Source organism: Emys orbicularis, chromosome 3 (genome assembly GCF_028017835.1).
Source record: "Emys orbicularis isolate rEmyOrb1 chromosome 3, rEmyOrb1.hap1, whole genome shotgun sequence".
Taxonomy (NCBI): Eukaryota; Metazoa; Chordata; order Testudines; family Emydidae; genus Emys; species Emys orbicularis.
In genome coordinates, this window is record NC_088685.1 from 198,149,126 (window position 1) to 198,221,214 (window position 72,089).

The 72,089-nt window shown below is 43.1% G+C and overlaps 1 protein-coding gene across 3 annotated transcripts; it reads left to right on the forward strand.

Moving 5' to 3' along the window:
- The first annotated feature begins 10,960 nt into the window (after positions 1–10,960).
- On the forward strand, positions 10,961–36,378 carry C1D (C1D nuclear receptor corepressor). Of its 3 annotated transcripts, none has more exons than XM_065400443.1 (5): positions 10,961–11,203; positions 29,092–29,238; positions 31,168–31,234; positions 31,695–31,750; positions 34,293–36,378. In XM_065400443.1, exons 2-5 carry the CDS (start codon positions 29,092–29,094, stop codon positions 34,467–34,469), a joined length of 447 nt encoding a protein of 148 aa, XP_065256515.1. In that variant the 5' UTR covers positions 10,961–11,203; the 3' UTR covers positions 34,470–36,378. The 3 variants fall into 3 exon arrangements, with proteins under 3 accessions (XP_065256515.1, XP_065256514.1, XP_065256516.1); XM_065400442.1 differs by having other exon boundaries at positions 10,961–11,199; positions 34,293–36,377; XM_065400444.1 differs by lacking the exon at positions 10,961–11,203 and adding an exon at positions 11,707–11,746.
- The last annotated feature ends 35,711 nt before the right edge of the window (positions 36,379–72,089 follow it).

Below are 72,089 nucleotides of genomic sequence, written 5' to 3' on the forward strand. Positions count from 1 at the left end.
ACCGCAGCTGGCGGGGATCCCATAAAAGCGGTCGAACAAAAATAAAAACAAAATTTAGTGTGACACCGATCACTATTGGCACTGGAATGTGCGCACGTTACTGGACAACATCACGGCAGACAGACCAGAGAGAAGAACAGCACTTGTCGCTAGAGAGCTCGCACGCTATAACATTGATATTGCAGCCCTTAGCGAAACTCGCCTTGCTAATGAAGGACAGCTATCCGAGTCAGGTGGTGGCTATACATTCTTCTGGAGTGGCCGCAGCAGTGATGAGCGTCGCGAATCTGGAGTTGGCTTCGCCATCAAGAATCATCTTGTTCGGAAACTTGCCAGTTCCCCCAAGGGTATGAATGACCGGCTCATGACAATGCAGCTTCCGCTTCAAAAAGGAAAACAAGCTACTTTGATCAGCGCATATGCTCCTACAATGACCAACCCAGAGGATGTGAAGGATAAATTCTACGAAGAACTAGATACTCTGTTATCATCAGTGCACCGCACAGACAAGCTGATTCTGCTTGGCGATTTTAACTCAAGAGTCGGATGCGATGCCGCAGCCTGGGAAGGAGTCATCGGGAAAAATGGAGTGGGAAAGTGCAACAGCAATGGCCTGTTACTGCTGAAAACTTGTGCAGCACATGGCCTTCTGATCAGCAATACGGTCTTCCGCCTTCCTACCTGCAACAGGACTTTGTGGATGCATCCCCGTTCCAAGCACTGGCATTTGATCGATTATGTCATCATCAGGAGAAGGGACAGACAAGATGTCAGGGTTACAAAAGCTATGTGTGGCGCTGACTGTTGGACGGATCATAGGCGCATAGTATCCAAAATGAAGCTCCGTATCATGCCGAAGAGACGACCACAAGGCTGTAAGACTCTCAAAAGGATCAATGTGTCGAAGCTGAAGAACAGCCGCATCACTGAAAATCTAGCGGAAGACCTAGAGAATGAGCTTGCTGATCTTCGTATTGAGGATGACGCTGAGAAAGACTGGGAGCGATTCCGCAACACTGTCCATACAGCTGCATAGAAGGTATTGGGGCCCTCCACATGCAGGCGGCAAGACTGGTTTGATGAAAATGATGCAGAAATCCAGGCCTTACTTGCTGAGAAGCACCGCCTGCATCGTGCATATCAAAACGATCCATCCTCGGCGGCAAAGAAGACCGCCTTTATCAACGTTCGCAGAACAGTACAGAACCGATTGCGCAAAATGCGGGACTTGTGGCTGAGCGCCAAAGCAGATGAAATACAGGCATATGCAGACAGGAACGACTTTAAGCAGTTTTATGAAGCCCTTAACACACTCTATGGTCCACAGTCTTCTGGGAGCTTTCCCCTCCTGAACTCTGATGGTACTGTGCTCCTTACAGAGAAGACGCAGATTCTCCAGAGATGGGCTGAACACTTTGAAGCAATTCTCAATCGCCCCTCAGTCATCAATGATGAGGCCATTGACAAGATGCCCCAAGTTGCAGTCAATGACTCCATGGATGCTTCACCAGAAGAGGACGAAGTGAAGAAAGCTATCAATCAGCTGTCAAGTGGCAAAGCCCCAGGGTCAGATGCCATACCAGCAGAGGTGTACAAAGTCGGTGGACCCGTGCTGCTACGGAAATTCACTGAGCTGTTTCAGTCCTTCTGGGGGCAGGGAACCATTCCACAGGAATTTAGAGACGCATCCATCTTGCACCTCTATAAGAGGAAGGGCAATCGCCAGGTATGCGACAATCACCGTGGAATCTCGCTGCTTTCTACAGCGGGGAAAGTTCTTGCACGGGTTCTGTTGAACTGATTGATCACTCACCTGGAGAAGGGCTTACTGCCAGAATCACAGTGTGGCTTCCGCAAAGGTCGTGGGACTATTGACATGATCTTTGCTGTGCGTCAGCTACAGGAGAAATGTCAAGAGCAGAATCGTGAACTCTACACAACTTTTGTGGACCTCACAAAAGCATTTGACTCTGTCAGTCGCCAGGGCCTGTGGAGGATCATGTCGAAATTTGGCTGTCCAGACAGATTTATACAAATGGTACGTCAATTTCATCACGGTATGATGGCTCGTGTCCTGGATGACAGTGAAACATCTGAGGCCTTCCCAGTCACCAACGGCGTCAAGCAAGGGTGTGTTTTAGCACCCACTTTGTTCAGCATGATATTCTCTGCCACTCTGACTGATGCCTTTCAACGCTGCACTGAAGGAGTAGGCCTGAAGTATAGAACTGATGGGAAATTATTCAATCTGAGGCGACTGCGTGCCATCACCAAGGTGAAGGAAACTGTACTTCGAGACTTTCTCTTTGCTGATGATTGTGCTCTGAATGCTAGTACTGAGCCAGAAATGCAAGCCAGTATGGACAAGTTTTCAACTGCATGCAATAACTTCGGTCTCACTATTAACATCAAGAAGACTGAGGTCATGCACCAGCCAGCTCCCCACGCTCCGTACTCAGAACCGTCCATCACTGTAAATGGACAGAGACTTCAGACAGTGGACCACTTCACGTACCTGGGCAGTATTCTTTCCCGAGCAGTGTCAATCGATGATGAAGTAAACTGCAGAATTGCTAAAGCCAGCTCTGCATTTGGCCGATTGCGCTTCAATGTTTGGGAACGTCGAGGGATCAGCCTATCAACGAAGCTGAAGGTCTACCGAGCAGTGGTGCTTCCAACTCTGCTGTACGCCTGCGAGACGTGGACTGTCTATCGGAGTCATGCACGAAGGCTCAATCACTTCCACATTTCCTGTCTGCGAAAGCTTCTAAAAATCAGATGGCAGGACAAAGTACCCGATACTGATGTCCTTACTAGAGCCAGTCTGCCGTCAGTTCACACATTGCTGATGAGAGCCCAGACCAGGTGGGCCGGACATGTTGTGAGAATGTCAGATGAACGCATTCCTAAACAGCTCTTCTACGGAGAACTCACTCAGGGAAAGCGCTCCCATGGAGGTCAAAAGAAGCGATTCAAGGACACGCTGAAGACCTCTTTGAAGTCCTTCAAGATCAACACCGCCACATGGGAAACCTTCGCACTGAACCGTTCAGCATGGCACAGCCTCATTCACACAGGCAGTAATACCTCTGAGGCAAGGCGTATTGCTGAGGCTGAAAAAAAGCGTGAGCTGCGCAAGTCCAGAGCTGCTCATACATCATCGACAGTGCCATTACATGTTTGCCCGACGTGTGACAGGACGTTCCATGCCCGAATCGGACTGATCAGTCATCTTCGGACGCACAAAGCCTGGTCATCGAAAGAATGAGTTGTTGAGGTCTTCATCGATAACGATGGACGAACATCATTTTTCCACAGACCACTTGAAAATCACAGAGGGTCTCGACGGACCACTTAATGATCTTTACAAATATTGTAAAAAAAGTTGGGGTGCGGGGTCTGGCCAGGAGCTAGGGTGCGGGAGGGGGCTCAGGGTTGGGGCAGGAGATTGGGGTGTGGAGTGCTTACCTGGGGCAGCTCCCTGTTTGGGGCAAGGGGTGCAGGTGGGAATGGGGTGGGGTGCAGGAGCTCCTGTTTGGTGCTCAGGATGGGGGTGGGGATGTGGGGGGATTCAGGAGTCAGAGAATGGGGTGTGGGGAGGGCTGGGTATGTGGGGGGGGGTGCAGGGGTCAGGGCAGGGGGCTCGGGAGGTGTGAGGGGGTGCAGGAGTCAGGGCAGGGGGCTGTGGAGGTGTGAGGGGGTGCAGGGGTCAGGGCAGGGGGCTGGGTGTGTGTGAGGGGATGCAGGGGGCTGGGGGTGTGTGTGGAGGTGGAGGAGTCAGGGCAGGGGGCTGGGGGTGTGAGGGGGTGCAGGGATCAGGGCAGGGGGCTGGGGAGGTGTGAGGGGGTGCAGGAGTCAGGGCAGGGGGCTGGGGAGGTGTGAGGGGGTGCAGGGGTCAGGGCAGGGGGCTGGGGGTGTGTGGAGGAGTCAGGGCAGGGGGCTGGGGGTGTGAGGAGGTGCAGAGATCAGGGCAGGGGTCTGGGGGTGTGAGGGGGTGCAGGGATCAGGGCAGGGGGCTGGGGAGGTGTGAGGGGGTGGAGGGGTCAGGGCAGGGGGCTGGGGGTGAGGAGGTGCAGGGGTCAGGGTGGGCAGGGGGCTATCTATTTCTTGTAGTTATTTCTAGATCACCTATCACTAGTGTCTACTTAGGGGCTGTCTTGGTACAACTGGCTGTGTGTTATTGTAGCTCAAACCTATATACAGTTAAAACATGCCTGTTTTTCAGCTTACCCTTCTCTCCTAAGTGTTTATATGGACATGTTAATATATGGCCCGATCCTGTTCTTACTGAAGTCAATAGCAAAGCTCTCATTGACTTCAAAGGGAATATGATTAGCCTATAAATCCCAGCAGCAGTATAGTTATTCCTTTCCAGTTACAACAATATTACAGTTACATTCAGAACCAGCCACACAACCTAAGTCACACTTTCTATATAATTCAGCTTCTAGCCAGCCTGTTACTAACCCCCACAAAAATAGAAATCCGAGTGATTTAAATTCCTTGGGTGAAATCTTGACTCTACTGAAGTCAATGGCAAAACTCTCATTGACTTATATAAAGCCAGGATTTTACCCCTCACTCATAAGAGTGAATTTCACCCAGCAAGCACAATGGGCCTATTGCAGAGCACCCTCAACATCCATTGATGATGGGAGTTGAGGGCATGCAGCATCTTCTAGGCCAGGGGTGGCCAACCTGAGCCTGAGAAGGAGCCAGAATTTACCAATGTCATTGCCAAAGAACCACAGTAATACATCAGCAGCCCCCTATCAGCTCCCTGCCCCCCACCCACCGACAGCTCTGCCAATCAGCGCCTGCCCCTCCCTCCCGATCAGCTGTTTTGTTGCGTGCAGGAGGCTCAGGTGGGGGGGAAGGGGGAGGAGCGAGGGCATGGCTCAGGGCTCAGGGGAGGCGGGTGGGAAGGGGTGGAGTGGGGCCAGGGCCTGTGGCAGAGCCAGGGGTTGAGCAGTGAGCACCCCCAGCACATTGGAAAGTTGGCGCCTGTAGCTCCAGCCCCGGAGTCGGTGCCTATACAAGGAACCGCATATTAACTTCTGAAGAGCCGCATATGGCTCCGGAGCCACAGGTTGACCACCCCGTTCTAGGTCCTATATTTGGGAAGTTTGGGGTACAGCAGCTACCATTTATTTACAGGAAGAGAGGGAGAGATAGATTGTGCAATTTTTAAAATACATTATCTAATTACTTTTATTATGAAGCCCTTCTTGACTTCTTTCTGGGTGAACTCTGACTGAATTGAAGTCAGGAGCAAAAGTCCCATTGACTGCAGTGTGGCCAAGATGTAAACCTCTGTATTGAATCAGGGAAACCCTTTAATTTTTGTAATCCTGAAAACAAAGTAAGTTCTAGCACAGAGAGGAGTCAGCTGATAAATCTGAACAGTGCTCAATGAGTTAGAAATGAAATTATGAACATACAGTGCAGACATTTGAAAAACAATAGTTCCCAAACAGAGGAACTGACAGATTTGCATGAGTTCCTGCATGGAAATCACATTCTGCAGGTAGAACAATGAATTTTAAGGCCCACAAAAACACCCCAGACCTTTTCAGTAGTCAGCACTATACAACATGGTTTGAAAGAGATTTAAAAAAAAATCAGAACGCAAACATACCACAAATAAAACCTTGGATTTTGGATTTGATACCAGAAACATTTTTCCTTACTCCAAATCTCTATTAGAATTTAATCTAACTAGAATGTCAGATTGGATTCACTGCAGAGCTGGTTACCTGAAAACCCCATCAATGTCTCAACCCTTGATATATTGTTTAAAGTGACCTTGTTTCTCACTTTTTAATATGATGAAAATGCTCACAATAGCTCTTTGTAAGCATACCTACCAAACTTGCTCTGTTCATTTAGTTATGGTATAATTCCTTATCCTTTGTTAAATAGGGAAACAGGAGACTTTCCTGATAACAAAAATCTTTAGGCCCAGTCCTGCAAGGTGATGAGTTGAGGGTGTGCAACACTTCATGGGATCAGGCCTTTTAATAGCGTACGGTACTGCTAAATTGTTAAAAGAAAATCTTGTATAAAATAAGCCTGCCTATATTAAGAATATAAAAACAGCCAAATCGTTCTGTCTGTGTATGGGCAAAACTATTGCAGTCAGGACTACAGGCCCAAAATATACTGTTGTGCTAAGAACTATGGTAATCTATGTGAGTTAATATACAATACCCACGATGAATGGAATCTATGGAAAGTGTTAATTTTTCAATATGCTTGTTACTTTGAATGTTTCACAAGAAATATTTAGGAAAGTTTTCCAATCATTCTGGAAATGGTAGGGGGAAAAAAATCAATAATTATTGATAATCCTCTGAAATAAAACAGCTTTCATTTAACATTGGTTTGCATATTGGCTTTTTCACTGATAGATTTCAGGCAGACATACACATAAAATAAAATCATAAAATATAATTTTAAGGCAGTGTGAGAGGCATAAAAGTTACATCATATGAACTTTGCACCAATCAATCTAGGGCAAATCCTTATCTTTTCATTTGGTAATCTTGGAAGCAAAATGTGCAAAAATTGCCATTGCAAGCAGGGAATAAATGCTTTGATAGACATGTAACAATGCCTCTGGATGGGTTGCCTGCAGGGACTGAATCCAGGACCTTGGGATCTAAAAAGCACAAGCCTCTGTTGCTGGAACTATAGGACCAAGGTCTTAGCTCAGAGGCAATAGCAAACTCATAAACTTCTATAAACATCTGAGCCACCAGAAGGGACAAAGAGCCACACAGTCAGCATGGGTTACACATAGCTGAAAAGCACTACATTAATGCTAACTCTTTTTATAATTTTATAAATAAAATTTAGTTAAACCTGAACATTCATAAGAGCTTGTTACATTTTCCTTTGTTCTTGTAGTTAAAGCATCACTAGAACCAGGAGATCTGGCTCTGGCACAGATTTTCTGTGTGACCTTAAGCAAATCAATCAATCAGTCTCTCTGTGCCTAATTTTCCTTATCTGTAATATGAGGCCAGTAAGGTGAGGATTAATGAACTGTTTGTAAAATGTTCAGATATCTTTTGTTTGAAGGCAGTCTGAAAGAGCAAAATATTATTATATTTAAGGATACTGATTTCAGTTTCTGTTTTTACTTTTTGGCCAGTAAACTGAATTTTCACTTATCAGTCTCTATACATTCATTTTTAACTTTGACTGCATAATTCTGCAGTTTGTTCCAGTATGAATGCATGAGAGAAAATCATGAGGCTGTCTTTTAAAAAGCAAAGAAATGCTCATGAAAGCTTCAATGAGACAAAACTACTTAATACTACTATTAAACATTAGCTACTGCTGTGCTCTGCTAACGGACACCACTTCATATCCCAGTGCCCATGCTGCTGTTATGTGCAACCAGGATACTATTGGTAGTTTTAAAAAAAAATCAAAGGAACCTTGCATTTTTTATTTTTATCATTCTGTTATAAAATTTGGATTGGGCAGCATTATCTCCTGCAAATGTAAACAAACTTGTTTGTCTGAACAATTTGCTGAACAAGAAGTAGGACTGAGTGGACTCGTAGGCTCTAAAGTTTACATAGTTTTATTTTTGAATGCAGGTTTTTTTTGTACATAATTCTACATTTGTAAGTTTATCATGAAAGTTAAAGAGATTGCACTACAGTTTTTGTATTAGGTGAAATGAAAAATACTGTACTATTTCTTTTGTTTTTTACAGTGCAAATATTTGTAATAAAAATAGAATACAAACTGTACAGTGCTCACTTTATATTTGTGTTGTAATTGAAATCAATATATTTGAAAATGTAGAAAACATCCAAAAATATTGTTTAATAGCATGATTAATAGTGATTATTTTTTTATTTGCTTCACAGCCCTAATATTTAGCAAACAATGGATTACATATATTTCTTCAAAGTGCATAAATATCATTTTTAGGAATTTCGCAAACAAACATATCCAGTATATGTTATATTATTTAATCACACACTGCATGTTGGATTTTCTTAACAGCATGTCAATATTGTATCAATATCATAATTAGAAAGTTAGCATTAAAATAGATTTGCAGTGCATGCTTATCATGATTAACAAAAGCATGAACTGCATATTTCTCTTAGCACACCAATATCATCATTAGAAAATCAGCACACAGATCTGAAGCTGGTGCATGTTAAACATGTAACATAGAACCCAGAAAGACTTTCTTTAGCATAAGTTTATATTTGCTCGTAATCACAAGAGCTATCTTGATACCATCTATTACAGGAAAACCTTTAAAATACTATTTCTGTAAACACAATATGATATAAACCTTTCCCATAAACTCTAGTAATAGTGCATTGGGATTCATGAAGGTATCATAAAACCGTTTGTTTAACACTTCTAGTATACTGCCTTTAACTTCACAGCAAAAAGCTTTGATTTTTTGGGGAAATCTTAGTACTGCGTATACATATGCAATTACTTATTACTATTTCCTCTTTTTGGTTTAAATTATATAAAAGGTTTTTAAATGCTGTCTCTGTTTATCTTATAAAGTTGTGGTTGTCTGCTATTTTTAAAATGAGATACGGTAAAGAATGGCAGCTTGATAAAATGTATTTATTTCATTAGTATATAGAAAGTATAATGATAACAGTATTAATAAGATTCTAACTTGATGAAAATGTGTATAGCAGTAGAGAATTGCTAGAGAATTAATGGCCCTATCACTCTCACTGTAAACTAGCAAGCAATTAAAGATTCTTCCAAATGCAGGTACAGATTTTCTATTTTGGTATTGGTCTAATTTGCTGATTCCTGGTTAAAAAGAATGTATATAGAAGTTAATATTTTTTCTCCCTGATTTTCTGTTATTTCTGAAAATGTCTGAAACAAATCAAGCCAATATGCAAGGAATGAAGCGGGTGACCTGTGGGGGGAAAAATAGCATGAAGAGACCTCAGGAGGTCATCTACTCCAACCCCGTGCTCAAAGCAGGACCAACCCCAACTAAATCATCCCAGCCAGGGCTTTGTCAAGCCGGGACTTAAAAACCTCTAAGGATGGAGATTCCACCATCTCCCTAGGTAACCCATTCCAGTGTTTCATCACCCTCCTAGTGAAATAGTTTTTCTTAATATCCAACCTAGACCTCCCCCAGTGCAACTTGAGACCATTGCTCCTTGTTCTGTCATCTGCCACCACTGAGGACAGCCTAGCTCCATACTCTTTGGAACCCACCTTTAGGTAGTTGAAGGCTGCTATCAAATCCCCCCTCACTCTTCTCTTCTGCAGACTAAATAAGCCCAATTCCCTCAGCCTCTCCTTGTCAGTCATGTGCCCCAGCCCCCTAATCATTTTCGTTGCCCTCCGCTGGACTCTCTCCAATTTATCCACATCCTTTCTGTAGTGGCAGGCCCAAAACTGGGCGCAATACTCCAGATGTGGCCTCACCAGTGCCGAACAGAGGGGAATAATCACTTCCCTCGACCTGCTGGCAATGCTACTACTAATGCAGCTCAATATGCCGTTAGCCTTCCTGGCAACAAGGGCACACTGTTGACTCATATCCAGCTTTTCGTCTACTGTAATCCCCAGGTCCTTTTCTGCAGAACTGCCGCTTAGTCAGTCGGTCCCCAGCCTGTAGAAGTGCATGGGATTCTTCCATACTAAGTGCAGGATTCTGCACCTGTCCTTGTTGAACCTCATCAGATTTCTTTTGGCCCAATCCTCCAATTTGTCTAGGTCACTCTGGATTCCATCCCTACCCTCCCGCATATCTACCTCTCCCCGCAGCTTAGTGTCATCTGCGAACTTGCTGAGGGTGCAATCCATCCCATCATCCAGATCATTAATGAAGATGTTGAACAAAACCGGCCCCAGGACCGACCCCTGGGGCATTCCACTGGATACCGGCTGCCAACTAGACATTGAGCCGTTGATCACTACCCGTTGAACCTGACAATTTAGCCAGCTTTCTATCCACCTTATAGACCATTCATCCAATCCATACTTCTTTAACTTACTGGTCATGCAATTAAAGATGGCATCATACTGGTCATGGCCAAAGAGGATGAATTAACTTGCAGGCCCAAAAATAAGCTGTCAATTAAGGACCCCAAATTGTATTTATTCTAAACAATTTTGTTTTTAAAGTCAGTCGCTTTGGCGGTGGCCTGATCCATGATTTTCAAATGGCTCAGCTTAGCAATGCTAAAGCTCACCATATGTTGGGGGACACGCACCAACGAACACCCCCTGTGTATGTGAGCTCCTGATCTGTGAGGGGTGCCCTCGCCATCACCCCCTGCCTGGGTGGGGGGAATGAGGAGTCCCTCTCAGGCTCCTCTGTGGGGAAAGTCCCTCCACGGCCCCTCTGTATATGGGGGCTGTCTGTGTAAGCAGAATGGAGACAGCTCTGTACGGCTGCCCCTGTAGCAGCTGGGGCCGCACTTGCTTGGGTTCAGGGTCCCTGCCCTGCAAAGGGATAAAGCCCCCCGCACTTCCAGCAGTACTCGCGTCGCCCCCGCCACAGCCCCCTTCCCCAGGGCGCGCGGCCTCAAGCTCAGACTGCACTGCGGCTGCGCCAGGTGGGTCGGGCCAACAACCCCCACCGCGCGGGCCGCTCCCACCCGCAACGGGACCAAGCTCCGCCCTCTCCGATTATGATTGGCCAGAGCGCCAAGGCCCGCTCTTATTCACCTCCTGACTAGCGGACGCCGAACCCCCACCTGCCCCTTCCCTATCTCCCTTTCCGGATTAGCTCGCGTCACTTGGACACCGCCCCATAAAGCTAGCTTCTTCCTCGGATTGGCTCCGGCTCCCGGAGCCTCCTCGGCTTTAGTCCCTTTACGGATTGGTCACGCCCCAACAGCAGAACGTCCATTGGCTTCTCGCCCAGTCACTCAGGCTGGAGTCACCACCCATCACCCCGTCCCCGGACAGAGCGTTGAGTGTCCGTAACTGCTGCGGAGCTCCGCCCGGGCCTTCCTGACACGTCATCCACCCGCGCCCGTGTTCGGGCCGGACCCCAGGGCTCCCCTTCTGGCCTGGGCCGCACCCCCACCCCCACCCCAGCGCCCTCGCGGTAACCGTTTTATTTTCCGTCCAAGCCCCGAGTAGCAACGTTTGGCGCCTTGGGAGTTCATCAGTAATTACTGCGAGACACAACTTGGTTGGCGTTTAGGACAGGACGTAAAGCTGGCAAGTATGGGCCACACGTAGTTCAGAGGCCGTTCTTAGTCGTTATGATGGTACCCGAAAGGAGAGCAGCACGAGTCGGCTCCCTAGTAAAATGGATTACAGCAGGCGTGCACAACTCGTAAAGCGGCGAGGGCCATATTATTCCAAAGAAAACAGCTGAGGGCCAACCCCCACCCGGCCCCGCTGAACCCCCCCCCAGCGCCACCCAGCCCCCCCTGAAACACAACACCTCCCCCCCAGCGCTGCCCGCCCCACGGAAACAACCCCCCCAGCGCCGTCTGTCCCGCAGAAACAAACCTTCCTTCCTCAGCGCCGCCCCACCGAGACAGCAGTATTGAACCTTGGTAATACGTTATAGCGGGCCCCTAAGGTAGTATAATTAAGGTAAAAGAAAAATGTCTTTTTGCTAGAAGTAGAATAAGATCTTCCCCCCACTTTGTAATCAATTGCCCTGTTGACTGAATGAGGTAGGCATGGAAGGCAGGCACCTCCAGACAGCTGCAACCCTTGGAGAGGGGATGGGAGCCAGACCAGATCAGTAGAACAGGTCAGCCACCGATTTGCCGCTCGCCTCCTCAGCCCTCCTCACCTGGCTCGCCTACTCACTCCCCCGCCACTGCCATCCTGCTCGCCTCCTGAGCCCCCCACCCCTCCCGGCTCGCCTACTTACCCCTCCGCCACTGCCCGCCCACTCGCCTCCTCAGCCCCCCTTCCCCCGCCGCCAGCTCACCTGCCCCCCCGCCACTGCCCGCCCGCTCACCTCAGCTCCCCACCCCCCCTGCTCGCCTACTCACTGCCCGCCCGTCTACTCAGCCCCCCTCCCTCACCTGCCGCTTGCCTACTCACCCCCCCGTGGGCTGCACAGTGAGCCCACGCGGGCCGCATGTTGTGCAGGCCTGGATTACAGTCAGACTAGCTCCTGCTGCTGTGAAACGCAATTTGAGTGTGAGATAGAAAAATACTGATACCTTGTTACAGTTTTGAATTGCAAAATTAACTGCGGTTGCTAGTGTGAGGCAGCTTAATTGGCAAATCAGTCCTCAGTTTGCACACTGTTTTTTAAATATGTTTGTATAAAAAGCACATCGTCTTGGTTAATGTTTTTTTGTTTGTTTGTTTGAAATTAACACTTTTTGGTTAAAAAAATAAAATCGGCCTGAATCAGCAAAGAGGCTGGATACTATAGTACTGCAGTCCCTTGGCCAAGAAAACATGAAGTATGTAGCACAGAAGAGTGTGCTCGGGATTATGAGAAATTTAGGGTGTGTCTACACTGGCAATGCTAAAGCACTGCTGCGCTTTAACGTGCCTTGTGTGGTTAAAAAAAAACCAACCTCCGCGAGGGGCGTAGTTACCAGTGCTCGGAGCTGTCTACACTGGCGCTTTACAGCGCTGAAACTTGCTGTGCTCGGGGGTGTTTTTTCACACCCCTGAGCCAGAAAGTTGCAGCGCTGTAAATTGCCAGTGTAGACAAGCCCTCAGATATAAATGTGCGTACCAGAATTCACAGGTATATCCGAAATGTGACCTGTTTGGGGTACTTTGCAGAAAGCATGCATAACTTTCTCATAAAGGTGTTCCTCTTTTCAATGCTTGTAAGATGTTTAGAATTCGTTTCCTGCACATGCAGGACTGTTTTGCTGCTCATGTAAAATGAAGGCTTCTGCCCAATGTGCAGTTGCAGTCAAAAATGCTAACAATGTTAGGATGCATAAAAAATAAGATGGTGAATAATACAAAGAATATTATAATTCTTTTATATAAATCAATGGTGTGGCCTCATCTGGTTTCTGTGGGAAGTTCTAGTTGCCCTATCTCAAAAAGGATATTGCAAAACTAGAAGTGGAGGTTCAGAGAAGGGCAATGAGAATGATGAAGGGTATGGAAAAACTCAGATGAAAGAGAAGGTTGGGATTGCTTACCTTTGAAATGTGACAAATAAGAGAGGGTATAAGAGTATATAAAACTAGGGGGGTCACACACTTTGTAACTTGTGGAGGATGAGGTTATTGCATGCATGAGGGGCTTCTTGCATCGCTCCCTTCCACAAGCTCCCAGAGTGCCACCCTCCCATCCCCCTCATTCCACAGCTCCTCCATCCTTTCCTCTTAACAGGGTCTCTGTGTCCCCCATGCCCTGTAAAAGCCCTTGGCATGGGGAACAATGTGCTCCCTTTCCCTATGTGCCCCGGTCCGCTGTTCTCCCCATCAGGGTTCTTGTGTGTCCCCAATGCCTAAGTTCCCCATTCTCCCCACAGTGCCAAGGGCTATGTTCCCTCCATTTCTCCTTTCCCAGCCCTCTCCCAGTCCTCCTTCCCCCTATGCCAGCGGCTGTGTGTGCTCCCAATTCCCCTCCCGCCCCCATTCCTACCTTCTCCCCATGCCAGGGGCTTGTGTGCACCCTCTTCCCCTACCTTTATAATTTCTCTTCTTTTTGTCTGGGAGATAGGGTGATCAGATGTCCCGATTTTATAGGGACAGTCCCGATTTTGGGGGATTTTTCTTATATAGGCACCTATTACCCCCCCACCGCCGTCCCGATTTTTTACACTTGCTATCTGGTCACCCTACTGGGAGATAAATCATTCAGGGTGTCAACATGTTAAATTGCATTGGGAGGATGGGCAGAGATGGGGGGGTATTGTTACGGTTTGATTTGCAGAGGTGCTTCAAACTGTGGCTCTATTAAACAGATGACAGAAGCTCTGTGTTCCCATGTACCTATGTGGAAGGAGGAAATGTCATTTTGTGCACAAGAAGCTCTTGTAACTAGATTGTTCTCTAAAATGCAAATGCTCTTTAGGAAGCATTCCAGATATACATAAAGAAAGCCATTGCTGTGATTGCTGATGGATCCATTGACAGGTCTGTAGCTGAGCAGGAGTCGGTGTATGTCAGATTTGTCCAGGAGGGAAAACCTACTATGTAAGCAAAAAGAGCACAACATGTGGAATCTAGGACAGGTAATGATATCACACAAGGAATAAAAACAGTTTTACGAGTCATAGGGATCAGGTTGAAGAGCTCAACTGAAAGCCGGCTGCGTTGAATGTAGGTGGTGCAGCAATGACTGAGCTGTCAAGCCAAGTTTAGACACGCTTTTTTATGTTATGCATTGTGTCAACCACAAGATTGAGATTTTCTGGGTCTCAGATAAAAATCGTTAATAGTTTGAACTTAGTTTGAAAGACATTCTTACGTTTTACTACTTAGTGCCAAAAGACGGCGGCAGCTTCTATCTCATTGGCATCAGCAGGATCTTGCTGACCATGAGCTCTTTTGGAAGTATGCATTATATATGCTGGGCTGCTAATCAGGCCTGAGCTCTGAATGCAATGATGACAAATGATCATTTGTCTATTTCCCAACTTTGCAGAAAATGAGTCAGGAGCCATTGTATCTTTTTGGGGATATTCTTAAGGAGATCAGGACAGGCAAATTTGTGGAAATATTGTATTTCGTGGTGACTTAATTATTATTGTGATGGAAGTCATTCTCTCAGAAAGGGTCTCTGGTTTGTGGAGGCTCTGCAAAAGCTGAACAGTGCTATGTTGGAACTCAGAACAGTTGTATGTGCTTTCCAGCTCTACCATGTTTTCTCTGCTGGTCTGACGGGGATTAGGAGCAAAACATTTGTGGACACGGTGACAATGAGCTATTAACTGCCAGCAGCAATGCACTGGTCTACAATTTTTGAGAAGTCGTCTGCTTCAGAGATAAAATGTGCTATTTATTGTGTATTTTGATGTGCTGAATTCAAATATGACAATTAAAACAACTGATTGGCTACTGTTTCTAAGATATTTAAGTTTTTACATTTTATGTCTATGTATATTGTGTAGATAGAGTTTTAATCATAAATTGTAAACCTAGGTCTTTTCATATGTTTATGGTTGCTTTACATGATAATATTTCACCTGTCCTGTTTATGTAACACTTTAAAAATCAGCAAAAGGGTTATATAAATAAAATTTATTATGAAACAAAAGGCAAAAAACTATTCTGTACATAGTTTAGTCCTATTCAGTGTCTACTCGACGCTTCTTGGCTTGTCTCTTGTATTCATTAAATGGAGCATCTCTTGTCACTGTCCAGCAATAGTCTGCAAGCATTGATGGGCTCCATTTGCCCTGATAGCGTTTCTCCATTGTTGCAATGTCCTGGTGAAATCGCTCGCCGTGCTCGTCGCTCACTGCTCCGCAGTTCGGTGGAAAAAAATCTAGATGAGAGTGCAAAAAATGTATCTTTAGTGACATGTTGCAACCAAGGCTTTTGTATGCCTTGAGGAGGTTTTCCACCAACAACCTGTAGTTGTCTGCCTTGTTGTTTCTAAGAAAATTTATTGCCACTAACTGGAAGGCTTTCCATGCCGTCTTTTCCTTGCCACGCAGTGCATGGTCAAATGCATCATCTCGAAGAAGTTCACGAATCTGAGGACCAACAAAGACACCTTCCTTTATCTTAGCTTCACTTAACCTTGGAAATTTTCCACGGCGGTACTTGAAAGCTGCTTGTATTTTGTCAATGGCCTTGACAAAGTTCTTCATCAGACCCAGCTTGACGTGTAAGGGTGGTAACAAAATCTTCCTTGATTCAACAAGTGGTGGATGCTGAACACTTTTCCTCCCAGGCTCCAATGACTGTCGGAGTGGCCAATCTTTCTTGATGTAGTGGGAATCTTTTGCACGACTATCCCATTCGCAGAGAAAACAGCAGTACTTTGTGTATCCAGTCTGCAGACCAAGCAAGAGAGCAACAACCTTCAAATCGCCACAAAGCTGCCACTGATGTTGGTCATAGTTTATGCACCTCAAAAGTTGTTTCATGTTGTCATAGGTTTCCTTCATATGGACTGCATGACCAACTGGAATTGATGGCAAAACATTGCCATTATGCAGTAAAACAGCTTTAAGACTCGTCTTCGATGAATCAATGAACAGTCTCCACTCATCTGGATCGTGAACGATGTTGAGGGCTGCCATCACACCATCGATGTTGTTGCAGGCTACAAGATCACCTTCCATGAAGAAGAATGGGACAAGATTCTTTTGACGGTCACGGAACATGGAAACCCTAACATCACCTGCCAGGAGATTCCACTGCTGTAGTCTGGAGCCCAACAGCTCTGCCTTACTCTTGGGTAGTTCCAAATCCCTGACAAGGTCATTCAGTTCACCTTGTGTTATGAGGTGTGGTTCAGAGGAGGAGGATGGGAGAAAATGTGGGTCCTGTGACATTGATGGTTCAGGACCAGAAGTTTCATCCTCCTCTTCTTCCTCGTCTGACTCAAGTGAGAATGATTCTAGTGCATCAGGAACCGGCAGTCCTTCTCTGTGGGGTACTGGGCGTATAGCTGATGGAATGTTTGGATAATGCACAGTCCACTTTTTCTTCTTTGACACACCTTTCCCAACTGGAGGCACCATGCAGAAGTAACAATTGCTGGTATGATCTGTTGGCTCTCTCCAAATCATTGGCACTGCAAAAGGCATAGATTTCCTTTTCCTGTTCAACCACTGGTGAAGATCTGTTGCACAAGTGTTGCAGCATATGTGTGGGGCCCACCTCTTGTCCTGATCTCCAATTTTGCAGCCAAAATAAAGGTGATAGGCTTTCATAACCATAGTGGTTATACTGCGCTTTTGTGATGCAAAAGTCACTTCACCACAAACATAGCAGAAGTTATCTGCACTGTTCACACAAGTACGAGGCATCTCTGCTCACTTTGGCTAAACAGAAATGTGTCCCTTTGCAAAATCAAACACTGACAAATAAGAGAGCACGACACTGTATGATTTCTAGAGCTGATATAGGGCAATTTGTTCAGCAGAGTGATGTAAGCTTCGTTATGATTGCATCATCCATGACTTCTAGGAATAACATGATGCAATTCATATCATGTATGACGCAATACCAGCTTCAGATTGCATCATTCATTGTTTTGCCTGAAAAGCAAGTACTGTCCAAACCCAGTCATAGATTTATTCATAGATCCAGTCAAAGATGTATTTTAGTCATTTCTGGTTTAAATTGAGATCCCTTCCCTTTATAACTCACTTATCCTCCGCCATTCCCAAGTCAAGGGTCGTATATACTGACCCAATAGCATATCTTGAAAACTAGAGCCAATCAACAATTTTAAGCATCATTTTCATTCTCAGTGACCCAGAATTAGTAAAGTTTGACTACATTTATTTCAGAAGCATTTTGGCTGTAGAGCAGTGTTATTATTTGATTTATTTTTATATTACAGTAATGTCTAGGAGTCCTAGTCATGGGCCCCATTGTATTAGATACTGTATACACACATAGGAAAAAGATAGTCTCTGCCCCCAGGAGTTGACACTCAAAGTAGAGGACTAGGTTAATACCATTCTGCGTGATCAGATCTACATTTCAAACCAGATGTTATACATGATATTATGTAGGTATTAAAATTATACTCAAATTTGAGATAATTGTTCAACCTACTAGGTTTTTTACATTTTGATTTAATTTTATTAAATATTTGACTTGTAGGGAGGTTAATCCTCCATTTGTTAGGGAATTCATTTGGCAAAAGTGAAATCTCATTTGAGAAGGCAGTGGAAATGTCTAACCCGAGAGCTGGTAGTGCTTAGAAATATAGATAAATATTGAAGTGAACAGTGAAATATACTAAAATATTGAAGCAGCAGAGTAAAGAATATTAAGTGCTTTTTTCTTTTCTGTTTGAATATTACGTAGAATACAATTACACATTCTTTTCGGCCCAAGTCTGTGGTTTTAATTCAGCAAAGAAGAGGCGACCAAAAGTGTAAACTTCTGAATTTCTCTTTTTTTGGTGTAATGTTGGGTGGAAATGTTCAGTATTTCAACTTTGAACAAGGATGGATTGATTTAATTTGAAATGTTTTAAATCACCAATTTTAATCAAGATTAAATGAGCAAGCAGGAAACCTTGATTTAAAGCATCAGTTTTAATCGTGTTTTGCATTTGTACTTTTCACTTAACATTTAGTTATTTTCCTAAAGAAAAATTAATTCCATTGTTTGGAGACCATTCAAACATGTTGATTTGCAGCTAAATACAACCTTCATACTAGATATTGTACTTCTTTTTGCTAACTAGGCAGATAAGCTATATGTATACACGTTTATTTAAGCAATTATGTAGTTTCACATATATTTATTTAGATTCTTAATGTTTACATTTTTTGTTAGAAAATGGTGACATTTAGTTCTTATTAATTAGGTGAGTATTTTATTCATGATTTACGTCATGAGTAAGGAAGGAAATTGAAATGCCTTTTTTGTTCATTTTTAATTGAATACAAATTGTTTTTTATTAGTTAAATAAAGCTACCTTATTTGTCCAGCACATAAGGTAGCTTTATTTAACTAATAAAAAACAATTTGTATTCAATTAAAAATGAACAAAAAAGGCAAGTTTATCAAAACATGTTTGTATTTAAAACTAACTGATTTATTAAACAAATGAAGTATTATGTATAGTTAATGAATTGAAACAATTGTTTCTGGTCACCATATCCTTCAAGATTTTAGAACCAGTAAATTTCATCCTCCCACCTCATATTTATTCATAGACTGGAAAAGGAAAACGATCTTTCCTGCTTTTTCATCTCCCAATTGTTTTTTCAACTTTGAATTAACTTGTCATTAAAATTCACTAGTTGAATAAACTGAATTGAAGGAAGTATTCTCTCTGCACCTGCAGAAGAAGCTATTGCTGTCAAAAACTGGTTTAACACTTCAGCAGACTCTGGTTCCAGGTGCTTAGCCAGTGATTTCCACTAGTTCAGTGGCTTGACTTTCTTTAAAACTTTGGGCAGCAAATATGTATTGCTTGAATATTTTTTATTTGGTTTACAATCTGTTTAAGTAATTTAGTAAGTTTAGGCCGTATGATAGGTTGTCATAATTTCAAATTTAATTTTAAATAGGTAAATTAAAAAAAATTATAAACAATTTAAAAAAAAAGAAAAATACCGAATTTACATTAAAAATATGCTTTGAGAAATTGATTTCCCCCCACCCTCCTTTGAATTACGTATATAACTTCCATTAAGAAGAGCTGAAGTTGCACGCGGTATCTCAAGTAAAAGTACCTGATGCCTGATTAGAATTTTTCCCCCTCTCTCACACCATGACTTAGTTTTTAAGCCTGCATCGAAAGTGTTTATTGAAGTTGTTAAAGCACTGTGTATTTTCAGAGATTATTCTTAAAACATCTGTGTGTATCTTCCCTCCCCCTCCCCCCCCCCTTACCTTTTTATGTCTATCACCTGAGCTTCAATTCATTTTAAAAACCGTGTGTACAAAGTTATACTTGCTCCTCAGGAGAATCATAACATTGCCTGCAGCTAAATTAGTATTTGTTAAATTATTTACAGAATCGCCTAATTTAACTCCCTTTATAATACAATTTAAATCACAGGTCACTAGATAATTTAATATAGAAAGCTGTTTGGTAGCATTTGAAACTTCTGCAAATGGTTGCTGATTGTGAGCCACTTCTCTTTTTCTGTGTGGTCTTCAGATGATGATATCTTCTCTGTCCCTCCTTGAGTTTTTCTCTTCTGTGTGGCCGCTTATATTTTCCTCATCTTCTCCTGAAGAATGAATGTGTTCCTTGATATGCATATATTCTACATTGATCTGGAGATCAAGCAGCACATACCTGTTTGTATAGTTGGAGTTCTGATATCTGCATTGGTATTTTTGAATAAATGAGAATCATCATCAGGCAAATGCATTTTTAATGCATTTTTGTTGATCAGCCTAAGAATTATAACCCCTTCATTGTTTCCATGCCAGACTGACTGTGCCTCAATTTTGTGATTAAATATATTTGGAGAATGGGACAGCTTTTTCAGCTACATTTGCTCATATCAGCATGTTGGGTTAGTGACTGCAGGACAACCTTCCAACAGCGATTTAAAAACCAGGATCCTGTCTACTGTATGTTGACATTACAGCACTTATGTCACATTTTTCATGAATAATAGTTTGCCTCTGTGTCCTTAGCCAAAATACCCCTGCTCCTCTTTACTGTGCTGAGTACCATGTGTGGGATGCAAACTTTCCTCTATCCCAGAAGTGGCTGTATTCACTGTTGGATTTTTCAGTGCCTGGTATTCTATTGAGCTTAAAGGTGGTATAACGATTAAGTATTATCAGCCACAAGTTATCCTTCCAGCAATATTCCAGCCCCATTTATCCAACACTCATTTGCCTGAAATACTGTCTTATTCTCCTCATCTTCTCCTGAACTACCCTGAACTCTTCTTATGAATTGCTTACCCAATAGTTTTATTCTCCAAACTATGCAGATCCTCATTTAACTGAATGTTTTATTGGCCCGGTAATGTTTTGGAAAAATGGAATTGCTGTGCTTAACTAACAAACAAGAACAGACTGAAAGTTGGCAAATCCAACAGACAAACCTATACAGCAAAAATCCAGGACAGGAACTAATCAAGTCTGTGATAAGTTTCTGCTTGTTCTAAAAGTGGTTGTCTGTGTATTTTGAACTTTGGGGTAATTGTGTTTGTGGCTTAATAACTGAAATGTAAGGATTGAGGAGGTCACAGGATTGCCCCTAGGTATATGGAGTCATCTGTGTAGTCTTATTTCCCCTTCGGTGTGATCTATCCTGTAGGTGTGAACATGCAGCCTGCATGTTGATTTTGGCCAAGACCCCCCAGCTCCCCATCCAAAAAATACAAACACCAGTTTTGTGAAGATGTATGTTTTCTAAAGTAGTGTGAGTTTTTTCTTATGTATTTAATGTTATCAAAACCATTTAAGCTAACTGCTGCCTTCTTGTTGGCATGTGCCAGCACTGTAACATATCCTGTGTAGAGATTAGTTACACTGAAATAACAGTTTAGTGAAAAGAGAGAGGTCCCCAAACAGCAGGAGTAGGAACTTGCAAGTTCCCGTTGCAACAAACAGAAAACACGTAGGTTCAACAAATCCATTCCCATGCTGAGGAGGGGGAGCACGCTTCTCCTGTCAGTGGAGGGTACTGTGTAGGTGTTAATATTCAGCTTTGTACTAATGTGTGGTTAATTTTCATTGTATGCAGTTTCCCTGTCCATGCTGCATGACCAGGTCAACTAAATCATTAGTAACTTCATTCTTGGTATGTGTGATACCAGAGTTAGCAAAAAATATTTTTGGTCTGTCCCTCTTCCCCGTTTCTTTTCCATTTTTCTGTCTTCTGTTCTTTTGGTCTAGATTGGGTTATGGAAAAGTATGCATCTATGCTCCTTTAATAGAGGTATTTTACCGATGGCAACTGCAATCATGTGATCCTAGCCAGTTTTAATCAGCAGTAGAATGCCCCCCACCCCTGTACATCGGTCTCTGGACAGGTCCAGCGCGCCTTTGAGGGGGAAGACTTGGTAGGGCTCAGGGAAAACTCCAAAGGAGAGGTGCTCGGTCTCTCACCAGAAGGAGCTAACTCCCAAAAGGCAGTGATCTCCTGCTAAGTCTATAGTATCAGAGGCCTCAACCTCTTGACTCAGTATTGTGAGGACAAAGGACTCTTCCTTTGGTACCAGTGGGGTCGGGAGATCCCAGAGTGCTTCTCTGAAGCACGGCTTCAGCAGGCCCCCCAATACTATCTAGGAAGGACAGGGAGGCCCAGGACATATACACTCCTTTAGAACGGCACCATCTACATCACACTTACCATTGGTGCCTTCTCATTCAGCACTGTTGGTACTAGCAAAATCGAAGCATCGGACACCTTTGGCCCTGTTGCCTATGTATTTCCAGATTGACAGTACCATCCACCTCAACTGCTGCATTGATACCAACCCACTCAGTACCACAGGAATTCTGCTACTCTAAAGACTTGTCCATTTTAGATGAGCTGGAGCCCCCATTGTTTGTGAATACCAAATGACTTTCAGTACCAAGACCTTAATCTCTGGATTACCATTGCTTCCTCATACTGCAGGATTCTCTGCCTTTGTCTACTGGGGCCACCCCTTTGGAGGACATTGAGGCGGATGAAGGAGGCATTTAGTCAGTCTCCTCTTTATCAGTATAAGGTTCCCCTCCACATAGGTATAGGAACCCCTACTTTGACAAGGATCCTTGTCTACTACAGGAATGGTTGGATCAGTCCTGGGTACCAGCCGCTCTCGCATATGGCCCCCCCTCCCCAATGGCCATGCTGGGATGCTTGGGTGGTGTATCGGCAGCAATTTGCCAGACCTCTGGCTCCATTGCACCAAGAGGTTAGAGCTACACAATCTCCTCTACCAAATCCCCAACATGAGGAGATCTTTGAAGAACAGGAGACTAGGGCGGGTAAGGAGGCCACCCCTCAAACTTCTGTGTCATCCTTGTCTCCAGATAAGGCAGTCATGCATCCACCACCATCAATGGCCGATGATTTTTGCCAATTCTAGGACCTTCATGTGCCTTTTGAAGGAGTTAAAGATTCACAAGGCTTACTTGTTTGTGACCCTCCAATTTCAGATCACAAAGTGTCAGGTGATCATGGCCAAGTATGACTTCATGAATTACAAGTTTGCAGCCCTTTATGGAACATCTTCCACAGGAGCATAGGGAACTCTTTCAGATCATCATCCTGAAAGTTCAGGTATAAGCCAGAACCTCTCTCCAAGTCTCATTCGATGCCATGGACACCTCCACCATATCCATCTCCACGGCGGTTGTTATGTGTAGGGCGTGTCAGTTCCAGCTGTTGGGGTTTCTGAGAGTTTTAGAATACTGTTGAGTATATCTCATTTGATGGTCAGAAGCTCTTCTCAGGGACTATGGATGAGTCCCTACACACACTGAGGGACTCCGGGGCCTGTTGAGGTCTCTGCGTACATGTACTCGTACAAACAAGGAGATTTAGCACATCTCAGACTGTCCAGAGATTGCACCCTGCCCAGTTCTCTGGATTTCACAGAACCACCAAACCCGCTGGAAAGAGACAAAGATTCCAGAGGAAGAGAGCTTCTTACACTCCTTCAGAGAGAGGATCCAGTCATAATCAAAACAACAGTTTTGATGGGTTTGTTGAGGGTTCAATACTTTCCTCACCTCTAGCTTGCAGGCTAACTTTTGCCCACCTTCCCATTTTTGGAGACAGCCTTTCCCATTTCCAATAGGGTTGGCATCATATTACCACAGAAGAGTGGATCATGGAGGTTATAACATGGGGCTACAACATCCACTTTACATCCCATGCTCTCTCCCATCTTCCTTACCCGTTCCTCTTTAGGGATCTCTCTTATGAGACTACACTGAGTCAAGAAAGGGAACACTCTCCTTCATTTAGGAGTGAGAGAATGACCCCATCTCCTCAGGGGGAAAGGGTTTTACAAAAGTATTTTCTCATGCTAAAGGAGGACAGCGGGTGGAGACCAATCTTAGATTTGAGATGACTGAACAAATTTATAAAGTCTCAGAAGTTCAGGATGGTGACTGTGGCAGCTGTAATTCCTTTTCTAGAGGCAGCACATTGGTTTTCGGCTGTCAACCGACAGGATGCCTATTTTCATATAGAGATACATCCCCCACACAGGAAAAACCAATTCTATGTTTTACCATGAGCCAGGATCGTTTTCAATACCAAGTTCTTACCTTCAGTCTCTCTTCATCCCCAAGGATATTCTCAAAGATTCTAAAGATGCTTACCTTCATCAATAAGTGAATTTAGTCTTCAGCTGCAGATCTCAGACGTTTACCTTCCTGGAGTCCAGAACGTTACAGCCGATATGCTCAGCAGGCACTTTTCCCATGACGCTGAATTGGAATTGGACTCAAATTCTTCAAGGAATATTCTAAAAGTGGACTTCCACAAGTGAACCTATTCAGCAACAAGAAGTTCCCCCTATTCTGCTGAAGAGGAGGCCTAGGTCTCCACTCTTTGGGGGATGCCTTTCTCTTTCTTTGTCTGAAGGGCCTTCTCTATGCATTCCTTCCAACACTGCTAATACTAAGAGTGATGAACAAGATCAAATAGGACAGGGCCAGGGTTATTCTTATAGTACTGACCTGGCCGAGACAGACTTGGTATCCTTACCTGCTTCACCTATGTGTCCAACCGGCATTCAGTCTTCTGACCATTCTCATCTCTTCTCCCAGGATGCAGGTTGCATCTTCACCCCAAACTAGGGTCCTCTGCCTCTGAACATGGTTCCTAGATGGTTCAGGGGATTAGAATCCACTGCTCAACAGGGGTATAACAGGTATTACTAAACAGTAGAAGGAAGTAAACGCGAATTACTTATGTTCAGAAATGGAAAAGGTTCAACCACTGGTGTACACTGTTAATATCTTGTGCCTGAATCATCTTTGCTCTCAGCCATCTTGGATTACCTGCTGGATTTGAAGAAATCAGAGTTATCAATTACCTCTATTAAGGTTTATATGGCCGCAAGATCAGCATTTTGTTCCACACTAGAAGGGTTTTCTGTGTTTGCTCACCCTGTGTCTCAAGATTTAATAAGAGTTTAGTGAACCTCTACCCCCAGGTTTAGGGTCTTACTCATTCTTGGGATCTCAACCTGGTGCTAGATACCTCATGGGACTTCTGTTTGAACCTATGGCGACCTGCTCCTTGTTTCACTTATCTGTGAAGACGGCTTTTCTAGTAGCTACCACATCAGCCCACGGGGTTGGGGAGATTGGGGCCTTGATGACTGACCCCCCCATTTATGGTGTGTGTGTGTGTGTGTGTGTATGTATGTATGTATGTGTATATATATATATATATATATTTAAGGATAAGGTCTCTTTATGGCCACACCTTAAATTCTTACGTTAAGTGCTTTTGGATTTTCCTCTCAACCAGACCATCCATCCACCGGTATTTGTCACTAAACCACATAAATCTCAACATGAGACCTCCTTTCATACTTTAGATGGGAGACAGGCACTGGCCTTTTATCTAGCTTAACCAAGCAATTTCAGAAATAACCTAGACTGTTTTTCTCCATTGCAGAAAGATCCAAGGAGTTCACAGTCTCTCCACAGAGACTTACCCAGAGGTCCACTTTGAATGTTGTTGCTTGCTACAACGCAGTTGGTGTTCTACCTTCCCAAAGGATAACCGCACACTCTACCAGATTACAGGCAACTTCTAGAGTGTTACTCAAGAACATTCCAGTGTCTGAGATATGCGGAGTGTATCATGGGCTGCAGTGCATACATTTCTAAACTATGTGTTGGTACATGTGTACAGTCTTCAGTCTTGGACTCAATTCCAAAGCTGTAGGGAAACTGCTGAGGAGTCACCTGAAGTGGAGTCCCATAGGGACTACTCGAAGATGAAAAGAAGGTTACTCACCTTGTGCAGTACCTGTGGTTCTTGGAGATGTATCTCGCTCTGGGTGCTCCACCACCTACCCTACATCCCCTCTGCTTTGGATGGTTCTTTGATAGACATTTCGATAGAGAAGGAGCTGAAGGCAGTTCGCCTGCACAGCTCTATAGGTCCTATACACGCAGGATGAGGTTGTATAGAGATTCATGTGCAGGCCAAATGGACCCTGCTAAAAGTAAATCTCCGATCAGGGCTTGAGACGCATGCATACCTGAAGTGGAGCAGTCACAGGGGGACACATCTCAAAGAACCACAGTTACTGCACAGGGTGAATAACCTCCTCTTCCTTTGCTGGTTGTCAACCATGTTCTATAACTTTATTTAATTAGGAAAGGCCAGGACAAAATAAACACACAGAAATCTAAAATTGTACTGCATACAGATATTTGACACTTCGCCTTTCTGTGAGCAACATCCTGTGCATGCAGCTCTGCTCTCTCCCAGGAGCCTTGCAGTTGACCTAAATGCCCTGTAAACATGTGGTATGATACGTAGGGGAGCTGGAACATTTTAGGGTTAGCTCAGTATGTAGAATGTGATCTGATGCAGACCTGAGAGGTGTGAATGGCCATCATTCATCTCAATGGGGTTGTAATTCTGAAGACTGCAGATGACCGTTCCAATGTTAGCTTTCTTAACTATTTCATGGTTGATCATTTTAGCAGAAACATACTGCTACAGTAACTGGAATTGTGGATAGAATTTGAGTAGAGTACCACCCCAACCTTCCTCCCATGTGAACCCAGCAGGACTTAATGAATAAAAAGAAACCTCTCTCTCATAAACCACACTCTTGTCAGGAAAAGGGAAAGATCAAATCTTTCCTCTGAAACAAACTCCAGGGACTTCACAGCTGTTTGCGGTTACCTTGGCTTTTCTGCTGGCTGTGCGGGTGGTTGTTCATAGATTACATTTACAAAATACAGTTTCTGAAACTTATGTGGCCAGTACCATTTTCAAAATGTGGTAAAGAGTTTTTCTAAAATATTTCTCTCTCTTCCCTAACCCTCCACCCCCGCTACCCCAAATCCTCCTCCTCTTATCTTGTTTGCCTAACTGTATCACTTGTTTATAATTGCTGATTCCATTTTGCGCTGTTACTTTTCCCCCCGATAGTCTTTATTTCTACTACTCCATTACTATTTTCAGGACACCTAGTTTCAAGTACAGTCCTATAAACAAACGTGGGAGCAGCAAAAAGACTCTTTCCCTGACAGTGGCTGAGCTGCCTCAGAAGCCAGTGAGGAGATCCCTAGCCTAGGACAAACTTCAGGGTTCCACAGTATGTCAGTTGGTAATCCCAGCTATCACCAGAGAGGACTTAATGGTATAAATGTAGGCTTTGTCTACACTACACAGCTTTTAGCAACACGGCTGTGCCGCTACAGCTGTGCTGCTAAAAGGTGGGCAGCATAGCTGCTGTTTGTCAGGAGGAGAAAGCTCTCCTGCCGACAACAAACTTCCACCCCCAACGAGCGGCATGCGTGTTGTCGGCAGGAGAGTGCTTCTGCTGACAAAGCACTGTTCATACCAGAGCTTTTCATTGACAAAACGTTTGTCTTTTGTGTGTGTTTGTGTGTGTGTGCAGTTTTTTTTTAATCACCTCTGAACGACAAAAGTTTTGTCATTCACCTGCCAATGTAGACAAAGCCTTAGTGCCCAATCATGTCCGTAGTACAACAGGGGCATAGTGTACTCCCAAGTTCTTGCAAAACAGAATCCTATGGATCCAAGACATGGTCCTTCAAAATGCAGTCTGACGTCCTTTTAAGGTAGAACAAGGCAACAGCTTGTTAGAAAGTTGCTCTGGGGATGACTCAGGGTTGTGTAGTGAAGGAAATTGTTGTCTGTAGGACCCCTGCTTCATCCAGTTAAGGCGTGTAATGAATGAGGCAGGAGATTGAAGGAAGAGAAAAGATGGTGTCATAGTTAACACAGTTGAATGCTGACCTGCAGAATTGGATTCTGTCCCTGCCTGAGTCAGAGTTCCTATAAATCAGACTTGCTCATGGTTTTAGGTTTCACAGCTCCTAATTGTGTGTTCCTCATTTTCTGGGTGCCTAACTTGAGCCCTTGAGGTCTGATAAGATCTCTGGAAAAAATGAGGTCCTGGGCATCTCAGATTGGGCGTCCAAAATTAGTGAAAACTTTGAGCTTAATCTCTGTGTGCCTAAATTCCCATCTGTAATATTACCTCTCATCTCACAGGTGTTGTGAAAATACATTAATAAATATTTGTGAAGTGCTTGAATACTAGAGTGATGAGCATGACAGAAAAAGCCAAGAGGAAATTAATAATTGTATATTCAGAGCACGGTTTGAATAGTGTGCAGTAAGTAAGGGATAGAGCCACCCATTGAAAACACTGAGCAGAAAACAAAACATTGAGTAACTGCTCATTATGTGAGCACCATCCATTCTGTGAACTGAATGAGGCAGGAGTGCTGTGGAAAAAATATGTGATCATGTAATTAAAGACTATCATAATGCACGTGCACAAGGGGACTGAATTAAGGTGCACAGACAAGCTTATCTGGGCCTAATGCATTGGAACACTTGTTCATGAAGAATTCATCTTGTGAAAACATGGTTTCAGTAATGATTACAGCTGGTCAAAACTTGACATTTCTATTTGGTGGGAAATTTTGACATTTCAAAATTTTTCATTCCAAATTGGAAAGAGAACAAATATATATTTAATTTCAAAAAATTTTTGATTTGGGATTTTGGAGTTTGACTTAAAATTTTACATACTATGCATTACTACTATAAAAATGAAAAAAAAAAAACTTGATAGAATAAAATTCAAACAAAATTCTGAAACACAACTTCAAAATTTTCCAAAATACAAAATTTCCAAAATGCAATTTTTTTTCCTTCAGGTTTTTCTTTTTCAGGAAATTTTGTTGAAAACAATACAGTTTAGTAAAAAATTTCAGTTTAGTCAAAATAGCTTTTTCTGACAAAAGACTGGATGAAAATTTTCTGACCAGCTGTAGTAATAATTCCATGGGTCTCTGTGCTCCTCCTCCTTCTGTACTGAGCAGGCAAGAGCAAAAGTGCCAGAGGGCCCACATGTAAAGGAACTGCAGCTACATGGGATGCTCCTGCTTTCCTTTTGCAAAATAGTTGATACAGCCCTGCATCTGTGCAGGAAAGGGGTGGTGTTGATGTAGCTCTTTAATCTCTACCTACAAAATGATTAACAGGGTACCTTTTTTTTAAACAGACAAATATTTCTTTCCATTATTGTTACACAGACCATGGAGTCAAATATTTGGTGTGGTGTAAAGATGTGATATTAAAATAGTGATGTTCATGATGGATCTTCATGCTGTACTGCATTTAGGGCAGATACTTGAAACTGCCATATGATTAGCTATATAATTGTTGACATTACTTCTGCAATGAGCTAATTGGCTACACACCTGTTAATCGAATATTTCATGAATTCCCTTCCCCCCTCCCCATATTTTAAAATACATTCCTGCTACCCCTAAATATTTGGTTAAAATGATAATTGTTTCTTTGTAGATGGAGATGGCAGAGGAAGATAATAGTGGGGAAGAATACCCAAATGAAATTCATGATTATCTGTCAGCATTTGAAAAGTCTCTTGGTTCTGTAGATGACATGCTGAAGACTATGATGTCTGTTTCTAGGAGTGAGCTTCTTGAAAAGGTAAACAACCACCCCACCAGCAACCTTTATTATTGTTGTTTTGTTGTTAATTTGTATTACAGTAGCACTTGGGACCTGAGCCTTGATTGGGTTCCTAACTGTGCTAGGCACTGTACAGACACATAATAGACCGTCCTTGCCCCAGAGACCTAGTATTTAAATAAATCTTTTCACATTTATAGAACACTTCTTATTTCAAAGTGCTTCACAAGCTATATACATACAAAATAACACTGAAATGTAGCCAATGCATTAGCCAACTAGCACAGAGTAGTGGGTCAGTAGGGTCATTTAGGCCAAGGATGTGAGGGCTTATCCCCACCCCTATGAAAAAGGCCATAGAATCTTTAATGTCCCCCAAGAGTACAGAGGCGAGCCATTTTTCAATAGTTTTATGTGAAAGACCTTCACACAGTAAACTTCCTTGTTCTCAATTTATATATTTAGGAAGAATGAGTTGACTCTGGGATTTGAACTTTTGGTTCCAAGGAATGCAGAACTTGATGCTTAGTCTACTGCGCTATCCCTTCCAGCACTATTAAGAGCAGATCTAAGGGAGTCTATAAATCATATTTTTTTTTCTGCATGTAGATTCAGTGCAAGGTGTACTGCCAGAGGACTTCATACAAGCAGCTATATATTTTTAACATTTAAAACTCAATTTGTAATTTTTCTTTGGGGCAAAAAAGCTCATACGTGAGGGGACTTGTTCATCCATTAAGGATTCCTAACATGAATAAATTATGAAGAAATCAGTCCTGACAACACCAGTCTTTCGACAGTATCCATGTTAGAGCTGGTGGTCTGTATGATGTTATCAGAGTTCCTGGAAATCCTATAGGACTAAAACAATAAATTGACTTTGACAGTCCAAAAAAAAAAAAAAAAACCCTCATTACCCATTTTTTCTTCCTTCGGTGTATAGCCTAAAGTGTTCCAACATGCCTAGAACACATCATCTAATGTGTACAGTGTTTGTTAATTGTCTGTGGCATACTAACCTTCTATTATAACTTTAAATGGATTTCAATAACTTTTTCTTGCATTCTAAATTTCTGTGCTGTTTTATTTTGGGGATAGGGAGAGTTATTTTGAGGAAAAATCCTGGTGATGAAATGTGAGCTTTATCCTGAGAGGTTGGCATAGCAGGTGCTCAGTGCCTCTCAGCAACCAGCCCCATCACCTTTTATTAGCCTGTGGCATTTAATGTTAAACTGGATTAAAAAGTGAATAACTATACAGTGAGGAACAATCCTGCAGAGATAGACTTTGATGATTTAGGCATGGTCTACACACACTTTTTGTCTGATGTAACTATTTCTGTTGTGGGTGTGAATTTCTCTACCGAAATTAAATCCCTAGTTATATCAGTATAAAGGTGCTTTATACCACTATAGCTTAAAAAAAATAGGTATATCTCCTAGAACTGGAAGGGACCCTGAAAGGTCGAGTCCAGCCCCCTGCCTTCACTAGCAGGACCAAGTACGGATTTTTGCCCCAGAACCCTAATTGGCCCCCTCAAGGATTGAATTCACAACCCTGGGTTTAGCAGGCGAATGCTCAAACCACTGAGCTATCCCTCCCGCCAGCTTATTTCCCCTTCTGTTATGGGAATAAGGCATCCTGGTTAAAACACACTATATTATTTTAAATGTCCCAGTAAATTTAAAGTAGTACAATTCTTGTGTGTAGGCAAGCCCCTGAAAAATATTTTCCATCTCTAGTTTCTGTGATAAAAGTTCTCCTGGTAGCTAAATTGCCTGTATTAACAGCATATTTAAGGACAATTGATTGCAAAACCATGTACCATTGGTTCTTTGTCACAAATATATTCATATGGAATTATACTGTGTATATTACTGAAAGCTACTATACATCTTAGTTAAAAACAATGCAGAAGCAAATGATCACCTTTGTTTGTTTTTTAAGTTGGACCCTCTTGAACAAGCAAAATTGGATTTGGTTTCTGCATACACGTTAAATTCGATGTTTTGGGGTAAGTATGCTGGAGGAGGGCGATGAGAGGAAGCAGAGTTTATGGTGGCCATTTTAACTCTTTTTTGATGGCTGCAAATTTTAAATAATCAAATTCTGTAGTCAAATATCTATCCAGTATTCTTTCAGTTATTCTAAGAACCCAAGTTTGCTAATGTCCTTCAATCAGGGTAAGCAATGCTGAAATTCTAAATTAAAATTGGTAATTACATAGGCTAGCAACAGATATGTAAATGAGGATATTGGGTTTTTTTGGCAGCCTCTTCTGTCCTTTTTGGTTAACCATATTAGATTGGTACTGGAGTACTTGATTAGAATATTTTTAAATTCGATATTTGAACAGAGCAGCTAGGCTCTAATCCTGCAAACTTCATCAATTCATCTATGTATTGTCAGCTACAGGATTGGGACCTTAATCATTCCTGCCCTTATGTTCAACAGAACACATTTTCTTCTTGCAGTTTACCTGGCCACTCAAGGAATCAATCCCAAGGAACATCCAGTGAAACAAGAGCTGGTAAGATTTCAATATAAAATGCATTGCAAAATCAGACTTGCCTAGGGCAAGTAATTCTTGCATAATTTTAACTCTGCATTTAAAAATGTAATTTCAGTCTCCATGCACTGGTGTAGTGTATGCACAGCATTGTATAACTGTTGATATAAGCTGCTTAGCTCTCCAAATTAAGAAAGTCATGATATTTTTAGTTCAAAACAGTATCATCTGTGGAAAGCAAAGTTGTCAAGCCTGGTAAAATTGGAAAAGCAGAATAAGCTTAATGGTCTCATCCTACCTTCCCCTTCTCCCCCCCTCCCCCACCTTTTGTTTGAGAATTGGATTCTGAGCAGACCAGCTTTTCACTGTATCTGTTGAACAGAAAAATGTTACATGTCTAATAGTAATTTATAGTTTCCAGTATGGTGTTTTTTCCTATAAATACTTGGAATCATGTTAATCTCCGAGACTGCCTTTTCTGACTCTTGTGTGACTAAAAGAATAGTGTGGTTGATTTACTAGCAAAGACGGGAAAGATGCCCCCCCCTTTCCAGTTCCTCCATTAATTCATTTTCTCAGCAGTAAAGAATCCAGTTCAGCAACAAAGCTAAAAGCTTTTTTGGCATCAGTTGTATGTGTACTGTCCAGTAATTCTGCATTAGTGACATATTTACAACCTATAATAAATCTTTTAGGTTTGTCTTTATATTCCATTTAGATACATGAGTATAGTATATAAGGTCTGCTATCTTGGAAATTCTGCTGACTTCAAAAATCAAATCATTTAGTTTGAAGAAAATAATAGAAATATTATACTAATACCAATATTAAAAATAGAAATTATGCCCATTAGAAATGCTTATGTAAATAATAATAATAGATCGGTGCTGTATGAATATATTTTACTTATATGTATTGTTAGAGTACACATAAAGGTAATTCTACATAATCAAGGTAATAGTGCTTATGGTTGAAGAATACAGAAAACTACTCTGAATATCAAAAGAACGTGTTCTATTTATAATTTGGATTTTGCAGTCTGTAGTGGATCATGGAACAAAAATTGGATTGCTAATTTTTCATGGTGATTCAATTTCTGCTCCCTCTTACGCTATATTGGTACAAAAGCATTGCACTATTTTAATCTATTTTTTAAAAATATACAGCATAAAAATCTAAAGCAAGTGATATACTGGTATTTACTTGACAATTGCTGATGGTTTTAGTTGAAAGTAGATTATCTTCTAGTTTCTCATCTAATTTCTTTTTACAAGTAGCAATGTGAATGAATAAATGTTTCTTTCGTCCATGAGTAATGTGATGTTCTTATCACTCATGTGGAAAGGGCAATCAGAAAAAGTTACTCTCCCACCATTTGTTTTGTTTTTAGAACTCTGCTCAATATGTACCTATCGGTAATACTTGGGGTTTCAAATGATATTAATAAAACTCTCCTTCCGGCTGTCAGAGTTCATTTTTTCTGTCACTTTGTTGCGATGTTTCTGTCAACTCCTTCTTTCCCTTGCTGATTTGTGTTGGGTTGCCATCTGTTCTGATTAGCAATCTCAATCATACTAGAGAAATATTACAGCGTACCATAAATTCATACCCTGTAAAGCTTAACGAGTTAAAACTACACCTTTTACATTGGAATATTGGCCAACATTTTCAGAGGTCAGTTTTGAGATGTGGGTTCTGATCATCCTTGAAAAACAGGTAAATGACTTAGGTGTCTGACTTTAGAGACCCAAGGTAGAAAATGTTGGTCATGTGCATATATGACACATACGCTGTATGTTGATATATGTATTATCTGTGTACACAAAATGTATATATTTTATTTATTGTCTATAATTCAGGGAATATGTGAAGTGCTACATAATAGCTGTTCATTAACTCTTTGTCTAAGGTCTCATGGGATGCCTGTGGGAGAGCTGACAATTGAACTAGGTCTCCTGAGTCCCACAGGACCATACTTCCTCTGTGTGTGTTTGTATAAAATACACCTCACAGAATAATCGAGAGTTTCTTTAAAAAAAAAAAAAAAAAAAGTCATGCTTTCTTGGTTTTGGTTGGGCAGATTAATATTTTGGAAATAGTGAGTTTTGAATTTCAGCAGATATATATTTTATATGTATATAATGCACATATGGCTTAATTTTGCAGGCTTTACTTGTGCAAAATTCCTATCAACTTCAGTGAGTGTATGACCTTTTTAAGGATTGGAAGAGTAGGCCCCTAGGTTGTAATAGCATTAGACAAAATACTATGGGAATGAGGACCATACATATGCCTAGATGTATAAAGATGTTTGAAGTTGTACCACTAATGGCCTCATACACTTATTGGTACAATCACCATGTGTTGCAGAAAATCTGCTAAAAGGGCAGTCTTGAGTTTGCAAAGAATCCACTGGAGTTTGAACAGAGATGAAATATTTTATTCTGCTGTATATTATGGAATGCGTCATGTTCCGTATGCTTTGTTCTCACTGATCTCAATTTTAATAGTACATGTCTTCACAGAATAATATCGGGTGTGCTTTTTATTTAATATCTTCCAGGAGAGAATAAGAACATACATGAACAGAGTCAAAGAAATAACTGACAAGAAAATGGCGTCCAAACTGGATAAAGGAGCTGCAGCAAGATTTGTTAGAAATGCATTATGGGAACCAAAACCTGAAAATAATCCTAAAGTGAAAGCTTCTGCTAAGGCAAAAAAGAGAAAAATGAACTAGTTTTTTATTTTCTTTTGGTTGTATTTTTGTTTCAGGTAGGGAGATAATTTAAAAAATAATTTTCTAGTTGTGTTTTGTATATATTTTGCATCACATAAATGATGAAGTAAAACAACAATTCGGTGAATATATCTTTAGCAAAGATCTAAACTGTAGGGTCACGTTGAACAGCTTCTACTGAGATCACACCTGTATATACACATGTATATCTGAAAGTGAAAGTTGGTCCTTGGAGATTAACTTTAAAGCTTGGCTCTTTAAATGAGAACAAACTAATCATTTTTGCCAGCTCTTTGTAATAATGTGCTATTTCATGATTTGCTTCTAATTCTAATAATTTTTTGGGGTAATTCTGGCTGGTTGGAACTCTATTTTCTTAGTTACTGCTAAATTTATTAAATATTCAAACAGTCACAAGCGATGGACATCTAGTCTGTGTGAATTGTTTTCGTAGGAGCCACTGGTTTTCAAGTTCATCTGTGTATGTAATGCTTAATTTGTAGGGCATACTATCCTTTGTATTGCTTGTATTAAATATACATGATGCCTCTTTTTTTTTTTTTCCCCCCCCCCCAATCTCTCGAGTTGAATTAAGAGCTGTTTATGGTCTTTAATGTTTCCATGGCCTTTAAGTATGGATGAGAGCTTAGTGGTGGCACTGCGAGATGGACAGTTTAGCAGGGATTCTCTCTGGGAATGGTGTGTTTTGCTGTTCCCTTTGATACTGAGTGTGGAAAGTATTCTCTAGTACGGTAAAAAGTATTGAAATACTGGGCAAATACCCTGTTTCAGATATGATTAATTTGTACTCTTTTTAAGGAGCGTATGCATTCTTAATCTGTTGGGAATTTGTTCAGGAGAACCTGTTTAGTTCATGTTTCAGTACACTGCAAGCTCACAAATTAATAATACAAATTTGTTTTTTTTGGTGAAGAAAGTCTGCTGTTGGTGGAGAAGGTTTGCTGTGTTGAGGGTGGCGAGAAAATGCCTGTGATTAGGCGTGCTCTGATTTGAAAGGTGGAAGTGCTGGTATTAGTGATGGGATGAATATAAGTGAAGTGTCACTACCTGCTTGTAAATGGAGAACCCAGTATCAGACATACTGGGTTAAATTTACTGTTGCCCTGCACCTTGTATAATTAAGACCTCAATCTTGCAATGTACAATGTACAGGCATTAGGGGCATTCCTGCACAGAGTCCATTGCCTTAAGTGGGGGCTTCTTGGGCATACAGGAGTCTGCCCTTACGTTGTAAATTGCAGGATTGGGGCCTCGAACTGGGGCAAAGTGAGTGTCAAATTCTATCAAATCAGAATGGGTAGCATTTTACACTTGCTTTTTACCAGTGTAAATGACAATGCAAGGTACAGTGCAATGGTGAATTGGGCTCACTGAACCAATCCTAACAATCTGAGATTCACCTGTAATTTGCATTAGGTCTCTCACCTGTTAATGTGAATGAACAAGATTCTACTGAATTGTTCATTTGGAGTTGAGATACATTGAATTTCTCTGTTACACATAATTGAAAGCTATTGGATATGATATGGAAAGTTATTGTTCACCTAGTTATTCTGAAGAATTACACCACCATGTGCTTACATATAGTCTAGACTGAGTAGAATGAGATGCTGTAACTGAAGCTACATCACCGTTGACCATTCAGAAATGTATTTTTAAAGAGATGTTTTGATAAACTGTCCAGTTGTTTATTAAGCACAAATGTTAATAGCTTTGTATGTTTAGAAAATGGCTCTGTGATTGTTATGATGAAGAATAAACAAGCCTAAGCTAATATGTAAATATATTTTACGCTGATTTCTGGAATAATTGCTACTCTTTGTTCTAACAAAGGATTTTCCTCCTCCAAATGCTCATTCGCAGGCATAATTTTACTGCCACAAGTAGTCTCATCGATTTGTCCATGGGGCCACTCACATGAGTTATGTATGTTAAAGGTGCATAAGTGTTTGTTTGCTGGATCAGGGCCAAAATAAGGATACTCAATTCCCTGTGGAAACAGGTATACTTATGTATAACTGAAGAACTCAGTTGTATGACTCATCTTTGGGCTTAGTTTTATTTTTAATCTTAAAATGTTTTCCCAACTATTTAAGCTAACATATAATACAAATCGATGGTGTAAATCAGTACTGTTTGTGATAGGTGTGGGGGGAACTTACTCCCTTTGGAAGTCTGTTTGTCCTTTTGAGGGCCTCTTAGGTCCTGGTCCTGCAATGTCCTCCATGTGGGTGGACCACTCTGCAGGGACCCATTGACTTCAGTGGGGTTCTGTGTGGGTGCACAGCTCAGCATGTACAGAATTTATTGCAGGATCAAGTGTTAGTCTAAAAACGTAAGTTCTAAAGCTGGCCTGAGGTGTTATAAAATATGCTTAACATATTGATATTGTGTGCTTAATGCATATTAATATATGTGGTATCAATAATACATACTGATAGTGATTTTTATATATACACATTTAAAAATCCTATCAGTATGTATTATTGATACCACACATACTAATATGCATTAAGCACACAATAGCAAAATAACATTACATTGTACATATATTTCTAGCAGTTACATGGCTAATTCAGGCCATAGTTAATTGAGACCATTCAGCAGTTACATAACTAATTCAGGCCACTCAAGCCAAATACTGTGTGCTTAATGTAGATTAATATATGTGGTGTCAATAATACATACTGATGATGTGATTTTATATGCATATAAAATGACATCACTATATATATATGTACATAAAATCACATCAGCAATATGTATTATTGATACCACATTAATATGCATTAAACGCGCAATATCAAAATAATATGTGCATATATATTTCTAGCCGTTACATGGCCTGAATTAGCCTATGTCTTTTTATAACCCTGTTCACTTATGCTAAGTATCCCATGATACTTCACAAAGCTGAAGTTCAGCTCTGGCATTAGAAAATAAGAAACTTGTCAAAAGGCAAAATAGCTTAATGTTCTACCCGGATACAAGCTGAGGAGGAACCTTCATGGACTGTACCTCAAATGTTAGTATCCAAAACAAAGATAAGGAAGGAGCAGAACAAGAAATTAAGGAACTGGGACGAACTGGTGGACTGGATTTTAGTGACGGGTAAAGCGTTTCATAATTTGTAAAATTGTCCGTCCTATAAATACTCCTAGCTAAAATGTGTAACTTTGGGAGCACACCTTCTATGTAAGGTGAATGTAACAACTGTGCACAAGACAACTTCCTGGAAATCGGTATCATATTGAACCTTTCCTCCTGTACTATATTATTATTGACTTTTAGCAGTAATCCTGACATTGGTTTTTAGGCTCTTGAATATATTTCATACGAAACCAAAGTGTGGTCAAGCAATTGACTATACAGTTTATCAACAGAGACATGGGATAGTCATGCAGGAGATCAGATTTCTGGGCCAGACCAATAGTCCTAAGCACAGAAACTAGGCCTATGGTACAGTGCACACAGCCTTCAAAGGGGATGATCATTAATGCTCTGTTTATTCAATTTTCACCTCTAGTCAGCCTGTGTACAGTAGTACTTCTGGGGGAATTCTGTGCCATTGCACATGCACAGAATTCATGTCTGGTGCAGAATGTTTTTTCTGCAGAAAATACATTCTGCCCAAGAAGTGCTTGCGCGGTGGCGCAGAATTCCCTCAGGAGTAGAAGTTCTTCACAGCACAGTCGAGCCAGGATAGAACAGGCAGAGTAGGGCACACAGGGCTGCTGGGGGGGGGGGTCACAGACTGGGGTTCAGAATGGTTAGTGCAGGGGACAGATGGGTGCAGACTCAGGAGCTAGTGGGGTAACACCATTGAGCCAGAGGCTGAATGGGAATGGGGGTGCAAGGTCACATGAGGGTGGGAGCGGGTGGGCTGCAAGGACACATGGGGATGGGGGGCGGCATACAGACAGGGGCAGATGTGCCTGACTCAATGGGAGAGGCTTGGGATCAGCCAGGGTCTGCATGGGGGAGGCTCCCAAACTTCCTAACAATCTCTTCTCCCCCCCCCCCCCCCCGAAAAAAAAGAAACTTCCATACTTCTCCCAGCCACACCCAACAACCCTTCAGGTTCACTCCAGGCTCCTTCCCTCTCCCTCAGCTCCTCTGTTACCCCTCACTCCCCCAAGCTTTTGCATTGCTTCTGATGGGTGCAGGAAATATGTTTCTGTATTGTAACTTAAATGAATTACTCAAAGTTCTGTATTAATATGCCTAGTAAGGAATCTATTTGTAAAAAAAATTTACTAGAATCTTTTTTAGTCTGTATTGTTGCTAACAAGTATTTTGAAATAAATTACCAAAATAATTGAAACTGGCTTGATTATATTGTTGTTTTGCCAAATATGCAGAATTTTGCTGAATTTTTAATTTTTGTATGCAGAATTCCCCCAGGAGTAACAGTAGGGAGCCAGATGTTCTTTTCAGTCACAGGGAAAACAGCAGGATAGCAGCATTCTGAAGGGGGGGGGGCGCAGGGGAAGAATTTGCTAGGGAAAGTTCTGAGAAGAAGCCTCCTGAAGTTTCAGCTATCTAGTAAAAGCAAGAGAGGAATAGTCTTGGGAAAACAGGATTGGTTAGCTAAGCACTTGGCAGCAATTGCTTACTAATGGCTTAGAACCATAGACGTATAGGATTGGAAGCGACCCCGAGAGGTCATCTAGTCCATTCTCCTTCCCTGAGACCAGAGTCTCTGAAGAGTGTCTAACCTGTTCTTAAAAACCTCCAATGACAGAGATTTCAACCCCCCTTAGTAATTTGTACCAGTGCTTAATTACCCTTACAGTAGGAAGTTTTTTCTAATCTGTAACCTAAGTCTCCCTTGCTGCAGTTTAAGCCCACTACATCTTGTTCTGTCCTCAGTGGTTCAGGAGAACAATTTTTATCACCCTCTTTATAATAATCTTCTATGTATTTGAAGACTGCGATCATGACCCCCTCTCTGGCTTCTCTTCTCCAAACAAAACAAACCCATTATTTCAATATTTGCTCATAGGTCATATTTTCTAGATCTTTAATCATTTTTGTTGCTCTCCTCTGGACTTTCTCCAATTTGTCCACATCTTTCCTGAAGTGTGGTGCCCAAAACTGGACAGACTACTACAGACAAGGCTTTAACACTGCTGAGTAGAGTGGAATAATTACTTTTCGTGGCTTGTTTACAACACCGCTAAAACATCCCAGAATGGTGTTCACTTTTTTTTTTTTTTAAACAACAGTGTTACATTGTTGACTCTCATTTAGTTTGTGGTGGCTATAACCCCCGGGCCCTTTTCTCTCTCTAGTACTCCTTCCTATGTCATTTCCCATTTTTGTATTTGTGTAATTAATTATTCCTTCCTAAGTGATGTACTTTGCATTTGTCCTTATTGAATTTCATCCTATTTATTTCAGATGATTTTTCTAATTTTATCAAGATCATTTTGAATTCTAGTCCTGTCCTCCAAAGCGATCGCAACCCCTCCTAGCTTGGTATTGTCTGCAAACTTTATAAATGTACTCTCCATGTCATTACCCAGATCATTTGTGAATATATTGAATAGAACTGAGGACAATATAAAATACTACCTGTAGGCCCTGGTAATCACAGTAGGGTTTATAGTTTCATATGCAAGTTTAGCAGGGTGATTTCACTTGAATACTGAAGTATTAAAAAATATCCCAGTGAAGTGTTAATCACTACTGAACATTCCTGAAGGTTAAATATCTCCACAGATAAAATGTAAGCTCTGTACCTTCCCAGGCAATAGATGGTTGTAATAATCTCACTATCAAGAAACTCACAAATTACCCTTGGAAAGAACAGAACAGGCATTTTAAAATGAACTTTTCTGTGTAAAAGCTTAGTAACTTCATTAAAAACTGAAGGACACTTCGTTCCTCTAGAGTTATATTGTGGACATTTTCTTAAACTCCTCTTACAACATGATTTTCTGAATTTTCCTTTAACCCTTTTATTATAACTCTCTGTGTTATAAAGGGATAATTACAGGTAGGGACCATAATTCAACCTTCAGCTAGGTGCACAGTGTGTACAGATAAATGTTTAATAGGAAGTAACAGGACTACTAACTGCCAACTGCTGCATGGGTAGCAGATAGTCAAGTCAGTTCTTGGTGCAATAAATCACCTTTGTAGACCAGTAGTTGGCAGTCAAGCACATGTGCCATGGTAAGTGATGTTGCCTTATTATATATGGGTAGGAACCTACAAAGTTTTGTGTAAGTCTGTAATACTCCCCCCTGGAAGCTGGGATTGCTTTGTGTGGATGTTTTAAAGTTGCCAGCTGTGGGTTTTTTAATCTGTTGAGTATTGGACCTGCAGAAGTGCATCTTTCCTCACATTTTCTGTAAGTAGGACTTAAGGAGTAGCATTACAGACAGCGTACATTTCACTCTTGTGAAATAGGCTGTGACATGCAAGACAATAAAAAGACTTTTTACTCATGGCACCAAGGATCTCAAAGCACTTTACATACAGTTGAGCCTCAAAATAGGTAGTTAAATTTACTGGAGGGTAAACCTGAGGCATGAAGTGTTAAATGACTTGCCCACATTCATCTATTCTGTTAATGATGGTGACAGAAGAGAAACTGAGAATTCTGGGTCCCATCCACCATAATCAGGTATTCTGATCCTCCTCGCCTAGCCCAGTTAAAGGGGCCTTTCATGGGAAAGCTACAGGGGTACTGGAGGTAAGAGACTCTTCACCCTTCTCCCTTCCCAAAACAGGAGGCAGGGCTAGAAGAACGTGCAGACTTGCTGTAGCTGAAATAATAGCCCCTAAGGTGTAGTTGAAGATACAGCGTGTTTGTGGCCCCAGTAGTCATTCAGCTGGAACTGCCCACAAACCATCTCTTCCTTCCCCACAAACTCCTTTGGAGTGAGTATGTCTAGGAGGCTGCACAGTTTCAAGAAGGCTGCTAAGTTCCACTGCATCTCCTCTCAGAAACCCCTGTCCTGCATGTACAGTAGAAATACAGCACTTACATGGCAGGTTAATGGCTGCCAGATTTTGCTCTCTGATTTCACTGGGTGTAACTTTGGAGTAATACCATTGACTCAGTGGAATTCCTCTAGATTTATGCCCGTGTAATGCAGAGAAAACTGGCGCTGTGTCTCAGGATTGGTCCTTTTGTCTCCCCATGACCTGCTAATAACAACAGGCAATAACTACTATCTCAATTGTCATATTGGGCAATCCAAACAAGTAAACTGCTGCCAGTTTAAAAATCTATTTGTAATAATTAACACTAGTCCACTAATAAGTATCTGTTTTTTTAAACTATTAACACTAAATACTGGAAACATTGTGGTGCACTGACTTTTGAGCATCCTGAGAGGTTAATAACAAATAGCAGTAACTTACGGCTAACCTGTTCCCAGATGCTACAAATGTAGGATGAGTTTAATTAACTTTAAGTGGGAATAGAGATGTTTCCGCTCTTAATTTACTGTGCTGTAATTACTTGCCTTCCACACAATCTGCTGTGATTGGCAGGGTCTACACCAAATAATTGTCGCAGTTAACACAGAGTTAGACTTGGTCTGTCAGAATAGGTCTATCCTGAAAGTCTGAATGATTGTAGAATTTAAAGAGACAGCAGACAGCCAAACCTACCTCTTGTTACTGTCCAAGGCAAAGAAAGCATTTAATTCAGTAAGTAGTATACAGAATTGATATTCGGTTTAAAATCAAACACTAAGACTTTGTTACATTAACTGTATTTAAATGCTTTTGTTACCTCTGCTGCAGGATAAGGAATTGCCATTCATAGTGACTACAAATGAAATGGTTTATTCTTGATACACACAGGTTTCTTGTTCATTCCGAACAGGAAAATTGTCAGGTATTAATTTTGCTTATTTATTTAAGCAAAATTAAATATTTAAATTAGAATGGGTTCCACTGACATCAACGGCAACTCGCCCTTTAGTATGTATTCCAAAACCTGAAACAGTTGATTTCTGAAACCAATTAGGATTGCTAAATGGCAAACCATATACTTCGCTATAGTGTTATCTACAAAAACAAGCACTTAACAGCAAGGACATTGCTAATTAAGGTATCATAAATCTTATACCGCCCACATAATAAACACACACATTTACACAGTATAAAGAAATGTATGTTTTATCTCAATACAACAATCTTAACTATAGTGCATGGGTGTTTTTCTTTGTGTTATTTTGTGGAGTGTTTTTTCTTTTTAATCTTGATTTTGCTATTCAAATATTTACTTTTTAGGGGTAGTATTAAGTGTTAAGTATAAGTGTAAGTTTACTTAAGTGTTAAGTATAAGTACTTTTTAGGGATAGTATTAAGTATAAATATAGTTCCCAACAAGTTCTACTATCAGTTGATAAAGTACTTATAACTGCTCTTTCTTGATATTTTTTATGTAGTGTAATAGGAAAAGTGTGTAACACTATTGATTTATGGTAAAATTATGTATGTTTATGGACTTGTCATTAACATGCATATATATTCTCTTTCAGTGAGTTTTGTGTTTATATTCCGAAGTTACTGATGAGAGAATAGTACTATTATTTATTTTGTGTCAGTTAAGATTGTGTTGTGATAAAAGATGTATTTAATGTATACTTGATAAGAATGTGTTTGTTTATTATGTGGGCAGTGTAAGATTTAGGATCCTTCATTAGGAATGTCCATGCTTTTTAAGTGTTTGTATTATGAAGATTATGTGATAGTTTAGTATGTAGTAGGTTAGCATCTATAACTTGTTTTGAAATAAAGTTGTTTGGAAATTTTAAAAAACAAAACCTTTCCTTTTTCATTTGTGTAGATAAATGAAAATGCAGCTTTTAAATTAATGGGGTGGATGAGTTACCAGATTATTAAATTAAAGGAATGAGTGGTAGTAGACAGGCTCTTGTAGAACCCTGCTTTTTCACCATGTGCCTGACATAATACCATGTCCAGTACGTATCTAAGGACCTGATTCAAAGCTCACTGAAATCTATGGGAAACTTTTCATTGACGTCAGTGGTTTTGGGATTGGGCCCAATATTAGCCAGGCACACTACAGCCTTCTTTCTCTCCAAACTTTGTTAAAAAGAAATAACTATTCAAGTATTGGACCCAAGTCTGAAAGCTAGGACTCTTGATTTCACAGTGATGGGTTCCTCACGGAGTGCCACCTGGAACTAGGGTACCACTGAGCCCCCTGACCCAACAGCCTGGGCTCCCTCTCACACTGTACTGCTGTGACAAGCTGCAAAGTCCTCCCAGCTCCTCAGGCATGCACCCCCTCTGGAGTATAAACCCAAAATTATACCGTCTTGCACTGCACAGGGTACTGTACAGCGTAAGCTCATAAAATGTGCCCCCTTCCTCAATGTGGAGAGGAATATGCAACAGCCTTTTGCCCCTGAGTTATGATTCCCACACACTTCACTCCAACTCACTGGTTTAGATAAAGCAAAAACAAGTTTATTAACTACAAAAGATAGATGTTAAGTTGTTATAAGGGATAGCAAACAGATCAAAGCAGATTACTTGGCAAATAAACAAAAAACCCAAACTAAGCTTAACATACTAAATAGATTGGATATGAATAGCAGATTCTCACCTTAAGAGATGATACAAGCAGGCTGCAGATTCTTAAGGGGCACGCTGCACTTGCTTTACAGCTTGGAATCCTCAGGTATTTCATTCACCTGCTAAAAATCCCCTCCCCCCAGCACTTCCCCCAGTTCAGTCTTTGTCCCTCAGGTGTTTCCAGGAGTCTTCCTGTGTGGGGGGCGGAGAACACCAGATGATGTCACTCCCTGCCTTATATAGCTTTTGCATAGGGCGGGAATCCTTTGTTCCCAAAGTTTGGTTCCCAGACCAGTCTGTGGAAAAATATTGATATACCAAGTTGGAGCCTAGAGACATGTGGTCTCATCACATGTCCTTGTAGAGTCATAGCAGCTATTACTTACAGGCTGTCTGTAGCATTCTCAGGAAGGCTACCCAGGTGTGGGATAAGCTGCTCCTAAGGCCTATTGTTTTTTCCTAATGGCCCATTGCCCTGATAGGCCCTTCCCCACCCACTATCTAGACGGAAAGCATCTTGTCTAGTGGGCATTACCCAGGTGTAACTACATTGGAAGTATAGACATAGTCAGTATTTATAATTTTAGAAACAAAAAGGATACATGCATACAAATAGGATAATCATTCAGCAAATCATAACCTTTCCAATGACCCCTCACATGACTTATCTTGCATAAAATACATCATAATTAGGTCATAATCATATAATATCACTATGAAGAATATGGGGTACAGTGTCACAGTGACTAACCTACTAGGCCAGAGTATATTTCAGCCAAGTCAGAGTACCTTTCTGTCTTTTAGATATCCCACCTGAAAAGATGTATTTAATAAAGATTTTTTTATCTGTAGATCTCAAAGCACCTTACAAGAGTGGATAGCCCAATTTCATAACTGGTTTAACTAACTAAAGAGATTTTGATCCACTCAAGATAAGCTGCAGGGTCTAGCACCTCAGATATGAGGGCTCTGTTTCCAGCTGTACCACAAACTTGCTATATAACTTTTGGCAAGATACTTAAAGTCAGTTCCTGGAAAATGGACCTGTGTGCAAACCCTGAAGGCCAAGAGAAATGTAGGAGGAATAAATTGATCAGCACCTGGAATTTTCCTTCTCTTTTGAACAGTAGCCCTGACTACTTGGGAGGCCAAACTAGAAAATCTTCTCTTACCAACATGGGTTTTCTTTCCCTCCATTAGCTTTAATGTCAGAAAATACCTATAGTTTACTCCAATAGGAATTTTCATAGGGCTTGTCTTCACTACTGTGCTACATCTGTGCCTCTGCATCAGTGCAGCGACGCTGATGTAGCACGTCTGGTGAAGACATGCTATGTTGATGGGAGAGTGCTCTCCCGTCGACATAATTACTCCACTTCAATGAGAAGTGGAAGCTATGTCAGTGGGAGAGCGTTTCACTCCGCCATAGCATAGTGTAGACACCACTTTAAGTTGATGTAACTTACATCGCTCAGGGGTGTTTTGTTTTTTTTTCACAACCCTGAGCGACATAAGTTACATCAACTTAAGCGGTAGTGTAGACAAGCCCTTACATTCTTTTTATTCTTCCTGCCCTTGAACGCTGCCTTTTTCATGTGCCAAAGTCAAAAATCTACTCACCTGACATGTTTTTTGGTGTAATGTAATTAAATTCGATGCTCAGAAACATTAGACACCAATCTCAAAAATACTTACCCAATTTAATCAAAATTCTCAAAAAATGTTCTAATTGTCCATGAGACTTACCCTCAAAAAAGGCAAAGATTTTCCTTTTTCTTGGAATTACAAGGGGGATCAAAATCAGTTTTATATGGCAATTTTAACTATGGAGAGGCTACCCACTTTCCATAGTAAACTACACCCACTGCAGAAGTAGGACGAGAACCCTGGTTCTACAGCTCCAGCAACAAAGGCTTCTGCCACTTGGACAGAAGTAGGTGCTTTATTAGCTATAGAAGGTCTTCATGGTCATTGTAAGTTGCACCCAGTCACTAGAGAACAGCAGACTCACATAAGCCCCTATCCTGCAATTGGATAAGCATGCACAAACTCTTATTGACTGAAGTGATGCTCTTTGTGGGCACAAGGGGCTCTCTGTGCACATCTGATTATAGAATCTGGCCCATAGTTCCTGCTTCCCCTGAAGCCAATGGCAGAAATGAAAACCAAACTTTCTATTGACATCAGTGGGAGCTGGATTGGGCCCCAAAATATCCATCTCAAAAGTAATTTGTAACTTTGCTTAATTACAATATTTTTTTCCAACATGGCTGATGCACAAATATTCAGAGATTTAACATTATGGAAAGTTTGAAAGACATTTTTGAGATCGGCACTAACATTAAACAAAGTTGTAATTTCAGATCAGCTAAATTTTTTTTAGTGGCCTGTGACTTGAATAGAGCTTGACCATTTATTTCACACTTTGCGGAAACATTCTTCTTTCCCTGCAGAGTAAATCTTCAGGCCAAGTAAACTTTCCAAGGCAGGGTGCTAAAATGGGGCTTTATAATTGAAATTGGTTGCAATCTAAAGCAGTGGTTTTCAAACTGTGGGTTGCGACCCAGTACTGGGTCGCGGAATGTAAGGCACTGGGTCGCGGCAGCTCTGGTCATCACCACCGACCGGGCCGTTAAAAGTCCCATCGGCGGTGCTGCCCGGCTAAGGCTGGCTAGTTCCTACCTGTTCTGACACCACGCTGCGCCCCAGAAGCGGCCAGCAGCAGGTCCAGCTCCTAGGTGGGGGGGCCAGGGGGCTCTCCATGCTGCCCCCGCCCCGAGCACCGGCTCCACACTCCCATTGGCCGGGAACTGGTTAATGGGAGCTGTGGGGGGTGGGGTGGGGTGGGGGGTGTGCCTGCGGGCAAGAGCCGCGCGGAACCACTTGTGCACCTCCACCTAGGAGCCAGACCTGCTGCTGTCCGCTTCCAGGGCGCAATGCAGTCCGCGGTGCCAGGACAGGCGGGAAGCCTGCCTCTGCACTCTGGCTGCGCTGCTGACGGAGCCGCCAGAGGTAAGCCCATGCCCCAACCCTGTGCCCCAATCCCCTGCCTCAGCCCTGAGACCCCCCCCTCAAACCTGGAGCCCCCAGCTGCACCCCAAACCCCTCATCCCCAGCCCACAGCCTGCACTCCCAGCCCAGAACCCTGACCCCCTCCTGCACCCCAACCCCTGCCCCAGCCCTGAGCCCCCTCCCACGCCCTGAACCCCTCATTCCCACCCCCACCCCAACCCTCTGCCCCAGCTCTGAGCCCCTCCCACACCCCAAACCCCTCATCCCCAGCTCCATTGGGTCGCAGGCATCAACAATTTTCTTCAACCGGGTCGCCAGAAAAAAAGTTTGAAAACCACTGACCTAAAGTATGGAAGTACTATACCCACTGCAAAACAGAGATGCTGAAATAGGTCATTTGCAAAAAAGATACTTTATAGCATCGCACACCCTTGGTTACTCTGCAGTTTACCTGCTATGCTAAGCCTTTTTCTAAAACAAAAATTATTCTTGTTCAGACTTTAGCAGCTTAGGGGACCAAAGTCTTGTTTGCTTTTTATATTCTCATTTTATAGTCATCAATGATAAGTGTATTAGAAAAAAACACATTAGGCTTCTGCAATTTCACATTGTAGGTTTTCTTCTTTTTGCTTAATTTGCTCTGAATGATATTGCTTACAAGAAGAGTTCCAATGCCTGAGCGCTCCTCCTTCACAGAGCACTTTCAATCCCTCTACCAGGGCAAGAACAGTGTACAGTACTCATTTTTTGGTTTCGTTTCTGCTTTTCAACCAGACACACTTGTAGAGAATACTTCAATAGGGTTACCATATTTTGAGCCTCCAAAAGGAGGACACTCCACGGGGCCCCGGCCCCGCCCCCGCCCCCGCCCCAACTCCGCCCCCTCCCCTGCTTCCCGTGAACATTTGATTTGCGGGAAGCCTGAAGCAGGTAAAGGGGGTATGGGGGAAGGAGGCGCGGCCCAGTCTGGCCCCCCCGGCGTCTCCAGCCTGGGTCGGCTCGGGCTCTGGGGTTCCGGCCCCGGGCCAGCCGCCGGCCGAGCACCCCCGGCCTGCCCAGCACTGCCGGTCCCCGGCCCGGCCCCCGGGCCCCCGGCCGAGCACCCCCGGCCCGCCCAGCACTGCCGGTCCCTGGCCTGGCCCCCGGCTCAGCACCCCCCGGCCCCCGGCCCCGGCCCCCGGCTCGGCACCGCCGGCTCGGCACCGCCGGCCCGGCCCCCGGCTCGGCACCGCACCACCGGCCCGGTCCCCGGCCCGGCCCCCGGCCCCCAGCTCGGCACCGCCGGCCCAGCCCCCGGCCCGACACCGCACCGCCGGCCCGGTACCCGGCCCGGCACCGCCGGCCCCCGGCCCCCGGCCCAGCACCGCCGGCCCCGCATGTCCCCATTTTCCCGGACATGTCCGGCTTTTTGGGATTTCCCCCCGGACGGGGATTTGGAGCCCAAAAAGCCGGACATGTCCGGGAAAATCCGGACGTATGGTAACCCTAGCTTCAAGCTACCACTAAAATGATGCCTCCCTGCTGAATTACATCCCCTCTGTAGGGGTGGGTCACAGAGACGTGGAATAGTTATTGCTGGTGATGTAAAAAGCAGAGCTTATATTGCTCAGTTTTCATTAGCTGTACTGAAGAGGAAAGAGCAAAGGCTTATGTTTACTACTGAGCTGCATGAATGTGTCATGAAAATCGTGGAGGAATAACTGCTATATGCAGTGGCAAGGCCTCAATTTTGTTAAGTGATATATTTCGGAGTCTAGGATACTAAATATTCAACTGTGGATAAAAAGCTTTATAAAAGGAACATTTAAGAGGCTATCTTTTACTTTTCAGTATAGTGTTGCCTTGTCATGCTTCATTTCAATTTGGCAGCGTCCAGTGAATGGAGGAAGAGATTTCAGTATGATAATTCAGCGCTCCAAGAGGCTTCTCTTCAATCTAGTGTGGACAGATTCTGTGGTAGACTTTGAAGCCTGTATTAAACTCTAGCAAGTCGGCCTGGTTCACCTTTCTGTTTCTCCAGGTTTACACCAACAGAACAGCCTTGATTTCAAGGGAATCATGTAAATATGCAAGAGTGAAAAAATCTTGGTTCTGATGCAGTCTATGAACATCGTCAAATCTGAAATAATGTGCTTCAGAAGAGAGAGAGACATGAATAATTCTCACCTGCGGACACTTGCAAACAGACAATATTAAATACACAAAAATGATAAGGCCAGATCCTCAGCTGATGTTAATTGGTGCAACTCCATTGATTTCAAAGGCGATATACTGACTTACACCAGTTGAAGAGCTGGCCCATAATGAAATGAACTTGGCTGGTGGCCATTGTGGTATTAATTACATTTTTCCTGAACATGTTTAAGCTTGCGTTTTCTCCCAACTTTTTTCTTTATCAAGTTTCTGTCCCCTTAGGAACGAATTAGTCATTGTTTAAAACCACACAGTTACCTCCCCCTTATTAAAGCTGAAAGATACAGTGAACAGTGTTTATACTATCTCACTTGACAATCTGTTTAATTTGTTGCCTTGAGCTGATGAAACCTACTCCCCAAGCACAAGCAAGAGAGAAAACATGTAATGTTTCCATGGAAAGGGATTTTCATGAAGGCTGTTAGCATCATAAGGCGCGCTCTGTGTAAGAAACATATATCCTAGTAGTATATTGCGGTAAACTCCTCCCTCAACATAGATCGAAATCAGAGAGTGTATTAATGAAATGCTTGTTTGGGAGATAGTTTGGATAGGACCAGTTCTCCCCTCCTTTATACCAGTTTAACTCCTTTGATTTCAATGTAGGTTTATTGGAAAAAACAGAGTATAAAAGAGTGGAGAAGCAGGCCCAATGTATGTATGTACCTGCATACATAAGCAGCTAGTATTTGTTGGCCTTTGGTGGTGTTTAAATCAGATTTCCTTTTATTATAGGTGGAACCAGTGGCAACACCTATGTTGAGTCTGAACTTTTGATGAGCTTAAACTTAACCCAGACTTGATGTCTCTGTCTGAACTTTTAATCAAAGCTCTGACCTGCGAACTACTCATGACACCCTCTTCCCCTTAAGTAGCTATCTCCCCTTTTGTCTTTTTGAATCTACATTTTAACCTGTTTTATCCTGTAGAATCTTGATTGATTATGCATGACCATTATGATCTGTTAATCACTTTGTTTACTTCTGTGTATAAATATTGATGCTCACCCCTAATAAACTTGCCACATTACTCTGAAGCCTTTTAAGCTAAGGATAGTGTGAGCCCGTTGATCAACGAATTGGTGTCTGGTCTCTGACAGATTGTGAGCCCATACCAACTCCGCACGAACTCGGGTGCTGGAGAGGTGAGTAAGGACTTGCTTTTTACCTAACAATTTGGGGGCTCGTCCGGGATTTCCTTCTGGTGCGGTGCCTCTGTCCAGTGGTCAGACCACTCATATACGAATTGGCAGGCGCCACGGGAGATTTCTCCCAGCCAATTCAATATTGAGGGGTCGTGTACTGGACAGCAGGATAAACGCCAGTTGGAGGGCTCCTGTCAGACACCATGGGTCAAGGGACTAGCGTGCCTCTTGAGAGTCCGTTGGGGATTGTAAATAAGTTATGGAACGAAGGGAAACTCCCAGTACAGACAGGAATGTCTAGGAGGAAGTTGTACACACTGTGTGTAAGGAATTGGACTGGGTATACGGCGGTATTGGCCGACCCGGAGATGAGGTGGCCTTCGTATGGCTCTTTCGAACAGGCTGCCTTAAGAGGAGTAAGGAGCCAGATCGAAAAAGACCATCCGGGACAGTTATGTTACTGGTTTTGTTGGGACACAGCAGCAGAGCTGTGGAAATCTTTAAAAATTATGGCAGTCAGGTACTCTCCCGAGAGTGAACCCCCTCCATGTTATTTCAATGAAGGGTGTAAACCACGGCGTGTTTTGACTCGTCAGTTGGTCCCCACTGCACCTGCCCCTATTCCTCCGCAGGGGGACTCTCTCCAGAGTGCAGAGGGGAATCTGCAGGACTCCAGATCGGAATCTCTGCAGAGGGATAAGGGGGAAATGGAAGGGCACACCTCGGGAGGAGTAATTACTAGGCAAAAGATCAAGCAGATGCAGCAGGTTGCATATCCCTCCCCTGAGGATAGCCCAGAGGCTGCCTCCGCCAAACCTTTTGTGAGTGATAAAGGTGTAAGAGAAATGCCTTTACAGGTGCACGACCAACCTTTTGTGGACAATAATGGCCAGTTACAACATACTAATATTGTGGAATATAAAGGATGGCTAGAATGGGACTTGAAAGAGTGGGGACGGTTGTCAGGGTCCTTTGGGGAAAATCCCCGAAAGATCACAGAACTTTTAGAAAGATTGTTTTCAAGTCATAATCCTACTTATACGGATGTAGATCAGTTGTTAAGTAGAGTTTTGACCGGAGAGGAACGTAGTAGATTGTGGATGGCAGAAAGGACATGGGGGGATAGCGATGCGGTTAATACTACTTGGATGGATAGGCGGGATCAAGCCGCTGGCTGGAATCCCCTAGACTGGAGTCAGCCAAGGCTGACTCAGCTGCGAACAGATCGAGAGCGATTGTTAGAGAGACTCAAAGAAATGGCTCGCCGCTCGCCTAATCAGGCTAAGTTCATGCAGATTCGGCAGGAATCTGATGAGCCACCCAGAAAGTTCTGGTCGAGGCTATTGGAGGGGGCCCGAATGTTCACTCAGATGGATCCTGAGAGAGAAGCAGACCACCCTACTCTTATTTCATTTTTTGTGAATCAGTCAGTGCCCCCTGTAAGGGATTATTTCTTAAAGTTTCGCCCTGGTTGGGGAGGTGAATCAGTCACTTCAGTGTTGGACGTAGCTGATTTTGCATGGGAGAAAGAAAGGGAAAGTAGTAAAAAGAAAGAGAAAAAGGAAGAATATAAGTTGATGGCTTTAGCTTTTCGCGGCGGTGTTCGAGGCAGAGGCCGTGGCCGTGGCAGGGGATTTCAGGGTGCTTGGGGAAGAGGGTCCTGGCAACCCCAGCCACCAGGAAATTGTTTTCAGTGCGGACAGCCCGGTCACTTTAAACGTGAATGCCCCTGGGGACGCCCAGAGGGTCCGGTCGCATCCGCAGATACTTACACCAGGGACGAATACACCCCTGCACCACCAGCTCAGCCCGTTCCCCAGGCCTGGATCAACTACGGGCAACAGCAGCAGCTGCAGCAAACTCAGCCTCCTCAATGACGGTACCCCGGGGGCGAAGGCAAACAATGTGATGGTCTTATTTCCTTAATGTCTTTAGCCGGCTCCTTCCTCACTTTCTCCCCTCCCAGCAAAGAGCCTCGTCTAACCCTTTCAGTCCAAGGACTGCCTGTCTCCTTCCTCATTGATACTGGAGCTACTTTCTCTCTTTTAAATCATGCCCCCTCTCCCTGGCTATCCTCTGAGGTTAAAACTGCAACTGGGGTGGAGGGCAACCCACAGTCTCTGGGACTCACTTTGCCTCTAAATGTTATTTATGCTGATAAATGTTTTTCTCACCGTTTTCTTTTTTCCCCAGCTTGTCCGATCCCTTTGATGGGCCGGGATTTACTCTGTAAGCTTGAGGCTACTTTAACCTGCACTCCTGAAGGGGTAGGATTGTTGATGACAGTGTTAGGAGATTCGGCCCCAACTCAGGGTAATTGGGAAACCCCCCCCTCTCTCTCCCCTGACCTCACTGACTTGCCTTTAACCCTCTGGGGAATTTCTGACACTGATGTTGGCCTGCTCCTTTCGGCAGAGCCAGTAAGGATTCAAGTGAAGCCCTCCTTAACCCCCCCGTCAGTCCCTCAATACCCCCTGTCGCTGGAAGCCCGGGAGGGCATCCGCCCCATTATCGAGGGATTCATTGCACAAAAGCTAGTCCGCCCTCAGCGCACTCCCTGTAACACCCCTATACTGCCTGTCAAAAAGCCTCCTAAAAAGGATGGAGACCCTATTCGTTGGCGCTTTGTACAGGATCTACGGGTTGTTAATCAGTATGTGGTCCCTCTTCATGCAGTAGTTCCTGATCCAGCTACTATCATCAGCCAAATCCCCTGGGATGCTGAGTGGTTCACTGTTATTGACTTAAAATCAGCCTTTTTCAGCATTCCTGTGCACCCAGACTCTCAGTATCTCTTTGGTTTCACCTGGGAGGGACAAAGTTATGTCTGGCAACGACTTCCTCAAGGCTACAGAGACAGCCCCACGATTTTCAGCCAATGCCTCCGCCACGACTTGGAAGGCTTCACCAGTCCGCAGGGATCCACGTTAGTCCTATACGTAGATGACATCCTATTAGGTAACCGCGAAGAAGCTGCCCTCCGCATCGATGGTAAGGCACTTTTATTATACCTACACACCAGAGGCCACAAGGTAGACCCTAACAAGATTCAGTGGGTCTCACAGAAGGTCCGATATCTGGGCTTCCTATTAACCCCAGAGGGGAGACAAATGGACCCAGTCCGCATAAAGACTATCCAAAACTGCCCTCTGCCAAACACCAAGAAACAACTTCGAGGTTTCTTAGGATTAATTGGCTTCTGTCGCCCCTGGTTGCCGTCCTGCGGGGAGTTAAGCAAACCGCTCCACCGACACACTGCTAACCTTGCTCCTGACCCTTTGCAGTGGTCCCCGGACACGATCCAAGCCTTTCAGTTACTCAAGGACAGTGTGGCCTCCTCCATGTCTCTCCGCCCCCCCAATTACAGCAAACCCTTTCACCTTTTTGTCCACGAGAGGGGCGGAATTGCTAGTGGCGTCCTTACCCAGCTGAGCGGGCCCCACCATTTCCCGCTTGCTTTTTACTCTCAGCAGATCGACCCTGTCGCTCAGGGAACCCCATCCTGCACCCGGACTCTGGCAGCAGCTGCCCTGCTGATCACAAAGGCAAAGAGCCTGACCCTGGGTCATTTTACCACGGTTTGGACCTCTCATGCCTTGTCAGCCCTTCTGCGTAGGGGCACAACCCAAGTCTTTTCGGCCCATCGTCAGCAACAGCTAGAGGCCGAACTCTTAGAAGACACTAACCTAATTTTTGAAAGGTGTGGGCCCCTTAATCCAGCTACCTTGCTTCCTGACCTGCCAGTCCTCCAGGATCAGCACGACTGTGTGGAAGTAGTTTATAGCATCTTACAGATAAGGGACAACCTGTTTGACGTGCCACTGGACAACCCTGATTGCATCCTCTTCTCGGACGGAAGCTCCTTCTATGTTGATGGCAAGCGTTTCACCGGTTATGCAGTCACCTCTGAATGGGACATTCAAGAGGCCGCCTCACTGCCAGGCAACTGGGGAGCCCAAGCCGCCGAACTCTATGCCCTGGCCCGAGCTTGCCAGTTGGCCGCTGGTAAGACCGTTACCATTTTTACTGATAGCAAGTATGCTTTTGGAGTTGTGCATTGTCACATCCACCTCTGGAAGTTTCGAGGTTTCCAGACAGCTGCCGGAAAACCCATTCAGCACCTCCCCCTCATCCACAAGCTTTTGGACGCCCTCCAAGAACCCTCGGTCCTGGCTGTAGTTCACTGCCGGGCCCATACTAAAGATGATAGCCCCGTCACCCGTGGGAATGCCTTGGCTGACGCCTCCGCCAAGACGGCTGCCGTCTTACCCTTAGCCATGCCCACGTTGGCTATTGCAGCCTCCTCCTTTACTCCACCGCACCCCGTACCAGTACCCGCTGCTGAACTACAGTCGTGGGAGAGCCTCGGAGCCACTCTGGTCAAAGGGACCTGGCTTATGCCGGATGGCCGAGCCTGCCTCCCTCGCTCCACATACCCCGTGGCAGTTCGCTGGCACCATGATAAGGGGGGTCACTACGGCACGCACGCCCTTGTGGACACCATCGCTCGCTTTTGGTATGCTCCAGGCATTCAACCCTACTGCCTGTCAATAGTGAAAGCATGCAGCACATGTCAGCGTAATGGACCTGCTCCGCCTCTTAACAAAATTAAGGGTGGAAGACCTCCGCCTGCTGCTCCATTTCAACATCTTCAAATTGACTTTGCAGATATGCCAAAGGCTTTTGGGAAAAAGTACCTCCTTGTTTTGGTTTGCCCTCTGACTTCCTGGGTCGAAGCTTTTCCTACTGCTAATTGTACTGCCGCCACAGTGGCGAAGATTCTCCTTAGAGACATTGTACCCCGTTTTGGCATCCCTCTCGTGCTTGACTCAGATCGCGGACCTCACTTTACTGGTCATGTCCTTGGCCGTTTAGAACAAGGACTGGGCATTTCACACTCCTTTCATACACCCTACCACCCCCAGTCTAGCGGGAAAGTTGAGCGTATGAATAGGGAGCTTAAGTTTACATTGGCTAAATACTGTCAGGAAACAGGGTTAAAGTGGCCTCAGGTACTTCCCTTGGTCCTGTTTCACCTTCGTACTCGCCCAACCCGTGTATTGGGATTATCCCCCTTTGAACTGCTCTATGGACACCCCCCTTTCAAAGGCGGGGCGCTACCACGTGCTGATGTTTCACTATTGGGAGGGGATCATATGACCGCGTGCCAGTTTCTCTCCCTACAGGCTCGCCTCCGTACCCTTTGGAAAGCCTCGCAGTTTTCCCAGACCGTGCCGCTGGAAGAACAGATCCACCCGTTCCAACCAGGGGACTTCGTCTGGGCCAAAAAGTTCGTTCGTGGCGACACCCTCCAGCCGAGGTTTACTGGACCCCACCAGGTTCTTTTAACAACCCAGACTGCAGTGTTCCTGGAAGGACGCAAATCCTGGATCCACCACTCCCACGTCAAGCCAGCCGTAGTGGACCACAGTGACGGACCAGCAGCTCTTGCCACCACTGAGGACACTGCCTCCGACCAGTGGACCAGCTTACCTCTTTCAGACATCAGACTTAAATTGACTCGGCAAAAATGAGAGGACCTTTTATTCTGACAACTGTATGTTTTTTATTATGCCTTTTTAGTTTATTTTCTGCTTATGAAGATAATGCTTTTATTAGATATTCCCACGAGGTTAAAACTCGTATTTTAGGAAATAGAAGTAATTGCTGGGTATGTACTCAATTTCCAGTAAATGCAGAACAGGGACTCCCCTTCACACCCATTCCCCTGACCACTGCTAATATGACTTGGATGCCACCGGCTAGAGAAAAAAATCCAGTCCAACACAATCTTACATGGGACAAAACAGGAGTGCCAATTAACAGATATCTCAGGGTAACCAATCAGACAGGATCACTGTGTTTTGTTAAAGAAAAGGGGTCAACTTTTGTGGGAACAAGTAAATGCAACATGTATTTTAATGGCACCGCCTTTAGTAAAAATCTTGGCTTCAAGCCTTGCGCATCCCACTTATCCCATATGTGGATCCCTCACCCCGATCCAACTTTTTCATGGGTGGGCAAGCCTTCAGAGTCAGCTTTTAAGAAGCCCTGCTCAGATCACGAGGGTGTCCAACTAATTGCTAAGGGATATACGATTGCCTTCTACAACTGCTCAAGCAGTACTACACTGCCCTTTGAAAACACCACTACCAAACTGTGCCTCTGCAGTTCGCACAACGACCCCTCTGCGTTACCAGGGGAACAATGGTCCAACGGGTGGTGGGTTACCTCCTACTTTGAGCAATGGAATACCCGAAACGCATTGTATGGAACATACTGGGTGTGCGGGCCCAAAGCTTATTACTTTCTCTCCCCTGATTGGGCAGGGTCATGTTATTTAGCGTGGCTAACACCGCCTTCTCGCATCTCCCTCACTCCCCCTCATTTTCCCCACGTTCGTAACATCCGTGAAACCTTCAGAGATATTAATATCCGTGATGGTTTGTCGTGGCAGCGGTGGGCTGGTCTCATTAGCTTGAGGGGTGGTGTCATCCGTCTACAGGGACTACTAGAATCTTTAACCAATGAAACTGCGACCCTATTTGAGAATCAGGCCGGGGAAATGTCCCAGCTGCGCCAGTTAGCTTTGCAAAACCGAATGGCTTTAGACATAATGTTAGCAGCCCAGGGAGGAACTTGCGCCCTCATAAATGAAGAATGCTGTGTTTTTGTAAATGACACCTACTCTGACACTTTTCAACGTACCAAACATCTAAGGGAAATGGCTAAGAACTACTCCTCTGGCCAGCCACCTTATGATTGGTGGGGAGCCTTATGGAATTGGCTGCCTGGATTTGGGTGGGTTAAAAAACTCTTGGTGGGTATTGTTGGGGCCATAGTAATCCTTATAATACTGTGTTGCTGTATTCAGTGTGTCCCCTCCCTCATAGACTCATGTGGGTCAGTTTATTCTTTTCCTACTTCAGCCAAGGGCCTTACTCTCTTCGAGTTGGCCCAGGCTGAAATTGCCAAGCGGCCCTTGGTTCCTTAAAATGGGGTGTAGCTTTTGGTAAATAGTTATCCCAAAGCTACAAATGGAGGAATGTTGAGTCTGAACTTTTGATGAGCTTAAACTTAACCCAGACTTGATGTCTCTGTCTGAACTTTTAATCAAAGCTCTGACCTGCGAACTACTCATGACACCCTCTTCCCCTTAAGTAGCTATCTCCCCTTTTGTCTTTTTGAATCTACATTTTAACCTGTTTTATCCTGTAGAATCTTGATTGATTATGCATGACCATTATGATCTGTTAATCACTTTGTTTACTTCTGTGTATAAATATTGATGCTCACCCCTAATAAACTTGCCACATTACTCTGAAGCCTTTTAAGCTAAGGATAGTGTGAGCCCGTTGATCAACGAATTGGTGTCTGGTCTCTGACAGATTGTGAGCCCATACCAACTCCGCACGAACTCGGGTGCTGGAGAGGTGAGTAAGGACTTGCTTTTTACCTAACACCTATATTAAGGTTGCCTAACAATTTCCATTGTAACACTCTGTTTTCAGTTGCTTATACCTTTGTCAAACTTTAACTACTCGGACTGAAATTTTCCATGCTTGATCTCAGAGAGGCGACTTCCACTGTCCTTGTGAAAATCTGTCAAGATTTGGGCCACACATAATCCCTGAAAATCGCCATCTGCACATGCACAGTAGAAATTGTCCCTTATTTCACTGAACATTCCAATTGCACTGTGCATGCTCTCAAGCCCCCCTGAGCCTCCTGCAGAGTTTTGAAAAGCCACACACAAATGTGGGGGGGAAAATCAGTTTCATAGATACCAAGGCCAGAAGGGACCATTGTGATCATCTAGTTTGACATCCTGTATAACACAGGCTATAGAACTTCCCCAGAATAATTCCTAGAGCAGATATGTTAGAAAAACATTCAATCTTAATGTAAAAATGTTCAGTGATGGTGAATCCACCACAACCCTTGGTAAATTGTTCCAGTAGTTAATTCCCCTCCCCGTCAAAAATTTATGCCTTATTTCCAGTCTGAATTTGTCTAGCTTCAGGTTCTAGCCTTGGATCGTGTTATACCTTTCTCTGTTAGAGTGAAGAGCCCATTATTAAATATTTGTTCCCCAAAATAGTGTGGGATCTAGTAATTGAGGACAGATTTATGCTCTGCTCTTTGTGCATATGCATATGGCACAGGGCCAGATCTACAGCTGGTGTAAATCAATGTAAACATCAATGGAACTACAGCGATTTATACTTGCTGAAGATCTGGCCCTGTATCATATGCACGAAGAGCAGAGCCATAAATCTGGCATTACCTAACTTTTGATGCTTGACTTTGCAATCTTAATAGCCTTCTTTTACCATATTATTTTGGAATATAATTGTTTATACTTCATACTTTTAAAATGTACTGGACTGCTTTATGCCCTTAGATGCATATGTGCAGCTCTCACTGGTCTCAGTTACACTGGTCTCAGGTTGGAATAACTTTTATATCAAATTTACGCTGGCCTCACTAAAATCCAAATCTACTCTACTGTATCCCCTTTGTGGTAATTGCAACTGAAGCCTAATGATTGCCATGGGTTGGTCTTTTGCATACATTAAAGAGATGCAGAATCTTTTAAGTATTTTGCCACAGCTCAAAACATAGAGCTCCTACACCTGTCAGAGTCTAATGATCTCTACTCCAGATTTATACTGCTATAACTGAGACCAGTAGTAAGCTGAGTGGTACTCAGCAATACAAAAAGAAGTGTTCTCATAGAGTATGCCCAACCCATTCACAAAGTTCCCAAACTCAACTTCCTAATTCAAATAGGATTAAATCAAAGATCGTGGTAGATAAGTGAGTCACTTCTGGGAAGAACTTAGTATTTCTAGATATACCTGTTCCCTATAGTGTAATTTTTTAAAAATCATGGCAAAGTTCCCAGATCCAGACCAGATCCACTTATTTTATTCTTCTTAAACATTCTAAGCATGCAAAAACCTTTTTTTCTTTGCCTTATGCCCCCAAATCTCAGGAAAAATTGTACAGTCAGCAAATTAAGGACCAGATCCTGCCCTCAGATATGCATACACTGACTGCAATGTAATGAGAGTTGGACCCAGATGGTCACACAATGAGAGTGGGGAATGTCCACTTCCTGCTGCTTGCTCTAACCACGAAAGCACACTGAACCAAGCAAGGTTGTGGACACCAGACATGTTTTCCTTCCAATATATCCCACTATGGGCTCAGTCCTGGCATCCTTACAAAGGCAAAAAGTCCCATTCACTTCCATGGGAGTTTTATGTACAAAGGGAAAGTAAGATCAGGTCTTACATTATCCACCATGGGTTCGTCTCTGCAATGCAATAGGATGCCAACGTGACAAGAATTTAAATGGGAACCTCTGTATTTAGATTTGCTACACTGTATGCTACAAAAATAAATATTAATACCGAGAGCAAATGCTTAACGAAGCATTTCTCCAATCAAAGGTACCATGTGGTAATGTTGAGCGCTTTGTTATTCAGGACCCCACCCTGTGTCTTTTTCTAATACAATTTCCCAACAGTACAAATCTATCATTGGTAGCATCACCAGGAGCTACAGTGTAGACAGGCTTCTGGCATTTTAACAATGTCGTCTCCCCTGGCTCAGAACAGGTGTAGACCGTACAGTGGTTAAAATGGCAGCAGCTGCCAATGCCTCATCTACACTAGAACTCCCACGAGAGGTAGCACTAGTTGGACCTTTTCAGGAAGGAAGGCTACGATAGACGAGGCCTTTTAGTTCCATCTTGGATCAGCTCTCCTTATTTCTGGCTCTGTTAGACATTCTATTTCCAAGCTTCAGTCTATTTATATTTCTTTACCACTGGGTGGCAGCAAAGGAACACTGAAAATTCAGTAGCCAACTGTGAGGCCTTATGCATTTTTAAAGCATTAAAAGAGATCCTCTTGAGGTTTGGGGGGGGGGGGAGTTAAAAATATAAAACTATTACATACATAGGGTAGGTGAGATCCCTACCGCTACCTTTCCCACCTACTAGGTAGTCATAGTTGCAAATCCAACTTCTTTACCAAATTTTTTCTTTTTAACAAGGCCACGGTTATTGTAGTAGACAGTACTATGGCTGGTAAACTTCAGCCGATTTTAGTAGCTTTTATGAGCAAACAGTTATACACCTCTACCTCGATATAACGCTGTCCTCGGGAGCCAAAAAATCGTACCGCGTTATATCGAACTTGCTTTCATCCACCGGAGTGTGCAGCCCCGCCCCCCCGGAGCACTGCTTTACCGCGTTCTATCCGAATTCGTGTTATATCGGGTCGCGTTATATCGAGGTAGAGGTGTATTTCCGTATGCTCTGCTTACTTTCTCTCCAATGTCTGAGAAAGGCTTTAAAAATGTGTATGCGTTGGTATCTAATCAGTGCATAGTTTGAAGGTAATACATTGATTGGTAAATTCATCTGAGATCATGGGTCTGTTTCTCCCCTCACCTACACCAGTTTTATGCCAGTTCAATGCTATTGACTGGATTTGCTCTTAACCTACATTGGTGTAAGTGAGAAGAGGATCAGGCCCTATCTGTTCATTCATTTTTACGCCTTCACTTGGTATTCTATTTGACCAGACATAAACACTAGCAAAAATGCAGAATTTCCCTGCTACAGACTTTGAGACCTTAGAGCCTCAGCTGGTGTAAATTGGCATAGTTCCATTGACTTCATGGAGATGTAACATGTTACTTCATGGAGTAACATCAGCTGAGGATCTTGCCCTGTTTGTGGGGGTCCATGAGAGGAAAACAGTCAAGCACCAAATCCTGAGCTAGTATAAACTGTTACAGCTCTGCTAAAGTCAACGGAGAGACACTGATTTATAACAGCTGAGGATCTGGCCCCAAATGTCTCCAGGCCTCTGTTTCTCTTCCTACCTCTATCCTGAGTACGCAGATGACAAGCTCTTCAGAACAGGCGCTGTCTCTTACTCTGTGTTTGAACAGTGCCTAGTGCAATAGAGACCACTCATGGCGAGAGCCTCTAGGCACTGATATATTAATTATTATTTATTTTGATTATTACTTGTATAGGACCATGGGTGCACTTGGCATTTAACAAACAAACAGATAGTCCTGACCAGAGGAACTTACATTCTAAAGGCTCAGATTCTGCTTTCATGTATACCAATGTAAATCTAAAATAGCTCCTTTGATCCCAGTGGATTTATTCCAGGTTTACACTGGTATAAATGTGAATAGACTCTTGGCCTCAGTTAAGCCCTGTTTTAAGGGCTTCTCTGGAACAAAGGCCTGCGGGTCTGATTCTGCTCTTAGCTACCCTGGTGTAAATCAGGAGTGACTCCACTGAAATCAGTGGAATTATGCTATTTTGAAACCTATGTGGGGAGGAGAATCAGGCCCTATTTTGTGTCCTACCCTGCATTCCTTGTGCACCCAAAACTCCCAGTGACTTCAGTAGGTGCGGAAGGAATGCAGGGTCAAGTCCTTTATTTTTCAGAGGCACAGTCCATTGACAAATGTAGTCAGATGACTATCGGTGATTTTATCCCCTCAGATTTTCGGTAGAATGAGTCATTCATATAAAGTTACAATGGCTTAGTTCCAAGCCAAGTACCCTATTATAATGCAACTCCTCAAAGTGAAAATGCAAAATACTCAGCTCCCAAAGACAACCCAACAGAGACTGAACTCTGGTTTCCGGTCTCTCCAGTGGGAATCTCAGCACCTTTTGGAAAAATCTAAGGGGCAAAATAGGTTATTATGCACACACAATTTTTGATTCTATTTCATTCTCAGTTTTTAGATAGAATACATTACTGACTTTTTCTTTTCCTTCCCCTTTTCTGTTAACTCCTATGGTGCTCAGATACCACAGTGATGGGAGAAGTGTCCGAACCAGAATAGAAGAGAGAAGTGAAGGAGAGAATAGAATAGAAGGGCTGCTCCTCCTGTTCCAGTTGAAGTCAATGTGAGTTTTGCCATTGGCTTATATAATTCATTCATTCCCCCATGTATTCATTCTAGACTTGCTTTCTGGTGCGAGATGACATTCTGAACACACAAGGCAATGGGCAGAATCATAGAACTTGAAGGGACCTCGAGAGGTCATCTAGTCCAGTCCCCTACACTCAAGGCAGGACTAAGTATTATAAAGCTACCGGAGCATGAAGCTACTGTAAACCGTACTCTCCCATTCTGTGAGATATTGCACAAGGGTTCTGAAAGTGCAATGAGAGGATTTTCCTTGTTCCCATTGAGGGCCTCAGCAAAGTTTCCATTGACTTTGATGGGCGCACGCTTGCAGTGATGTTAATTTCAAAATCTTCCTGTTCTCTGGACTGGAGTCTCTTCTTTGAACATAGACCCTTGTTTGTGACAGCTCAGCATTCTGCTTGATGGGATTTTTGGCTGGTGGAAGCTAAAGTTGTTGGCCCTTCCCATGTCAATGGAAAGATTCCTATTGACTTCAGTGCGGGTTGGATTGGGCCCATTGTCATAAATGATTGGAAGTAAGGGGCCTTACAAAGCAGATGTTTCTCATGAGGGAAACAGCCAAAGGGGGATAGCAGTTTACCTTTCCATGAGTGTTGCAAAGTGAGACGTACAAACATTATCTACAGGTGCAGAAACCTGGAACCCACATCTGAAACTACAGCAACCAGTCCTCTTGGGCTTGGCTTTCAGCCAGTGGCATATGCTGCAAAGAAAACAGAATGGGGGGGGCAAAGAAAAATTAATTCTTTTGTACTTTATTTCCCTTAAAGAACAAGTAGGCCTGGATCCTGTACAAGATTCCCCTGAGTTAGACCCCTTGATCTGTAGGGAACCCCATTGACTCCCCGTGGGCACGGCTGTCCACCTGGATGGAGCAGCTTACAGGACTGGAGCCTTATTTTGTCTTTTCTTACCCCAAAGTGTCCATTGTTACTACTGCTGTCCACAAAGGATTTGTATGGAGCTATTGCAGAACAAAAAGAGTTTATTAAATTAAATCTGTTGAGGACAGACTGGCAGCAAAAGTTGAAGTTCTATCATTTTGATTATAGGTTTATTATGTCTTGATGATGGATGAGTGGAGGAAATTTACAAATTTTTCACAATGACACAAGGTTAGTTTGCTGGTTGTGGCTAAATATAATTTTCTGGCTGTCTTTATTGATTATGGAGATAAGTCCTTTAAGATTTAGGCCAGATCTTCAGCTGGTATATATCAATGTCTCCCTCTTGACTTTGGTAGAGCTATGCTGATGAACGCTAGCTCAGTATATGACCCTTAGCATTTAATGGTTTGTCACAGATATGATATTTTTATGGCTATTCTAGGTTTTACAGCACGTAATTTAGAAATGTCACTTAAAAAAGACAAGCACTTAAATCCCTAGGAAGCTTAAATCAACTCATCAAAATAAACAGAACATCTTGCTGAATTATGCAGTACATTCAAGATTGTTTGACATGTGCATCATGTCATATGCTAATGGGACCCATGCAATCTGAAAAAAAAGATGGCAGATCTGCCATTGTAAGTGGGAATACAGTAGATGCCAGATGTGGTTTATTTGCCATTGGGACCTTGTCTAGACTAGGATTTTAGGGTTTGTTTTTAGAATATGTTATGTAATGCTTGCTAAAGGTCTAGCGTAAACAAAGCAGGGTGTAGACTTTGAAATGGGTTAAGCTGTTTGAGTTAAAACCTAGGTTCCCCACTAGGGTTTAACTCGACCAGTGTGGAACGTGTCAAAGGCTCACTGCCTTATCTATACTAGGCTTTAAAAAGTGTTAGGGTTTGTCTACACTACAGATCCTTTGCTGGTACAGCTATGCCAGCAAAGCCCCCTAGTGGAGGAACAGCGTATGCTGGCAAAAGGAGTTCTGGCATAGCTACAGCACTTCCCTGAATGACTTCAGCTATGCCAACAAAAGCACGCTTCTGTTGGTATGGTTGTGTCCACACCAGGGGTTTTGCTGGGAAAGGTATGTCACTTTGGGGTGTTATTTCCCCCCTCCACACACACTCCTAGCCAACATAGCTATGCTGGTAAAACTTTGTAGTGTAGAGCAAGCATTAGTGTAACCCACTGGGCAGTGTGTGTTATGGGCCCCCCTCTGTGCCTGATCAACAGATGATATGTGTCAGTCACAGCTCTAGCTAGAGAGTTTTAGCTCAAGCTGTAACAGCTCATTCTTTTAGCTCTGGAGATCCTCCGTTCACTCACTGGCATATTGGCCAACATAGTGGCTAACATATTCTAACCACACACCTTTATATCTTAGTTTAGACAAGGTCTGCATGTAAGAATTGCTTCTGAGGGCCTCAGAACTCATGTATCTCTCCATGATGTCCCAGGGATGCAGGTTCTATATGCATTTTTGGGGGTAGAATCTAAGTATCTGATTCTATGGGACACTGAGCGCGTCTTGAGAGGTGCTGAGTGCCTGCAATTTTCCGTGAAGTCAACGGGAGCTGACAATGCTCAGTGTCTTGCAAGAGGCACACAGCACCTTTCCAGATCAGGCCCTCACTGCTTGGAGGCAGTGCAGAGCTGGGATCCTTACATGGAGGTTGGCTGTGGGGTCACAGATTCTGTGTCTGGAGACAAGTGGTGAAAACCATACTGGAAAGGAATGTGCTGTGCTTTGACTTACTGGTTGGAATCTATGCTGGAAGCCAGACCAAAGCGTGCTTTGGTTGTCCTATCACTCTGAGGCAGGCAGTAGAAGAGACCAAAGATAAAGAAAAGGGTTTCCTGAAGATTTTCAATCCCGTCATTGCTGAAAGACTGAAAGGGTGAGAGTTCAGATATCACCCTACCTACAGGAAGTCATGCCCAGTGGCTGATTGCGGGAAGATCTAGTTCTAGAGGAGGCTGTTATCAAATCCTCTGGTAGACAAAGTTGCAGAGAAGGACTGGTGATCTCTGTAATCTAATTAATGTTATTTTGAGGTATTTAGTTGTATGTACAATCACAACGTTTGTCCTCTTGTATTAGTGTATGCTGAATCTGACTCTTGTTTTCTGATCCCTGTCTGTCTTAGGGTTATATCCTGCCACTGCCCATCTCTGTTAGTATCTGAGTGCCTTCCAGGTAAAATTGATAGCAATAGTGAAGTCCTTTGTGGGCTTCATGGAGTAGCAGGCTCTTCTCCCTTATCGGGGTAAAAATTCCGCTTGGGTAAGGAGGTTGTGGTTTAGATTTGATTAATTTTGTTTGTTTTTTTCTTTTGTTTTGGGTTTCTTTTATTGTTGTTTGCTAGGGGTTTAGGGGTAGCAGGGTGTATCATTGCTGAGGTTTAAGGGTGGGTCATTGTTGAGGTTTATAGGTAGAAGGGTGGGTCAGTGTTATGAGTGTCATGCTTATCCAGGAAAGGCTTTTTTCCAGACATTACTGAGTCTGCAGCTTTGTGCCAGTCCTTATGAATAAATGTTTGTTTTCTTCCACTTTCGCTTACCTTGGCATTTGCTTTCTGTAATTCCTTAGGTGGGGAGGGAAGAGGTCTACCATGTCTGCCTTTGAAACAGGCTACTGTGTCATCCCAAAGGGGTCAAGGAGGTACCTGTCCCTGAGCTCTATATCCACATAATGAAAAGGTTCACTGGGTAGCAGCAGAATGCAAATGAAATGGTAAAAGTAAACCACCAGCATTTCCTTATTGTTCCCCATTGTTAATGAAGCTAATAGGACTGCTGGGCTGAGCCCTGCTTTTCTAACAGTTCCAATTTTTACATACAATACACTGGGAAAAAGCTAATGAACAGTGTAACTGACAGGAATTCCTCAGTCTAGAGTCTCTTTTTGCCTCATTATCCTCACTGTAACAAACGCAAAGCCCACTATGGCTTCTTTCTAAAATCCAATGGAATAAGACAGAATCCAACAGGAAAAGAGATTGGCCTAAGTCTTTAACTGGTGTAAACTTGTGTACTTTTATTCCCTTCAAGAGCTATGCCAATTTGCCTTATTGAGGATATGGCCCACCATGGGCAGATGTCACCACCTACAGCACTACAAACCTCAGGACCCTTGGGAAGAGAGCTGGTAAGTCAGGAGTTGTGTTTTCTGGCTTGTGTGTGTCTCCTACAATTACGAGTTCCATGCAAGCAAACTCTTGGAAAATCACAGTTCTAAAACTTCAGTACTTTGCATTTTAATAACACCTTCCATCTGAAGGTCTAAAAATATTTTGGACTGAATTCTGCTGCCCTTACTCAGACCGTGAAGTACTCACACCAGGAGTTTCACTGAGTTAGTAGTAGTGGCGTAAGTGCGAGTAAGGGTTGCAGAATTGGACTCTTTATAAACAGTCATTCTGTGACAGCACTTCTTAGTGAGCAGGGCACTGAGAACAAGAGGTCATCTGCTGCCAGCAAACTCCCTGACTTTCTCCCCCACACCATAGGCATACATGCATACCTAGCTTCCTACCCCACCATGACTCTGCTAGTAGCAGATCATTTGCTGTTGTGCCTTGGGGACAAACTGTGCATGCAGCTAACTGCATCGAGAGCCGCTTGCATGGAAATACTAACGAAGTATTTCCTTGATAGGTAGATGAATTACAATACCATTTTAGAGATGGGAAGGCTGAGGCTCAGAAAGATTAGTTGATTTGCTGAGATCACATGGCAAGTCTGTGACAGATGCTGGATTAGAACCCAGATCTCCTGTCTGCCAGTCTTACACTTTAACTCCTACACAATGCTTTCTCTCCTCAATTGGCGGGTGTGGTTATTATTTTGTGGTTTAAAGCTCTAAAAAGCATCATTATGGTTTAAAAAAACTAAACCTGGGACCATAAAGAAAACCAGAGAGAGAGACCTTTGATCAGACACCACTTTACATAGCTCTCCTTCCCAGAAAACACAGTGGCACAGTTTCATCTGTGGGTGAAACTCCATTGGTTGAATTTGACCTATCATGGGAGGTAATTCAGTGCAGTGAGTGGGCAATAATCTTACATATAAGATCTCTTTCAGGAAGTCTCAGTGAGACTGTTTCTTATCAATTCCAACCCAGCGCACCACGTGTCTCCCTTTGTCTTCATCCTCCATGATAATTTGTTATTCAGAAAAGTGTGCTGGGCATTTTACAAACCTAGCACGGAAGGTACTTACAATCTCAATTCTTATTGTTGTTACTTATATACACCTAGCACCTAGCAACCCCAACTGAGACTGGGCACCACCGTAGAAGCACACAGAAATAGCCAGCCCCATCCTAAAGGGATTACAATCTCAACAGACACAACAGACAAAGGGTGTGAGAGAAAACAGAGACATAGAGAATAGGGCTGGACAAAAATATTCCCTCAAAACTGTATTTCAATGGAAAATTAGGGTTTTGAAGAAGTGAAATTTTTCACCAAAATGTGTCTGCTTTCTGTGGAAAATTTCAATAGTTTCTTGAGAAACCTAAAAAGTAGATATTTGCCAAAATGTCAAAAAATTTCTCATAAAATGTGGATAAAATGAAAAAAAGTTTATTTTTGTCAACATTTTCTGTGGAAAAACCTCCTGTTTTCTGACCAGCACTAACGAAGTGATGAAGTGGCTTGGCCACGGTGATTCAGCAGGGCTGTGGCAAAGCCAGGGATCCCCTTCTCAGTTCAATGCCCTCGCCACTGGCCCACTCTCATTCATTTGCTTATCGTTCATATTGACACTTTGCTTAGATCAGCTTCCAGACCTGGCCTCGGTGGAGTTCTCCAGATATTTATCACTTAAGTCTACCAGTGTTACAACTGTTAGCCACATCATGCAAAGCTCTATATCTGGGATGTTGCCCAGACACCACAAGAAACGTAGTCGTAATAATGAAGATATTTTGTGACAGGACAAAAAAGAAAAAAATAAATAAAGAATTTAGCTTGGAATACAGAGGAAGAAAATGCATAACCCCTCCCTCCGCACGCACACTTATCCTGGAGCCTTCCCCTCTGAGCCTCCTATAATGTCAACTCTGTTTACTCCTTGAGTAAATGTCTGGTGTCACTTTAATAAATCAAATGAACTGTGTTCAAAGAGATATGAAGTCTGTCATTTGATTATTCGCATTATTTCCTGTACGGTACATGATGGAAATGTAGTTCATCCCCACCCCAACAATACGGTAATACATCTCAAAACTTGTACGCCTCAAAAAGGAAGCTGTTGGTTCAGAACTATGTGGATGCAGTTTGTAGAATGCTGGCATACATTGTGAGGTAAAGGGGCATTTTCGTTGGGTCAAATTTTCAAAAGTGCCTAAGTGATTTAGGGGCTTACAGCCCAGAATTTTAAAGGCATTTAGGTGCCTAACTCCCATTGATTTCAATGGGCATTAGGTGCCTAAATACCTTTGATTCTGTGGGTCCTAAGAGCTTAAGTCTTGACAGTTCTAAGTGCCTTCTAAGTAATTTAAAAATTTCACCCCTTGTCTACCCACAAAAATTGTACCCGTTTAACTAAAATCATGTTTTAACCATGTGACGACAGACTTAAGTCAGTTTACACCTGGCTTAAATCAGTTTAGCTGAATTCAGTAAGGCAAGCTAAATGAATCAAAATCACTTGTAAACTTATTTAAGTAGGTTCCTAGAGGGGTTGGTGCCAGTTGAACGAAATCAATTAAAAACCCAGTTGTAGTTAAATCATTGCAGCTTGTGTGCGTAGACCAGCCCTTAGGCCAGGTCTACTCTAGAGACATCTGCCAGCATAGCTATGTTGGTTGGGGAGAAGAGGTGTGATCTCTGACCGACATAGTTGTGCAGGTAGTAGCCCTTAGAGTAGATGCATCTATATGGGCAAAACTGGTATGGCTTGTTTTGGTTTAGTTTTTTTGGTGGGGGCTGGTTGGAAAAGGCTGTACCAGCAAAAGTGCAGTTTTCAAGGTATAAAGTTGTATCATGCTAGGAGTGCTTTGCCAATACAGTGTACCAGTATTCCTATATCAGCAAAGCACTCTGGTGTAGCCATAGCCAGCTATGGGGGGAGAACTGGGACGGGGGCAAATGAGACACTAACCAGGCTCTCTTTCAGGCTGCAAATAGTCCTCAAGTGCACCGTAGTGTAGGCCAGCAGTATTCTCTTCTGCGTATCCAGCAAACATAGCTGCAGATGGGGTTGTTACAGGGATTTTGTAATTTACACACTGACCTCTGGACAAAATTCCTGGATGGCTGGGCTGGGCATGGTACAAGACAATGGAGGACGGATCCGATGCCTGCACATGTAATGGAAGCAAGGGAAGATATCTCTAAGCAGTCTGAGCATGGTACAAAGATATTTTCTGGTCTATTCTCTCTTTAAACCATTTATCTTTTTTTTGGGGGGGGGGGGGGAGGGCTGTTAGCTACAATGGTTTATTTAGCTCCATCACTAGAGAGCCATAGGGGCAGATCCTGAAGTTCCTGCCCAGTTCTCAGGAGTGTGCCTGAGTAAAGACTGATCAAGCACTGAGGAAATATTAACAGTCAGATTGTGCCTCATATAGTCTGCTCCGGGTGCAGATCCACCACCAGTCACACAGACGCAGGGATCAGCTGCATCTGTAGCACTTTCGTGCTCATCCCTGGAGTAGTGGAAGGCTCTGAGTAGGTCTCAGGATCCATGAGTGGTGTGAGTATGGCTGCAGCTGCGGGGCAAGAAAGGAGCTGGGGTGAATGTGCATCATCCTCCCTGGCATTCTGGGTGGGATTTTGTTAATTCTCTGTAGGCCCCAATCATGTTGTTGGATTTATGCAGGTGGATCCTCAGTCCCATGTGGATCTGATTGCAGGACTGAAGCCTTAAATTGGATTAAGTTTCCCGTGGAGCTCCTTCCATGCTGGGGAACCCACTTCCTGTTAGGCTTGTGCCCTGACCTAGCAAACCACTTAAGCATGTGCTTAACTTGATGCACGTGAGTAATCCCCCTGTAGTCTTGCAAGAGACAAGGTGGAAGCTCCATCATTTGGGACATTTAAAAAGTGGTGTGAACAAAGAACTAGAAAATATACTGCAAAGAACCATTTTGCACCGTCGTGGGGATGGATTTAGATTTTAAACTGTTTGGGGGCAGGAATAATCTTTGTGTTCTGTGTTCGTACAGCACCTAGCACAGTGTGGTACTGTTCCATTACAATCTGGTAATATAAATAAATAATAATAATAACTAGTGTCCTAATGCATTGTTTACATCTCTAATTTCTATCATTTAAACAACGCTGGTTGTTGTTACTAAGCTAAGGCAGGTTGGGGGAAGAATCCTGTTTGAAAAGGAAGCAGCGGAGGAGTTACATCTTATGTTCTTCTGTTGACATTTTCATGTTTGCAAAGTCTCACAGCTTGATTTGTTGATCCCATGAAATCATCAAGGGAATGAAATAAAAATACCTGGAAGATTGTTTGACATGAAAGCACATTGTGTGAAATGCACTAGTCCACTCTGCTCGGCACGTGAAGCATTAATAAAAAAGAAAAGGGGAGGGGGGAATGATACAGCGGGCAATGGGAAATACCATTCTAAATCTGTGTGGCCTAGGGTCTCTAATGATAGGCTTTTTCCTGTTATGTCTAATTGCCACAGAACTAATCATTAATAAATGGAGACATATTTACTCCCTGAAATGTTTTGGACAGTATACCAACTTTTCCTGTTGGGCTGTTGAAAGCACTGTTATGCCCTACTCACATATAACCTGGGAAAATGATATGTCTTCAAAGTTAATGAAATGTCATTTGTCATAGGATTTGCAGGTGTGACTCGGTTCCTACATTATAATACATGATGAAAGTAAGTGGCTGGATTGCAGGCCTGTTGCCAACCCTAATGTACATTCTGTAAGTGTCACTAGTGCAGCGTTCCATAAATCTTGCTAATAGTGTGAAGTCTTGAAATGCGTGATCTTTCTATTCTAAGGTCAAGTGAGACTACTTCACAACTTAATTTTAGCTTTGCTGTCTCTGCAGATGGTAATTTACAAGGAGGCTTCATTGTTCTGTGCCCCATTTTGAAGGGTTGAATCAAGATGTGGCTCAAAGTAGATATTTTCTGATATGGACAAAACTGCGTGTGTAAAAGGCCACTCATACCATGCTGCTCAGTGTGAGGTTCCGTTGGACTCCTCACACACCACGTAGAGCAGCATGTTGAAGTTGGAGAAGTGTGGTTTATCCTTGCAGCGTAAACACTAATGACAGCCAACAGTAGCATCAACCTGAGATTTTTGCTAGGATACTGTGAAGGTTAGGACATGAAAGCTGCTAAAGTTGTTTGTTTGCAGGAGCATGTTGTTTTGAAGAGTCCTAATTGCAATACATTCAGCTGCACTCTTGCGTTCCTTTCAGGTGCCAGATGTTTAGTTGACAATAAAGCCAGCAACTGTTCAGCTCAGAGAGAAACAAGAAATAAAGACTTAGGGCTGATCTACGCTACCGCTTAAGTTGATCTTACGTATGTCACTCTGGAGTGTGAAGAAGACAGTCCCCTGAGCGACGTAAGTTACACTGACCTAAGTGCTGTCCACACCGGTGCTATGTTGGTGTGAGACGCTCTCCCACTGACATAGCTTCCGCCTCTCGTGGAGGTGAAATAATTATGCTGACAGAAGAGTACTCTCCTGTCGGCGTAGAGTGTCTTCGCCAGACGTGCTACAGCGATGCAGCTGCGCCAATGTAGTGCTTCTAATGTAGACCTGCCCTCAGTCTCACTGTCTTTGCGGACAGTTCATCCTG

Coding starts and splice junctions, on each gene's coding strand:
- C1D (XM_065400443.1), top strand. CDS start 29,092: ATGGAGATGGCAGAGGAAGATAATAGTGGGGAAGAATACCCAAATGAA. Junction 29,239..31,167: donor GGAGTGAGCTTCTTGAAAAG/GTAAACAACCAC, acceptor TTGTTTTTTAAG/TTGGACCCTCTTGAACAAGC. Junction 31,235..31,694: donor GTTAAATTCGATGTTTTGGG/GTAAGTATGCTG, acceptor TTCTTCTTGCAG/TTTACCTGGCCACTCAAGGA.